We start from the raw sequence: 72,089 nt of genomic DNA, 5'->3' as shown, positions 1-72,089 counted from the left end.
AAATCTGTCTTTACATGGGCACTATGATGAGATCCACTGTCAACTGCATCTTCGGGTATGGGTGCATCCTCCTCCGTGGCCTTAGGGAGAAGAGGGCTCATCACAGGGGCAAGTCTGAATCTAGGTCTCCAAGAATCGGAAGATCAAGAGTTGTCATGGTAGGCTTGGGGGTGGGGACCCCCTCTGAAGGTAAGGTCTCATTGAAGACTACATCATGGCTGAGAACAATCTCCTTCTTTTTTGGATTAAAGTCTATATCCCATTGAAAGAGAGTTGTAGCCGACAAAGATCATGTTGTTGGACTTGGGGTCAAACTTCACCCTTTGCTCCTTTGGTGCATTGTCATAGGCATCGCTCCCAAAAATTTTGAAATGGGAGACGTCGGGCTTCTTACCAAAATAGGCTTCAAATGGTGTCATCTTTGAAATTGAAGAGGTTGGAGATCTGTTGAGGGTGTGGACAGTCATAACAACTGCCTCAGCCCACAAGGACTTGCAAATCTCGATGCTCAAGCATGGTCCTAGCCATCTCTACTATTGTCTTGTTCTTCCGTTCCACAACTCCATTCTCTGAAGGTGCATTGGTATTCTCAAGCTCTCGCTTGATACCATGGTCCGTAAAAAATTGAATGAAAGCATTGGAGGTAAACTCCCCACCTTTACCGATCTAATGGTCTTCAATACATGATTGCTTTCCTTCTCCACTAGTGTATGCCAATTCTTGAAGAGGCCAAAAGCCTCGTGCTTGTGTTGTAGAAAATATGCCCAAGTAAAGCGGCTAAAGTCATCCACTAGTAACATAAAGTAAAGAGCCTTGCCGAGGGAAGGGGTCTGCATAGGTCCACATAGGTCGGCGGTGTGAACCAATTCCAACACAGCAGTGGCTCGGCGTGTAGAAAGCCTCGAGATGGATTCTCGATGTTGTTTCCCACGATTGCAAGAAATCCATTTCCCATGCTTACTCCCAACATCTGGTAAGCCTTGAAGCAACTGCTCTCAAAAAGCAAGTCGAAAGGGCATCATTGTTCAAATGGCCAAACCTATAATGCCATAAATGATAAATCGCCTGTGGGTATCTGAATCGAGGAAGGGAGAGCGTGGAGTCGATAAAGGCCGTTCTCTAAAGAACCCCTTCTGACTTCTATACTAATCTGTCGATCTCGTATAGATGCTGAGTCCTCCGTGAAGATCACCTCCATGCCAAGCTTACACACCTCGTGTACTGACATAAGATGAAAACATAGTTTTGGAGCATAAAGTACCTTGGAGATATACATACCTCCTCTATCGTCGGGAATGAGCTCCATGGAACCCTTGCTGTGAATAGGAATTTCAGATTTGTTGTCGATGAAGATAGTACCACAGTGTCTCCACATGTTGGACAATAGATCCTACGTAGGTGTCATGTGCCGTGAGGCACCACTGTCAAGAATCCAATCACGACTATCTTGAGGAGAATGGGTCACCAATTCCTCCGATGTCCTCGGAGAGTCCATCGAAGGGAGAATCTCCAAATTAACAAAGGCCGATGACTTTACTACTACCTCTGAGGAGGTTGAAGCTTCTCCAACTCGCTTTGGACACTTCCTCCAATAATGTCCTTTCTCACCACAATTATTGCAATGCCGCTCCGCATTCAAGGCGTCACGTTCAACGTCACTCTTCTTGTCTTTGGTGTTGGTGCTTTTCTTCTTACCCTTCTTCTTATTGTTGTTGTTGTTGTTGGAAGAACCGGTCAAGGCTTCGGAGCCTGACTTCTTCCCCTTTTGAAACCACTCCTCTTGGTCTAAAACCATTGGAACTAGCTCCTCCCATGTGATAGTATTCAGTCGTCCACTGGTAATCAAGGAAGGGTAGAAGTTGGTGTACCGGGGAGGCAATTGAGACAAAAGTTGAATGGCCATGTCCTCCGAACTTATAAGATTTCCCATTTGAAGTATCTTCTCCTGAAGCTCTTGCATCCTGTTGACATGATCCTGCATGGAAGTGTTCTTCACATCCAAGGTTCTCAACTGCACCTCTAGGGCTATCCGCTTCATTGGAGAGAGACTATCATATAGAGAAGAAAGCCGATCCCACATCAACTTTGCATCTTGCATTAGCCAAATGTGGCCAATCACTGTGGGTGAACTGTTGAGGATATGAAAGACAGGATTCGGGCATTTACTCGTTCCCATAACTTCGCTCCCTTAGAGTCCTTTGGCTTTTGAAAGTTGCTTAAGACAAATCCTCCAAGCTCGTAGGAGTCAAAGACCGCCATCATAGTTGATTTCCAAATGGCATAATTGTCTCGACTCAATTGCCGATATGAGGGAAAGGTAGGAAGTGTAGGTATCTTGATTGGTTGATCACCTACTCCGGAATAGAACTGGGACCAATCTCCCCATTCATCATTGACGGTGTGGTCACCGCCGCCGATCCCATCCTCTTGGTGTCCGTCATCACCATGGGCTGAAAATGTGTCAGAGTCATCACTCTTCTCCATGGTGTTGGAGAATTTGGGCATGTGAACCGGCTAGGATCAAGTGGAAGATAAGAAATCTTCAAACCTGTCCACTACAGCCGAAATCAGCCCCAAAGAGTGAAAAACGCAAAAAAAAAACAGCAACCAATCGCGCACAAATCATTGATCCGATTCAAGAGCACGCCCTGGCTCTGATACCATGTCAAAGGTGTAGCAAAAAGAAGGTGACTTGGATGAGGAACTGGTCTGCAACAACTGGGATCAAGACACCTCTGCGTGAGACAGGCAGCCAATAGATCTCGAATCTATCACGATGAATCTCCTCGCCGTGTAGGCACAAGCACATACCACCCACCGAACAGGCACTGGATCTTGCCGGGGATGCACAACCTCTACGAAGCGGTGGTAACAGTCCAGAAAGGGAAGTGCTAGGGCTAGAGAGAGAAAACGCTAGCTAATGTCGCCTCCTACAGATTACGCTAGAGAGAGAGTGCTCGGCACAAAGTGAAAACGCTAGAGAGAGAGAAAATGCTAACAGAGAGAGAGGTAATTTGCATCCAACAACTTGCCAAAAGTACAAGGGGGAAGGGGAGGGGGGGGGGGGGGGGGGGGGGGGGGCTGCTTATATAGGACAAACTCCAGTTTGCCCTACTCAGCTAGAAAACCCTACGATTGTGGAAATTGGCTAGAATGGCTAATAAATATGTAAACTCGCTAAAAGTGACCTGGAACACATATTTAGTGGCCTAAGTGCAGATGACTCGAGACTCTGACCGCGGGAAAACCCAAGAACAGGGGTCCTGCCTCATGCCAGCCTATCAGGTGAGCAATACCATGATGTGCACCGTTGAGAATAGGTACGTCTATCTCAAGTACAGTCGGGCACGGCCACAAAACAACCCTCACTCTCTAATCTGCTCCTGGGAGGTACCGGAGCTATCACCGGACAGGAAGATGAACTCTAACACCACTGATGTCCCCTTTGGGTTTCAGGGATACTGCTGGGTTGACACTATTCTGTTGTATGACTTTATGGAACGGAACTCCTGAAATTGAAAATGATTGATTTGTACTCTCTCATTTAAATTGGTTGAGTGCAGGAACTGAAAGATGAAATGACTGAAGCATTTCAGTCTCATAAATATCTATAGACATGATCGCAATAAGGATTAGTTAATCCGACATCAGTGAGGTGCGGAATGGCTCTAAATGCGGTTACTAAATACGTTGCTAGCAGTCATGGTCTGAGATTTGGAATGAATTTTTTTGTGATTGAATTTTCATGTGGTGTCCTGTGATGGCATGTGGAGTGATGTGACTCTCATCTTTGTACAAGTGCTAGATGTGTCGTGTCTAGTGCGTAGGTACTTAAGAGTCAGTGTCTACTGAAACGTGTGGTGTCTAGTGCGTAGGTACTTAAGAGTCAATGTCTACTGAAATGGTTTATGGCCTTTGTTTGTTTTGTAGGCATAATCGACGGCAATTACAATTCTTTCAAGAGGGAGGTATGTCACAAACTGCTACGACATGACCTACCTAATAAAGTTGTCCCAACTTATGGCCAAGGGACGAGGGGCCCTAGGGACGCAAAGAGATAAAAACGTGCGTAGAAGCCTGCTGACGTGGTAGCTGTACGGACGTCACAAATCGCACTAACTGTTGACGTGGCAAGCGTACAAATTTCCAGAGACCGCGCTGATATTGCTAATGTGTATGTACGAATTTTTTCAGACTGCGCTGTCTGCTTTTGGTTGCCAGCTTTTGGGATTACTTGCTTTTGGGGCTCTGCTTTTAGCACCCCTTGTAATGTTTATAAGTGACCTAAGGGGCCTCACTTATTAGAGCATCTGGACGCAGAGTCTGAGAGCGAGCACCCGCGGGAGTTGTACTTTGCTCAAAGATTAATATAAAAGAAATACTGAAAGGGGCGCTAGTCTTTGGGACCAATCTCTCTTGGCATCGAACTACGCCAGGCCATGTCGACTCTTGAATTGTGAATTATTTTGAAGTGAACCTCTATTGTGTCGCGACAGAATCTAGTCTTGGGGTGTCCAAGTTTGTTACATACTCCCCCTGCAAATAACCACAAGGTTCCAGGCCATGAGTATGAACAAGCATTCTCAAACATCATTTCTCAGTACGCCATTGTTGTTTCAGGGAGGTTCCTACTACTCTTAGGGCTTGGCTTGGAATGTTGGTGCTATGGACGCTGCCCTTGGTAGTTGCATGGGGAATTGCATTGGCGAGTAGGCCGGTGGCTAGAATGATGGCTGGTACTGCATTGATATTGGCAATGGGTAGCCTGGTGGGCCTTGTGATGGTGGGTATATCGAGGGTGCGGGTTGGCATAGGTGGCACTTGTCTGGGGAATTGGGGGCATCTCTGAGTAGGTTGGAGTAGACACTGGGATCGATTAGTGTACTCTATTGTTGTACAAACAAGCTCGAATTGCATGTGTGTTAGTGCCGCTTTGTGTGTGTGTGTGTGAGAGAGAGAGAGACTTCTCTGTGTGTGTGTGTGTGTGTGTGTGTGTGTGTGTGTGTGTGTGTGTGTGTGTGTGTGTGTGTGTGTGTGCCACGTGTGTGAGTAGTTGTGTGGTGAGAGCACAAACCCTAATCAGTTGTTTTCCAGCCAGCGCGAACCCTAATCATCACAAACCCTTATCAGCTAAGTGACAGTTGGGCAGCGTGCAGACTCTGGAGGTGGTGTGCTCACAGTGGAGTGACCTGCCTGCAGTCTGTGGCTGTCTTGCACACGTGCCTGTTGGTGCAGTAAGTGTGTCCGCAACCAGCCCTCACTGGCTGTTGTACTGTTTTCACCCCGTCACTGTGGGTGTATTAGGGTGTGAGTACAATTTCCATCCATTGCTGATACTCTATTTCAGAGTGTGCATGCACGGGTATGTGTGTGTGTGTGTGTGTGTGTGTGTGTGTGTGCGCGCGTGTGTGTGTCCCCTCTTGCTGTTGAAGCCTGTTGGGTAGCCCTACATGTATGCGGACCTGAAGATGTTCAAAGTATAGAGTATCGTTGCAGGGATTTTGTACAGAGTAGTGCAAGGTGCGTTTGGATTTTGCCTTGTTCCTCTGTGTGTGTGCGTGTGAGTGGGGTGTAAAGCTGTGACGGTTGGTTTTGGGTGTAGTGAATCCTTCTGCCATTCATTTGTCGCGCGACCCTAACCTACACAACTCCTACACTGTGCAGGCCCTTTTCAACGAGCCAATGGTCGAAGATGATTTTCACTTGCACGCGGCCCTTCTGTCAGATTCTCGTGTGAGTGACAATGGATGTGTCTGTGTATTTACTTTAGCGGTCTTTTTGTCGGTGTGTTCAGCAGAGTCCTTGCTAAGAAATCTTTTTTTTATAAAAAGTATATAAATATATCGAGTGGGTGTTAGTCCATAGTGTGCTCTAGAAAGTGAAGTGTTGATTAGATGTGGCAGAAGAAGCTATATATAAGCGTAGGAAACAGGTGGATCTTTCCACGGTGGATGCTGCAAATATCATCAAAGAGTGTTTGTCAGAGGATTTTGTTGATGCTCGGAATGCTTGGGAAGGTCGGCAGCCAGCTACCGAAGTGGTTATTCCGGTTCAGTAGCTTATGGATCCAGTAGCACAGTATGCGTTGAATGCGGTCATTTTGTTCTTCCGTGGCAAGATGCCCTGGGCATAGGATGTAGGTTAATGGGTTGATTTCTTGTTGAAAAGACAGGCTGTCCGAGGAGTGTATTTTGGTGCCCGTGGCTTTTATGAGGTGTTACTGGCAGACATGGACGCTCACTCGCAATCATTGGAAATGTCATCCTTGTTTTTTTCAATATGCAAATGACACATGTATTGCGTTGGGCACTTACTAAAGACTATCAGAGTTTGATACGACATAGGTGCCCAGTTTGGGTAGAAATAGTTGGATTTCCACTAACTTGGAAGCATTATTTGCCTCTCCTAGTTGCTCGGTTGGGCAAAGTGATATGCCCCCCAAATTTGGATACAAATTCCAATAGATTTTGTGTGTTGTGGGATATGGACACGCCGATGCCGTCAAGAATAAGGGTCGACTCTGGTGATGCGATGGTAGGCAAAAGGCCGTTTAAACTCAAATGGGAAAAATTTGCAGGTGCATGTTTCAATTGTTGAAATTTTGGCCATATGCAGTCTGAATGCCAGGAATCTTTGTTGAAACTACCACCTTCCGCTGTTCCGGCATCTGGAACCCATGTTGCCTCCTCCTCCTCTTCATTTGTGAGTCCAAAGATGGGGATTGCTAATGGAAGCATGCAAGCCAAACAAGGGAAAGATCAAAATAAAAGCATGCCTAATGTTCATCCTACTGCAAAGACAGATACCAAGGGTACAGCTAAAATGACAGAATCTACTGATGGTTGGCAAACTCCAAAGAAGCCAGTTAAGCACCGTGTTTTGCCTGTTTCAAGAAATTATGTGTCTGCTTTGGATGCGAGAAGTGTCTGCTTTGGATGCGAGAAGTAGTGGATCTTCCACATCTACATCACATGAGCATAAGTCACTCATTGAAGCGTGGGACAAAGTGGTACACTCATATATAAAGATGCTCTCCTTGGACCGACATTTGGGTCATTGCCTCTGCATCGGAATCCTTGCCAAGGAACGCATATGGAGTCCGCTTCATTGACTATTAGTATGGCGACGGATGTGTCCATGGGCAATACCACTTGATGAAAGCGCCTCATGCTTCTCTTGTAAATACTGTACAGATGCATTCTCCTCTTAGATGCTTTATGTATAATGTGTGCGGTTTGTGCAACCACGACAAGTGGAAGTTAATTTGGCATTATGTACATACAAATAAAGCAGATATAGTGGTGTTACAGGAGCATAATCAACATGATTTTGTAGGTCAATCTTCGTATTATGCGGGATTTTGGATTGCTTATGCTGGTACTGGTTCTTTCTCGGGTGTTTTGATGATGGTGCGTCATGAACTGCAGCCGGTTTTTGCCCATAATGATTCGGCAGGGCATTGGATGGTAGTTCAATGTCTTGTCCAAGGAAATAGTCTGGAATTTGCTCAGCACAACGAAGTCGTCTTTGGCAAGAGTTAGTCAAATACCCCTGGTGTTCCCATGCTTTTTGGGGAGGAGATTTTCATAATGGACCCGCAAACACGAACAACACAACAGGTCATTCGCATATGTTGAATTCTTCTCTTCTTGGGATGTCATGGTCAGTAATACGGGTGTCCTGGATCTATGGGCCAACATGCACTCTTTAGAGCGGGGTTATACATTTACTCATAATGCTCACTCTGATATAGAGCACGTTTGGATCGTTGGTATGTACTGTGCACTCTGCAATATGATATGTTTGCTTGTGATATGAGGATTGATCGTTCTTTTACCTTATCTGATCATTTTCCTCTTTGGCTCTGGGTCTATTTTGAGGCAGTTGATATAGACTCCTCGCTCCTTCGTAAGTGGTTGTTGCATATTAATAATGCGTATCTTTCACATACAACATTTCAAACTTTGATTGAAGTAGTAATTCCTTCAATTGTCTCTCAAATGTTTATTGATGTGGATGTGGCGTGGTATCGCTTTGTCATGCTTATCCAGGCAGTCATAAAGGATTATGGTTCGTGGTACATGTACCAGTTGAGAAATAAAGTGCAAGAAGATAAGGCGATATGTCACGCCTTGGGAAGTCTTGCAGATACTAGAAGGCTTACTGGCTCAAAACAAGAGGAATTATGCATAGCTAAAACCTCGTTGATGCGTAATGATAAGAGAAAACTTGAAAAATGGAAAATTAGATCTAAGCAATACGCTTTTATGGATAAAGGTTGTTCATCGAAACAATTCTTTAAGCATTTGCATCATTCGAGAAAGGATTAAAGATGAAATTGGACAATGGATGACCAAGAAAGGTCAATCTGCGGACTCAATGGTGGATCATTTTCAACGTGTTTTTGCCAAGCTTGAAGCCTCCTCGACTGAGGTTTTGCAAGCCAGACAATTACTGTTGTCGTATGTACATCTTATATTGACAATGAATGATGGAGATACCCTTGAGGCGAGTTTTACTGAGGATGAATTGCACAACAGTTTGTTGCATCTTGGTCACTAGAAATTGCCTAGATGGGACGGGCTTATGGTGGAATTTTTCCTTCGGTTGTGGGAATCCCGTAAGCGGCCTCTCCTTTTCATGATAAACCATGCATGGACCACACAATCTTTGCCCCGCAATCGTGGAAAGGACTGGTGAAATTATTGCCTAAGCAAGCATTATGTGAATACTTTTCACATTGGCGACCAATAACGCTTATGCTGGTCGTTTACAGATTGTTGTCGAAAATAATAGCTACTCATGTTGCTGACCATTTGTTTTCCGGAATATTGAGTATGCAAAATATACTAGACAAGATGTGCTTATCATGCGGATTGATACGGAGAAAGCATTTGACATTGTTCACAGGGAGTTCGTTGCTCAGATCATGACGGCTTTGGGCTTTGGGCATAGGATGCGCCAGGTAGTCTATTTTCTTTACAAAAACAGTCAATCTGCCGGAATTCTTGATGGTGAGTTGACTGGTTATGGGATCTTGGTCGATCGGTCAGGCAAGCATTCCCTTTGAGTGCTATGTTGTATGCTATTGCTACACATCCTCTGTTGTTGTATCTGGACTCCTTAACAGCATCTGGTCGGCTACATGGACTACGACTGCCAGCTCATAATCATTTTGTGGCACAAGCGTATGCAAATGACTCCATGTTCTGACCTAGAAATCATCTTGAGGATGTTCATTGTATAATGGAAGCACTACATATTTATGGGTTGGCTGCAGGTCAGCAAGTGAATTTCCAAAAATCTAAATTGTTGTCGTTGCATCAATTTTAAGGTACATTGACCTTTTTGGATTAAAAAGTGTATTCTTAGGATTTTGATCCCATGATGTAAAGTGTTCCTTTGATTTCATAAAGATTTATTTGTTTTAATATTTTTTATGTTTATTAAAATTATATTTTTTATTAAACAATTAATGAAATCTTTTTAATTTTATTGTTTTTATTCTACTTCCTTGTTGTGCAATGTGCACCTTTCACATTATTTAAGTGGGACTCTTTGTAATATATAAACCATTTGTGATTATCCGACCAAAAGACCCGAACGGTTGACAAGGGAGCCACCCTAACACAAGAGGATCGGCTTAGGGAGCCACCTGAGGAGAGAAACAAGACCAACTGGGGATGCCACCAAGTTCGAATGTCACCCGATTTGGTCAGAGCCACCAATACCGCCACATAATCACTATCAAGTCCAACCATAAGAAGACCACTACTCCACTAAGACCAAAACGCAAGCAACCACCAAAACAATTAGCAAGAACACATTACGACCAACAGAAACCATAGACCCCAGCACCAGGCAAGTGAAGAGGATGTAACCTAAGGTAGAAGAAGCCAGACACTAACCCATGCAACCGCAAGCATGCAAAGGCACACCCACAACCGAGACAACAACATCCCGGATCAATCGATGTATCGTGTCGTTGTATATGGTTGTCTGATGGTACCCTGGCTTGGTCTGTGACTAGGGTCAAGTGACTAGGGTCAAGCTGTATTCTTTTTGGTTTTCTAATTATACTACCACTTACTATTGTGAGTTCTGGAAAAAAATCCATTTATAATTCTATATGTATAGTAGATAATATAATTTTATGTTAAAACACAGAGAAAATATTACATGTGATTGTAGGCACATATTTATACTTTGTTTTCTTTGCCATACTCACAATTGTGAGTTAGAGAGAATTTATATTAACCTGAAAAGAATGCAATTGCCAAGCACTACATGTGCCTTGAGGGGGCTCGAGTTCCAACAGAGGCTTGCACACAAACACAGAGGACACAAAACCAACAATGAAAAATCTACCCTCTTGCGAGTTCTAAATAGCTCAATGCCTGAATCCATTCTTCATCCTTGTCAGTTGACCCTATTCTTGTTCCAACACCATGGATGAGCTCAGTGCTCATATGCACAATATCCTCATAATGAGCTATCGTCGGTTTGGCCTCAAATATTTGAAGGTCCTAGACTTCCTGACGTGGTTCATGTAGCAAAATCTATTAATTTGGGTACACACTAAAATGGCCTGGCTTTGGAATCCACGCCCTCCCAAGATCAGAACATCAATAAAGAAGATGATTTTCCAAGTCCTCCATACCCATTTGGAAACCTTAGCGGCCAGTCCCCATGAAGTGGGACACTTGGTGAATAGATGAAGTGGGTCTTCAGAGGCTGCCCTACAACCAGAGCAAGTGTCGAAGTCAAGCCGTCTAGCATGCACCTTAATCCCTATAGGTAAGGCTCCCCAAAGTACCTTCTAGAGGAATACCCAAATGGTCTTAACACTCTTTTGCCAGTGCTCTTCTAACCAAATTTTCTTCAGATTAAGAGAATTTTTGAAGAGATAGGGATAATCAAAAGCTAGAAATAGGAAAAAATTAGTAAGATCCAAAAGAGGAGTTGGTAAGTATTCCATCTTAACGACAACCAAGACAGAAGGTCATAACGGTTGTGTGGGATACTCCCTATCCCAGAAAATATGGTTGCAAGCCATATCTTCCGAGGATAAACATCCTGTAGAATAGGTCTTGGTGCTTTAGGGCAACCCGAGGGCTGAAAAGCACCCATGTGCTTAAGGAGAGAGAGTTTTAACTATTAACAGTATAAATAACACATGAGATATTCTACAAAGACCTTGGCCTACAGATACAGTATAAAGTCATGTATTTCTTTTGACAGTTTATCCAAAGCAAATACATCATAGTAACAGGCCATTAAAGGGTAGGATGGTCCTGTTATAGTCCAATAGTTACAAGTATAGCACTTCATCTTCTTAATCAATTGCCAAGGAGAGGACACCCTTACCTACATCCACAGTAAGAAAACAAACCATTCGTTAGCTTCCAAACAGCATTGCAGGTAACTGGGGTGACCTAGTTGTCATCCATGTCACCAAGGTACCAAAAAAGAAAAAATCATGCTGCTAAGGTTTAGTAAAATTTTATAAATTTTTGAAAAAACTTTTCAGTTTTAGTTCAAGTTGGATTCTTTCCTTCCGTACTTTTAAGTGGAGTTTTTATAGCCCAGAACAGTGTTCATGCTATTCCAATTGTTTCTTATGTTAGTGTGAAGTCAGATTTTAGTGTTATCAATCAGATTAAACAATCATTGGCATGGCTGTCTTTTTCTTCCAGTACTTCCACCATCAAAAAGATTTCAGAAAACCTATTTTAATAAGTTATAGCAATCTTTGAGCTACAACTTCTTTTCAAAAAAACCCACAGTAATGATCCTAGACCATAATCAGCAGAAATAAGAACATTTTACCACCAGCCATTCAGTCTAGGCAGCATTTCAATTCACCAGCAATCCAGTTGAAAATTCCAGTCATCCTATCCAATATACCACTACCAGATAGTTCCAAGAGTCGGCAAAAACCAGTCAGCAAAAAACCAATCAAGACCAGCAAGGAGTATCTCACCTTTACATACCTCAATCCATGGCAAGGATCCTCACAAAGTCGGATCTAATCAGATACACTAGACTAGCATAGGATAGCTTACCCTTCAATGGCAAGGAATCTCATACAGTCGTACATGATCCGAGACCCATATAGTGCCAAGAGTTGGCATAAACCAATCGGCAAAAAAAGACCAGTCAAGACCAGCAAAAGATAGCTTACCTTTATATATATCTATCATGGGCAAGGAACTTCACGAAGTCAAACAATCAATCACAGTCCAACCACTGATCCAACACAGTATTACCAGATATTGCTAAGATTTAGGGTATATCAAACCCCTCACACTAAGAGAGAAGAGCAGTCTAACAGCCCGAAACTAAACTTTGTATCACACCTTACTCCTTGATGGATACAGTGAGCTATGCAACAGTCCGCAACCGAAGCCAAAGAGTCTGCAAAATATCCATAGAAAGAAAGGCAACTCAATCTGCAAATTAGCTAGGACAACATAAGATAGCATAAGCTACCTTATATCAAACCGTGGCCAGGATCCGATGCTTCCTTTAATTCAACATACCCAATAAAACATCCGAACTATACCCACCACTCCTCGGATACATGGCTAGTACAACCTTTAAAACATATTGGATTGCTAGCAGGATCCATTATGCTATTGTGAGTAACCCAAATTCAAATTACCATAAGTGTAAGCATCTCAATTGTCTCATGCTAGGCAGTAATTAAATAAACCAGTAATCCAGTCGGAAAAAAACCCGTCACCCTATCCAATATACCACTATTATATAGTGCCAAGAGTCAAAGTATACCAATCCCAAACAGTTGGTCAGCAGTTACTGTACAGCAAACCAGTTGATCTAAAAAATACAGTCAAAAAGTAGTGCAAAAAAGTCAAGTAACACGATAAAAGCACAGAGATATGTCCATTCCTAGATAAGCCAAGGGTTAGGGTAAATCAATCTGACCCCTCAAACAGAGAGAAGACCGGATCCATAGCCCAAGACTCTACCCTTTCCAAATCCAAACATCCAATTGGATACATTGAGGCATGCTACAACCCTAAACAATAACCTTATAGATTATGTAATAAAGCCTTATACAGAAAGACTAACCAGTCGGCTTTAAGTTAGTACTTTAGAAAGCATGCATTACCTCATAACTACCATTCAAAAGAGCAACAGAATCCTATTCATCATGTAGTTAGACATATGGTCTAAGGCCAGCAGAGAGTAGCTCCTAATATCCCATACAAAGGATCGACAAGAAGCCAGTCGATCATTTCAAAGTCAAACCATATTAGAACCACTAAATTTTATCAGCCGAGTTTAGTATACCTAGTTCTCTATCAATATTTAGACATGCATTCAGCCATTTGTATGTTCAGGCATCATACACCCTTACAGCCAGTTCACCAAGCCAATCATAGGCAAATACTTCCACACAATCATTGAGTACATACAGCATGCCACCAACGTATAGTACAATCGGCAGCAATGGAGTCGACAATACATCATAATCAACAAATACCCATATGCCATATCCTTCCTATCCTAGAGGTTATTCACCAATGCCAAAAAATACCGCATAAGTACCTATGTAGTGTCGACAGGTTCTTTCTTGCTAGGAGCCATCGCTTGCAGAGTTTGAAGCACACACCCGATTGAATGCACACAACAAAATAAAAATAGAAAAGAACCCTTAACCGAATGGAAGCTGAGTGAGACTCAACTCACCTTATAAGGTTACTGGCTGTGGAGCCCGATCCGTAGTAGATAGATCTGCATCCCTTGAGTATCCACCCACCAAAGCAGAGGATGTGCGGCGGTGCTAATTGCAAAAGCCCCAAAATAGAGCGAGCGGCGATCATTTCCTGCATCGGCTCGTGTAACGCTGTCACGCAGCATGATGGCCCCTAAAAAAAGTAATACAGTTAAAGCACTAGATATATATATATCTATATAAATAAATAAATAAATAAATATATATATATATATATATATATATATATATATATATATATATATATATAGAGAGAGAGAGAGAGAGAGAGAGAGAGAGATGGGGAGAGATAGATAAATATTCGATTGAGAGAGAAGAAGAGAATTTTAACATTGTAGGAAACTATCCCAAGAGATCTTTAGAAGTGGGGAGAGACAAACAAATATCTCGGCTGAAAGAGAAGAAGAGAATTTTAACGTCGTAGGAAACTATCCCAAGAGACCTTAAAGATCTATCCGACGAGGAGAGTTGAACTCAAGACCTATTATTTAAGAGGAAAATGGCATAACCAATCTACCACACTTGAGTGACACCTGAGAGGGAGTGAGAAAGAGAGTGAGAGAGACAAGTGGGAGGAAGGCTTTTTTGTAATCGAAGAAAATAAGTGTAAACTTGAAATTCTCTTGGTTTCATGTGGAAATTTGAAGCTTTTCTTGTCTTTCACACTAAAACTTCAATAGCTGATTAGCAACCAGTTGTACAAACTTTGCAAAGATAATCAACTCAAACTTTGTGCATCAAAAAATGAGTACATATCGATCTTGCAGGAAGCACATTCAAGACAAGCGAGAGGTAATTTTCCAGCTGAAAAAATGGTTATGGCTATAATGTTTGCCAAAATTTGGTGGCCTACACTCGTTATGGATGATGAAGCATTTGTAAAGCAGTGTGATGAATGCCAAAGAACAAAAATTCCAATAAAAAAGGATGAAATGTCAAGTGGGGTATAGATTTCGTGGGCACCATAGCAGTGTCAGTTTACAAAACTTATGCATAGTATATTATAGTAGCTAGAGACTATTTAACTAAGTGGATTGAAACTAACTTCCACAAAAAAAAAATGTTGCACGTACCACGACACAATTCTTGTATGAAAATGTTTTCACACGGTATGGTTTATCTATCAAAATTGTTAGTGATCTAGGGACACATTTTATTAACGAAGTAATTGAGTACTTGCTTGATGAATTCATGGCTATACACAAAAAATCAGCCCCGTATCACCCACAAGCTAATGGTCAAGCTGAGAACACCAACAAAGTCTTGTGCAAAGTTCTCACTAAAATTGGGAACAACAGATGGACTACGATCAAAAGTTGCACTCTATTTTTTGGGTTGATAAAGTTGCATACAAAATTGTTCTAGGGACTACACCTTATAACATGGTGTTAGACTTAATGCAATATTACCCATAGAGATTTTGATTCCAACCTTGCCAATAGCCAATAAACTCAAATGGACTAGACATGAATGGTCTGACTATTTGGATGAGCTAGAAAAGCTGAATGAAATTAGATCAAAGGTAGTGGTTGCAATCTACACCCAAATGCGACACATGAAAGAGTTTCATGGCAAGCATGTAAAGTACAAAGACTTTACACCAGGGGATTATGTTCTTGTTGACACTCTTAAGCAAAAAAAAAAAAAAGCAAGGAATGGGAACATTTGTAACTCATTACATATCACCGAGTAGGTCCATTAAGCTTGCTACATTGGACGGATAGGAAACGCCAAATTGGATAAGTAGACTTTTGAAAGGGCACATGAAGCTAGAAACACGAAAGAGAAGTAAGATCTTGAGCTTCAACAAGCACAACAAGAAGCCAGAGAGCACTTAGCAAAAAGGAAGCAAGAAAAAGGATACCTCGAGAATCATAAAACCGTGCAGATGCATCATATTACAAGCATTGGGGATGATGAAGCAAATGTGGACGCGTAAATTTTTGTAAAAACAGGATCAAAAGTGGTGCCTCTTCATGCATTGATCAACTTTGGTACTCATTTGAATACAAATAGTTGGAATCTGTACCACCAAATTCCAAAATTGCTCCTACAACCTTTGGAATGAACATTTATAGGAATTAATGGGATTGTTAGTATTGCTACAGGTTTTGTGGAGCTCACAATAGACATCAATGGATATGTATGTCCCCCATAACTTTTTTGTACTACCACCAGATGCCTCAAATAATTAGCTAATATTGGCCACACCATGGCAATGCAAATACAACACGAATATTCAATGGTTTTACAACTAGGTACATTTTACAACAGAAAATCAATGAATGTATGTCAATTTTGCTTCAATGAAAGATACCAAGTATCTTTTTGAGAAGGTCTACAACAAAAATAAGAATGAATCCAACAGTGTGACTGCAATAGAGACACAACATCCAATACAAGCCACTACAACTATGGAGTCTATTGATAGCCTTGGAATTGTAGCTGCCAATCATCCACTCTTTTTAGTATAAATCATGAATTCACAACCACCTATCACCAAGTGCACCTCAAAAAAAATTTGACACATTACAAAACAAAAAAATGAAGCAAATGTGGATACCTAAATGGCTAGGTGCTCAAGTAAAGTTGAAGCCAACCAAAGCATAGACTACTCAACAGATTTGAATACCTAAAGGAACCCCACATGTTCAAGAAAACTTTTTTTTGGATCCCCAAAGCTCAACTACAACTTCCAAAACACCAAAAACAATCTACTTTTGTAAATACGATAAATGGTGGACTACTTCAATTCAAAAGCCACAAATATTCAAGAGCTCATTGTTCACATACATGCTTGATAGGGCTTAAGGGGTGGTAATGAAGAAGCTATTTCTAATTTCTGCAAACATTGTAGACTAGAGCAGAATCGAGATGCCTAAAACGTGAATGACAAAGTTTTGTATTTGAAATAGCCTGCTCATCCATGGATGCACTTGCTATATCTTTCACACTTTTGACATAGTGATCAAGCTTATATAATCCATGAGATAACAAGTTAAATGCAATAATTATATAAACAGTACACTAAGGTCATGATTAGTGTATGTGTCATCCACAAACTTAACTACTAAACCAATTTTGGCAAGTGCAAAAACTAACAACAAGCTCTATTTAATCCAAAAGTATGAATGTGCTGCCGTTCATATAGCAACGATCACAATTGTACCTACTCTCTTTACAGGATACAAGGAGTTACTAGCACAACTAAGTGTTACCCATAGGGACAAAACTTAAGGTTGGTGAATAGAGTATGCTACAAAGGGATGTGCTTTGTAACACCATTGTCTAAGTCCTAAACATGTGAATTTGAAGCAGCCATACATGTATCATGCAACAATAATCATAAAAGAATTATGCAATAAATGCCCATTTTGCATCCAGTGCAGACTCGACATTGGAGATATAAGCATCTATAGACAAATTTCCTCTTTCTTCTTGGCCGCCTTGTTGGCAGTCCTTTACACCATGACCACATTACCTATAATAATTGCAAAATACTTTTTTGCATCGTCTTCATTTCATCTTTCTCACGCTTATTTGCACTGATATGTTGCACAGGTTCTGGATTCCCATATGAAGGTGGCTTTACCTTTGCCTCTTTGGCTAGCAGCAAAAACTTGGCCTGCAATATGCATAATAGACATGCTTTGCCTAGATTGCTTCTCTTGTAGAAGAACAGAGGCCAACTCATAAAGCTTAAGAGCATTGGGATCTCCCTTCATTATTAGTCTAAGAGTAGATGCAAAGCCCTAGTAAGAATATGGAAGACTAATCAAAACAACTTGCCCAAGTGAACTACCAGGCATTATGTCATAGCTACCAACTGCTCTTTGAGATCCTTGATCTTAGTAAGGAATGCATCCATGAAGTCACCTTCAACCATGTGTTTCACTTTCTAATCGCTTGCATAGATAAGCAACACGAGCCTTATTTTTGATGATACAAAGTTGCCAATCCCACACGTATTTTGCAGTCTTGCATGAGTGAATGTGTGGTATAATGGAACGTATAATAGAAAACACTATGAATGCATGTGCGTGCGTATCATGTCCATCCCATTTAGATTTCTCAAGAGTGGATACAACATCTACACAAGAAGTAGGACTAGTTCTTGCAGATGCAACAATACAACCAATATTACAATACAATTATGTGTTTCACTTTCTAATCGCTTGCATAGATAAGCAACACGAGCCTTATTTCTGACGATACAAAGTTGCCAATTCCACACATATTTTGCAGTCTTGCATGAGTGAATGTGTGGTATAATGGAACGTATAACAGAAAGCACTACTAATGCATGTGCGTGCGCATCATGTCCATCCCACTTTAATTGCTCAACAGTGGATACAACATCTACACAAGAAGCAAAAATAGTTCTTGTAGATGAAACAATACAACCAATATTACTACGATTCATAGCATCTTCAACAATACCTATTGATGTAGCAGGATAGTCCACTTGTCAATATGACTAGTGGAACACTACACAACCTGCAAAGCTTGAAAAATATAGTGGTTTTTGTGCACGTTGAGCCAAACGAACATCACCACAATGAGCCCCTTAAACATGCCTGGAATGCAAAATGGATTGCAAATTTGTAGTCTACATAGTATGTCAAGACCTATTTCCTCCCATGAGGGACACCTCTAGATGATGAAGATGAAGCTTGTTGTTTCCAAGGGAAAGAAGATGTTGTTTGAGATTCTCAAGCCTGTTGTGATACCAATTGTTGGAATAGGGTTGTGAGAAGGAATGTATGACACAAGGAGAGAAGAATCTCAAAAGCACACAACAAAGAAGATGATGTTACTAAGTGTCAATGTGCAATGATAAGAAGCCCTCGAGTAAATTGAGTGTAATGAGGGAAAATTGTGCCATGGTAGGTTTGAGTGTGTTCACACACATCACCACCATAATATGCCAACATGTCAGAGCAAAATATTAAAATCATAATTGAACAGAGATGAGGGCATGCTAGAACAAGCATATAAGATGAAGATAGGATCCTTATACCATAAAATCTTAGAAATAGAGAATGCTTAAGGACATTTAAGACATTGAATATGTTCCAAAATGTCTAGAATAAAAAAATAAGATTGTGTAAAAAGTTTTCAGTTTTTGATTTCAACTTGTGATTCTCTAACTCAAGTCTAGAGGAGGGATTCAATTTATTTTAAGGTCTTCCAGAGCAAATCAATGATTTTTTTTAAATCTATCCAAAAAGGATGGTAGGAGGTTAACAAAAGAAGCCAAAAGCTTCAAAGGTAGAGAAAGTACTCTAGAAATAGAGCTAGTGGTAGTTTTTTGATCATTTCTTGCAAAGTAGTTTGATCAAGAGAAAGTGGCTTACATAGCCTCATTAGTATGCATAAAATTTCAACAACGGATTGGTTCTACCATTTTTTTTCATGGCATGTTTTTCCCTAGATACAAATTGGTTTAGTAAGGGGATTAGATTTTACTGGATCCTCTTAGAATAAAGATTAGACTAAGGATGGGAGGTTAGATTAATCTTCCCAATCTTTGTGCTTGTAAACTTTCTCTCCTTGATGAAAGATTATTTTTAGGGGGGGACCATCCCATCTTCTTGTCACCAACATTGTGTCAATTGAATTTTTTTCTCTTATTTGAATATTCCTTTGCATGTACTTTGGAACTAAAAGGAATTATGCTTTCTATGACATTATGACAAATACAAATATTGGAAGCATGGTTTTGTTGGAATTAGGGTTGCAGAGAAACACACACAGCTTGGAGAAGACGAAGGAAGCTCAAGGCCCACAATAGAGAGTGTGTTACTTAGTGTGCTATAGAAAGATAGATAGCCCTAGAGTGATGGGCATATATACAATGCACGGGGGAAAAAACCTCCTAAAGAGGGAAAAAATGCCCCGGTGGTCCTAGTGTGTTCACACACATCACTACCACACGTATATGGTAACAAATCCCCCTGGAGTGATGCGGTGAACGAGAGCTGGCACATGAGTAAAGGGAAGTGCCATGCCCTGAGGACAGGATCAGTCCACAAAGGGGAGTAAGCCCAAAGCTTTGCGGAAAGCTTCAAGCTTCTCACGAGACAATGCCTTTGTGAAAAGATCTGCAAGGTTGTCCTATGTTGGCACATAAGCCAAGCTGATCTCTCCTGCTGAGAGCCTCTCCCTGACATAGTGGTAATGTATCTCAATGTGCTTTGTGCGAGCATGAAAAACTGGGTTCCTCGCAACTGCCAATGCGCTCTGACTATCAGTGTAGATAGTGTTGGCAGTGTCCTGTCCAACACCCAAATCAGCCATAAGGCATCTGAGCCATACACACTCAACCGTAGCTGTGAAGACTGCCCTGTACTCAGCCTCACAACTCGAAGTGGCCACAGTAGGTTGCTTCTTGCTCAACCATGATATACATGAACTGCCAAGCATGAAACAAAAACCACTTGTGGACACTCGCGTGTCAAAACAACCAGCCCAATCTGAGTCCGAAAAAGCATGTAAGTCTGGCGGCAATGATCCCCCCTTGGGATAAAACAAGCCAAGATGTAAAGTGCTACTAAGGTAGCGGAAAATCCTCTTGACAGCCTGCCAATGCTTAGACCCTGGGCTATGCATAAATCTGTTGACCTATGAGACTGCAAACTGAATATCTGGCCTCGTGTTGCATACATAAATGAGGCAGCCAACAACAGTTTGGTAAAGAGTGACATCAGCAGGATCGCCAGCATCATGTAGACTTAATTTCAAACCTGTTTCCGTGGGAGTGGCAATACGTTTGCAATCCTCAAGTCCAAACATACATAGCAATGTCTCTATGTAACTTTTCTGACACAAGGAAATACCACCATCACACTGCTTAAACTGTATACCCAAGTAATGATGCAACAGCCCCAAATCTTTCATCTTGAAAGTAGCATTCAAATCATCCTTAAATTCAGCAATATGTCTCTCATTTGGTCCAGTGATCAGCAAATCATTAACATAAAGGACCACAATGAGAAGTATATCACCCTCACGCTTTACATACAATGTGCTTTCTGTTGGACTGTTACGAAAGCCTTGTTTGACCAAATGAGTGTCAGCTTTCTCATACCAAGCACAAGGAGATTGCTTCAACCCATACAAAGCCTTCTTACATCTGCACACTTTGTCCTCTTGTCCTTTTATGACAAAACCGCGAGGCTGCGTTACATAAACTTCCTCAAATATGTCACCATTCAAGAAAGTTGTAACAATGTCTGATTGATGTACATCCCAACCAAAATGAGCTGCCAATGCACATAGAAAACGCACAGTAGTCATACGACAAGTGGGAGCAAAAGTCTCTTCATAATCTATGCCTTTTTGCTGTGCATAACCCTTTGCAACAAGTCGAGCCTTATGGCGATCGATCTCACCATCTGGCTTGCGTTTCAACTTGTAAACCCACTTCGTACCAATGGCCTTTTTGCCAGGAGGCAAATCACATAAAGTCCATGTGTCATTTTCTATAAGTGCATCATATTCTGATTGCATGGCAGCCATCCAATTTTTTGAATTCTGTGCTTCATGAAAAGATAGAGGCTCCTCAACATCATGTAAACTAGACACAGCCAGCATAACAATCTGATGCATAAGATGCATGGCGAGAGCCTGAACGAGTACGACTAGACAAAGGTGCATCCAATTTACTGTCACGAAAAGTGTGCACCAGTCATTTTGGCATACCTCTAGCCTGCTCATTTTCAGCCCTTTCCTCATCAAGTACATCATGTACATCTACATCAATAATAGGCTGATCTAAAACATTTTCAGAAACCCCCATAGACTGTACATTTGCCTCATTGGAACTTACATTCGTATTTCCACCACTGAAAAGAGGCAACAAAGTGTCATAAATGTCCTGTGAGCTTACATTACTGTCTCTAGGTATGACAGCAAGGGCTGAACAGAATCTTCCACAAAAACTACATCCCGAGAAACTAGAATACGTTTTTTTTGTGGATGATACAACCTGTAACCTTTGCTTTCAGCACTATAACCAACAAAAATACATTTGACAGCCTTATCATCCAATTTTCTGTGTGGCACTTGTGGCACCAAAGGATATGCCAAACAGCCAAAAACACGCATGTGCTCAATAGAAGGCTTTCTATCATGCCATGCTTCATATGGAGTAATAGACTGCAAAGCTTTCGTAGGATACCTGTTAAGTACATAAGTGGCACACATAATTGCTGAGGTGTATAAGGCACTATACATTGGTGTTTTATCCCACAACTAGCCAGAAATGCATTAAATTCATGAGACATATACTCCCCCCCTCGATCGGAACGGAGGGTGCCCATAGTACATTTCGAGACATTTTCAGCCATAGCCAGAAATTGTTTGAAGCACATAAAAACTTCGGACTTCGCTTTAAGCGGAAATACCCATGCATGCCTGGAGTAATCATCAATGAAAGTCACGAAGTACAGGTAATTGCCCAAGGACGGAGTTTGCATGGGCCCACAAACATCACTATGGACAAGCTGCAACCTGCATGTGGCCCGAACTGAACCATCCTTTGGAAATTTAGAACGCTACATCTTACCCAAAATACAGCCTTCACAAACATGTTTGACAGGTGCTTCAAGAGGCGGCAAAGAAGCAACCATATGAGATTTTTGCAAACGCAGCAAACTGGCAAAATTCACATGACCAAAACGTGCATGCCAAAGTTTTGCATCTGAAATAGCCCTTGAATCTGCAACAGCATTTGCAAAATTTTGTCCACACTTGTCATACAAAGTGAGCTTATACAACCCACAACACAAAAGGCCAGATGCAACAATTTCATCACCAAAACTGAGATCATGAATGGTACATCTGTCATCCACAAATTTGACTACAAGTCCAAGTCTAGCAAGTGCGGATATAAACAAGAGATTCTTCTTGATCCCAGGTACATAAAGTGCATCAACAAGTGTGAAGGAACTTCCATTAGCAGCAGTGAGCACAATCTTTCCAACTCCTTGAACTGGATAAGAGGCGTTGTTGGCACAAGTGACTGAATTCCCATGAGGGACAGACTCAAGAGAGGTAAACAATTCACGATGTGAGGTAATGTGCTTTGTAGCACCACTGTCGAAATACCACACATGTGAATCTGCAACAACTGACAAGCATGCATCATGGACAGCAGGATTGTAAGTGCACTCTGCGCTAAAAGCCCATTCTACATCAACATCAGCATTACAGTCTCCTTTCACAAAAGACTCAACAATGGCTGCATTTGTAGTGGAACCAGCATTTGTAGTGGAACCACCCTCTTTCTTCTTAGCCTCTTTGGCCTTCAACTTAGGACACGACTTGATCAAGTGATCATTGGCTTTACAATAATGGAAATGCATCTTCTTTTTGCCCTTATCACCAGAATTTCTAGACAAAGTGCTGCCAGCAGAAGCATTATGAACAGAATTTTTTTCTCTCGCAGCAGAACCATAAGAAGTGGCTGCATTACTATTACCACCCTTTCTTTGAGAAGCAATAAAAGCCTGTTCAACTGCACGCTGCCTAGTCCTGTTTTTTCTGGAAAGTGACTCTTCCAACAGCAATGTGCATAATGCATCAAACTTGACAACTTCAGGATTTCCTTGGGTCATAAGTCACCAAGTACTAGCAAAAGTCTAGTAGGAATCTGGTAAGGCATCAAGAACAGTCTGCACAAGGGAACTGTCTAAAATGACTTCACCTACAGAAATAAGCTGCTCATTGATATCCTTGACACTAGCAAGGAAAGTGTCCATATCATCTTCCTCATGCATAATCTTCGACTCCAGCTCTTTATGCAACAAAGCAATTTTAGCCTCATTGCGGCTTGCATAAAGACCTGCTAAAATATCCCAAGCCTGTTTTGCAGATTTTGCTGAACGGATGTGAGGAACAATGGTGCGCTTCATAGACAACGCAATCAATGCATGAGCCTGCGCATCCTTAACATCCCAACGAGCTTGTTTTGCCGTAGGCAAAATAACTCTAACAACTGCAATCCTTGCAGCAAGACCTGCAACATCCTCAACATCGCCTACATCCTCAGAACCAGGACGTACATCAATGCCCTGCACAATGTTCCAGACACCCTTTGACACAATAACATGTTGCATCATATAAGCCCACATAGGGTAGTTGTCCCCATCCAACTTGTCCTCAGCAGCAAACATCTTGAACACATCTGTGTTGTTGTTGTCAGCCATGGTAAATGTTGCACCTGATGTGAAAACTGCCCGAGAATAGGAGAAACAGAGCGGGAACAACCTGTGCTATATAGCACAAACCGTAGAAGACTATAAGGCACCTGTTATGCAGAAAATGGCATTGACAAAAATTCTGCACAAAATGACGAAATAGCGTGTGCAGTACTGCCTGTAGTGGAAACGGAGGCCGAAATGAGCCCAAATCAAAATTCTGAGTAGACCAAGCTCTTTGAGCTATCCCAAAATTTTTGTCGACCTTTGAACGCTCGCCAAAGCTCACTGAAATCGGAGAAAGTGAGCAGGCGTGTGCTGGAGCAGTGGCGGCTAAGGCCGGGAGGACGTGACCTGCTCTGATACCAATTGTTGGAATTAGGGTTGCAGAGAAACACACACAGCTTGGAGAAGACGAAGGAAGCTCAAGGCCCACAATAGAGAGTGTGTTACTTAGTGTGCTATAGAAAGATAGATAGCCCTAGAGTGATGGGCATATGTACAATGCACGGGGGGAAAAAACCTCCTAAAGAGGGAAAAAATGCCCCGGCGGTCCTAGTGTGTTCACACACATCACTACCACACGTATATGGTAACAGGTTTTCATTCGTAGGTGAACAATATGCCAACTATATTTTAGTGTCCATTTAACATGAGAAGGCAACAATTTCTTGTGAGGATTGCTTTTGGCATGATACTTATTAAGTCTCCAACTCAAAAGGGTGGGTTATCATGATTATAATTGTCTACACTTGTATTTAAATAAGGGAAGTTTTGTGTAGCAATTGACCTATGGATACAATCAATGTGTGTATCAAGACCATAGAGATTTAAAAGAAACTAAAAGTCCTGTGCACAAAGAGGTTTAAAGATGGCTTCTGGGAGATTGTAACAAAAATATTCCTAGCTCAACTTGCATATAAAGTCTCTGAGGATCATCCTGAATGAGTTTAGATCCTCCAATGTGGCAAGGTGTCATTTGAACCCATTTTTTAAACAATCTTATTGATTCATAATAGAAGCAATAAGAGAAGTTTTTCTTACATGTATCCACAAACATTGAGAATTTTCATTTAAGAGCTATGTAAATTCTCTCTCTCTCTCTCTCTCTCTCTCTCTCTCTCTCTCTCTCTCTCTCTCTCTCTCTCTCTCTCTCTCTCTCTCTCTCTCTCTCTCTCTCTCTCTCACTCACACAGCCCTAACAGTCGACCTTCCTCCTCTGCTCCCCTTGGCCTCCCCCTGGGCGAGGGGCTGCCCTGTGGGGAGGTACCAAGCCACAGCCCCGCCCCCCCACCAACGCGAACTCCTGGCTATCACCGTGCACAGTTGCCGAACTGCAGACCTTGCACAGTTGCCGACCTGTAAACAGTCCTCAGCCAGTGCGCGACAACTCACACAGCTCGCCATTGAAAGCCTTTGATCTTACTAACTTCGGATCCCCTTTCGAACCCGAATGTGTCAAACTCATTTCTGTCGAGCCCAAAGTTCTGAGTAAACCCATCTTTGGCCAACTTACTTATTGAGTAAATCCTGTGAAATCTGTCGATCCCATCCTCTTTCGAACCCAAATCTTGCAACCCACCTCCTCTGTCAAACCCAATCTCTGCATTCTCTGTTGAACCCACTTTGGCCGACTTATTGAGTAAATCCATTTTCCACAGTAAAATCTCTTCTTGAGGAAAACCATGGCCACACGAGCTTCATCCCGAAACAAGCTTACCTTTGCCGGGGTTGTGGCAACACCCCCAAAAATGGACAGCATCAGTCGCCTTCAAGGTGAAGTTGAAAGACTCCGCAAGGAGAATGACGAGCTGAAACAAAAGCTCATCGCCATCGAAACTCGGCTAGTTCCAGTGGAGAACTACCAGATGGAGGAGATGGAACAGATACAAACCAAGCTCGCCAAAACAAAGGAAGAAGTGGAGACTACCCTTACAAAGACGGTCAAAAATCAAGTGCAAGAAGCTATCATCTACAAAGTTGACGACCGTGTGGCGTCAACGCTACGCAAGCAACAACGGCAAAAAGAGATCGCCCTCAATGTTCGCATTGGTGGGCTGCCAAGTGACAGGCATGGGGAGGGAGACCTCAAGTTCCAGGAAGCCATTGCCCGCATCCAGACAACAACTCACATGATCGAGTGGGATCCAACAACAATCGACTCCATCACACACGAGCATCGCACCAATCATGCGATCCTCACTTTCAAAACAAAAGTGGACCGAATTAAACTCCTTGAACAATCAAGGCTTCTCAAAGGCACTAAAGTCTGGTTCGCAGACGATCTTACCCCCGGCCAACTCAAGCAGAAGAAGGCAGAACTACAAAAGGTACGAGCAGCACGCATGGCAGGAAAATGGGCACTCTATCGAGGAGGAAAAGCCATCATTCAAGAGTTTCGAACTCCTAAAATGGTTCCCCTCTCCCCTACCACCCCTTAGGTTTTAAGTTTTGTTCATCCCATTTTATCTTTTGTTTACCCCTCACTGGACCCTCAGTCCTTAACTGAGATGTATCTGCCCTTCACTTAGAAGGAATCTTTGTAATGCGTTGTTTTTCGGTCCCATAGGTCATATCTGACCTCCGTGGACGATAATTCAATCTATCTCTATCTCTCTCTCTCTCTCTCTCTCTCTCTCTCTCTCTCTCTCTCTCAATCTCAATCTCAATTACACACCATATTTAATATAAGTGGTACATTACAAGGGTTTTTCAATATGTGGGATAGGTTGCTTGCATCCAGGAACGCATGGGGAGTGCTATTAAACTTTTAATAGGATAGCCAAGAACAAGAGTGTGGTATTCTACACATTCTTTATCAACATTCAATATGGCAACATACGAATAGTCAAGCCTATTTAAAATTTCATTTTGTTTTCTTGACAGTCTTTCATTCTTAGGATTTCTTTGTTAATAGCATTTGTGTCCGTTTCTTGCTTTTTTTCTTTGTATTTATCACGTCAAGATCATCCCAATTGACAATTTGAGCAAAACTCGAAAGGTGATGAAAAAGAAACTTTTCTGTTAGCGTTCTACTGGGCAATATGGACCTCACATTGTTTGATCCATCAAGATCATCCCATTTGAGCAAAACACGAAAGGAGATGAAAAAGAACCTTTTTGTTGAGCATTCTACTCGGCAATATGGACCTTGAGAAATGACAATATCATATATAGGCATGGAATACCCTATAGATTTAATTTGGGCAAGTGGATTTTTTATAAATAAGTTTTTGTGCTAGCTTTATCCATGGATGTTATCGCCTCTTTCCATGGGTTATGTATTTGAAGAGGCTCAGCATACAGTAGGGAGCTACACCTTTGTTGTATCAGGAGCGGCACACAGAGCAAGAAAACTGGGTTTGGTTGTTAGAAAATAACTCTCACTCAGGATGAGTACAACGCTGCCATGGAGACACTCCAATCGGTATACCCCTTGCCCTTTTAACGTGTCTATTTTGCATTATGTTTACTTTTATTTATTAACTCTTTTTTGTATTTATATTAACAAAGCTAGGGTGATGCCGGTGTGGGGGATGAGCGTCAAGAGGAGTACATCATGCCATTGAGTTGGTGGCTGAAAGTGAGCTCATCATGCCATTGAGTTGGTGGCTGAAAGTGAGCTCTTCTCAAAGCAACCCTATCGGTTTAGTAAAACTGAGGAGGATGAGATTCAACAGCAGCAGCAGCAGAGCAGAGCTGAAAGATTATCTCGATAGGGGTTTCATTTGGCCAAGTAAATCCCCGTGGGGAGCACTTGTGTTACTTTGTCGAAAGAAGGATAACATTATGCGCTTTTTGTTGATTACAAGGGCTTGAATAAGCTCACTGTCAACAATAAGTACCCTCTCTCTTGTATGGATAATATGATAGATCGGCTCCATGGGGCATATTTTGCAAAGATAGACCTGCGAGGATCATGCTATCATCAGTTCCCACTTATAGGAGAAGGGATCTAGCCTAGACGCCATCGAGATGGGCGTCCAATGTCTAGGCAGACGTAGTGTGAAACCAAGGAGGATGAGATTCAACGATGGTTGAAAGATTAACTCAATAGGGGTTTTATTCGGCCAAGTAAATCCCCATGGGGAGCGCCTGTGTTACTTTCTTGAAAGAAGGACAACATTATGCGTTTTATGTGGATTGCAAGGGATTGAATAAGCTCGTTGTCAAGAATAAATACCCGCTCCCGTGTATGGATGATCTGATAGATCGGCTCCATGGGGTGTATTTTACGAAGATAGACCTACCATCACGCTATTATCAGATACTGGAAGATGTTCCCAAGACGGGTTTCCATACACGTTATGGTCATTATGACATTTTGGTCTTATCTTATGGTTGGATCAATGCTCCCGCTACATTTCAACAGATGAATGATCTCTTGAGGCCATTTCTAGGCAACTTCCTTGTTGTATTTCTGATGATATCTTGATTTACAACCGAAGTTTGTATGAGCATTTGACGCATATATGCGTTGTTCTTGAGGTATTGAGAGTTGAGAAGCTTTATGCTAAGGCTTCTAAGTGTGAATTCTTCAAGAAAGAGCTTTTGTATTTGGGTCATATCGTTACTCGCGATGGAATTTGTGTCAATGAAGACTCTATCTTTTGATAAGTACACAACAGCTTTCAAGGAAGCGCTCACATTTTGTACGGTGGATTCCACGCACAGTGTGCAAATGTTTACTGGGACTATATGAGAATTATCGTTGGGCCTTAATCAAAGACAACGCCCCGACTGATGTCGAGGATGCAGTGGCAAAGGCCATGACGTTTCATTTAATAAATGGAGCGAACTATGTAATGGAAACGGCCTATGAAGTTTGAGAGTAGCGGAATTAGGAGATTCGACGAAGCACTTTTGTGAGATTACTTTGTGAGCATAGCGGGTGAACTTAATTGATGGTAGCAACATAAACATGGTATTTAGTTAACTTGACATGAACAATACTTTTGCAAGAGAGAGAGAGAGTTTAGAGAACATGACAGCAATTGAGGACCGGATTCATACGGAGCCGGTCCCCCCTCCAATAGGCATTTTTATTATAGTTTCTCCCATCAAGAGAGACTTGGTACAATACAATCTTTGTGTTCCTTGTGACCTTGGTGATGCAATGAAGATGGAAAGCTTCATGCATCACAAACATAACATAAACTTTGTAGAAAGCATTAACTATCCCAAGCCTCAGTCACAAGGCCTCAAACACCTTCGAAGGTGGAGAGAGTTAGCGGGGAATGAGGGTAGGGAAGAGGAAGAAGAAACATTCCATATGAGAAAGAAATAGTTCCTCACTTATCATCACTCTTCTTGCTAGCATACATGATAGCATAGTAATGAAGATGGAGAAGATGGTAAGCTTAAGCATTGAAGCATGGCTCTTGGTTGGATTTGCATTCCATAGCCAAAAGTGTCGGTGTAGGCTCTCACTTCTCACAAGCTTGGAGAAGGAGGTGGAGTTCCTCAACTTTCACCAAGTGAGAATGGATCCTCAAAATGAGTGTGTGTGTGGTGTATATCCCCCTAGCACCCCCCTTGCTTGTTTGGGGCGAGTTGTAACTTTTCCACATGTTGCAAGCTCATTGGACCCTCTCCCTCTAGCCAATCACATGCAGCATGCATTCAAGTACATGGGTAGTCTTTTGACAAGTGTCCTCCGTACCCCTTAGAGAGAGAGAGAGCTTGAAAATATCTAGATATTTTTTGGATGGAACTAGAAGCTCATTGGACCCCTCTTTAGCCCAACCAATAGCATTCAAGCACACCATGTGGCTAAGCATAGGGAGAGTCTGACATGTGTCCCATGTGCCCCTTGAGAAAAGGGTGCCCTTTGGGTGAGTGGGAGGTTAAGTCAAAGATTTCCCTAACTTTGGGACTTTCCCCCTCCTTTGTAGGGTCTCTTTTTTACTCAAGCACCTTACCCCCATGCATGGGAAGCTTCTCAAGCATCTTCCTCATTAAGTTTGTAGGGTCTCTTTTTGACTCAAGCACCTTGCCCCCCATGTATGGGAAGCTTCTCAAGCACCTTCCTCATTAAGTTTGTAGGGTCTCTTTTTGACTCAAGCACCTTACCCCCCATTAAGTATGACAAGCACCGCAAGTACCTTAGTCATCAAGCATGACAAGCACCTCAAGCACCTTAGTCATCAAGCACGACAAGCACCTCAAGCTTAGGTCGGGTTCCCACCTCAAGCTCAGGCCTAGCTTGCCTAAGGTCAAAGGACTTTTAACACTAACCATTGGAGGTCTTTAATGAAGCTAACCCTAAGGTCTTTTAAGCTCCATTAGATACACATTTCTCTTTGATAGACCATCTCCTTTTGGACCCCTATTGAGATGCAACCATCTCTCCTTTTGGTCGCGTGTTGAGATAGGTCTAGAAGTACATGTCTTTATTCTAACTCTTATTCTCCCACATTAAATTATCAGTTTAATATGAGAAAATCATTTGATAAAGTTAGATATTATATTTTATGACATTACCTCTCTCTTGAAATCATAGTCGTCCTCGACTATGAGGTAGAGAAGATAAAGCCTAGTCATTAGTCCATGTTACTTAGCGGGTAGATGATCCCTTTTTACCCTTTGATATCATTCCAAGATGGATGACTAATCCATTTGGTGCTTGGGAGACGTAGCTGCCACAAGCATGTCTGCTCTTTAGTCCATATCATACTTCCAAAGTAGAGTGACAAGTTCTACTTGGTGTTTTAGAGGCGTCTTCACCACAAACATGATTTTAAGCATGCATACTTTTTAAATTTGTGCACAATAAAAAGAGAACTAGTCTTATAAGACAAAAACATTTTTCATTTAAAATGCATTTTCATATGCTTACTCTAGTGCAACATTGTAAGCATTGACAAGGTTCATATTATCCTTAAGCTAGGTTCCTTGCATCCATTTAGCATCTTTAAAAGGATAATTCTTTAACTGAATAAGATATCGTTAGATAATCTTATCGTTTCTTAATACCTTGTCTTCACGTCATAGGATGGACTTAGATTGAAGTACTTCTTCTTGATCTTCGATTTTTGGCAACTATTGCTTCTTTTGATGGCGCTCCTTTGTAAGGCTTATGTAGGCTCTCATGGAAAACATTGTGCATGAGCCAATGGTTGGGCAATTTCAATTGATAAGCCATCTCATTGACTGGCTTAAGAATTTTAAGGACCATAGTATCTTTTTGCTAGTATAGCATCATACTCTTGGTAGTCCGTAGGACTCTTGCCCGTAGTATGCCTCATATGAGCCTTGAGAAACTTTAGCAAGACCCAATCATTTTCCTTAAAGGCTAAGGCTCTTCTGTGCTTATTAGCAGTAGCCCTTTTTTCCTTTCCTGTGGGGTGGATATAACCCCTTTAATCTTTGGAAAATATCCTTGTAGATCTCGGCTATATTCGTCATCAGCGAAGATCTTCCCATGTACTTTAAGTAGTAAGGGACTTTTGGATCTTCCTTATTTAACCTCAAAATGTATTTTCCCCATAGAAGTATGTACAATATCATTGTACGCATACTCTATAAGAGGTAGATACTTCTATCATTGAGAACATTGATTTACTTCCATGACATACGCTTTTAGTACATCAAGAATCACTAGATTAGTTATTTCACTTTGGTCATCCGTTTGTGGATGATAGGCCGAAAGAGAAATCTAATCTACTTTCTAGATTCTCAAAGAGACCCTTCTAGAACTTACTGGTCATTCTAAGATCTTTGTCCGACACTATGGATGTTGGAAAGCCATGATGCTTGAAAATTTGAGATCTGAAGAGGGTTGCCATTTGATGTGCCTTAATAGTCTTTTTGATAGGTATAGAGTGTGTTTTCTTGTTAAGCCTGTCGACTGAAACCATCCAAGTTGCTTCCCTCGATCAAATTTCAACTTTTGGTATACCACGCAATTTGAAACATACTCTTGTATGTTTACTTTTCATAGTAGACCAACAAAAATACATTTCTACTCCTCGAAGAGTAGAGTATGGAATCCCTCTTTGCCCCACATAAGAAGAAGTATGGGATTCATACATGACTTTCTTATTGTATGGGTGATTAACACATAGCCTATTGCCCTTTGGAAGATAACCATCCTTCAAGATAAATGGTTCTTTTTTCTTCCCTATTGTAAAGGCTGTAATTATGTACTTAAAGTCTCGGTCAGTAGCATACTCATCTATCATAAAAGATAGATCATTGTGAGTTGCTATAGACACCACATTTACCCTTGGTCGTTGTGAAATTGCATCGACCACTTGATTGTGCTTGTTAGCAATGTGAGCAATATGAAATTTAAATTGAAAAAGAAAATTTGTCCACCTCATTTGTTTGTTGGAGAGCTTGGTTTGCGTTATGAAGTTCTTGAGGCTTTGTGATCCATTCGTAGGATGAATGGAGTCCCCAATAGATAGTGTTTCCACGTGTTTAGAGCATATAGAATAGCTAGTAGCTCTTTTTCGTATTTGCCCAATACTCACTTATCGAAGTTGAGTCTTTGACTCTCATATGCTATGGCACGCCATTCTTGAAGCAAAATAGCTCCAAGGCAATTCGCACAAGCATCACATTGGATCTCAAATGGCTTTAAGAGATCTAGTAGTGTGAGCACACATTGAGAGATAAGATTCTCCTTAAGCTTCTTCAAAAGCTTCTTGCACTTTTGCATTCCATGAATACTTAATGTTCTTTTTTTTGTTAAGTCATGTAATGGACTTGCTATTAGCGAGAATTTTTTCTATGAAGCATCTATAGTATACACACATACCTATGAAGCTTCGTACCTCCTATAAATTCCTTGGATTAGGCCATCCTTTTATTATCTCTAACTTTGTTGGATCCATATGGGTGCCATCTTTAGAGATAATTTGACCTAAATATTGAATCTCTTGTAGAAAAAAATCACTTTTTCTTTTAATTAATGAAAAGCTTATTCTCTCTCACAACTTGAAAGATTACCTGGAGGTGTCCCTTGTACTCCTCAAGAGAATTTGAATGGCCTAAAGATTTTTGTCCATCATGAGTTTGAATGCGTCAAGAGAATTTGTCAGACCAAAACTTGTAAATTATCAAATAGATCTTCTTCCCGCGGCACGAGAAATCTATTTTTGATAGTGATCTTATTTAGTGCTCTATAGTTGACACACATGTGATATGTGTCATCTTTCTTTTGCACTAAAATCAATGGTGAACAAAATTGAGAGGAGCTAGATCTCACCATCCCTTTTTCCACCAATTTATGCACTTGCCTCATGATCTCCTCTTGTTGAGCTTGTGAAACTTGATAAGGAGGCTTGTTAGGCGGTGAGCTTCTTGGTAGGAGCTCCGTTGCATGGCCATCATTCCTCATTTTAGAGGTAGCTCACTAGGGATGTCATCAATGAAAACATCTTGGAATCCATTTAGAAAATTAGACAACTGTAATTCATCTCGATTCCCTTGATTGCAGGATATGGTGTTCCCCAACTCATTAGCATCTATGTACATGCTCTCTTCCCTGTAGGTGAAGTAGATTCTCCTTTTAGGGAGCATCATGTTGGAAGCCATGCGGTTAAACCATGGTGCCCCAACGATAACATTCTCATGTTTGAGAGGGGAGATGAATAAATCCTTTTTGTCCACATAGATTTCGACATGAAACCTTAAATTTCCAATTAAGAAAGAGATGTCTTGTCCCTTGATAGCTCCATTGGCTTTCAATGCATCTCCCATCTCATGGGTTTGTATGCTTAGCTTAGTGGTCAACTCCGTGGATATGAAGTTGTGAGCTGAACCGGGAACCGGGGTCAAACAAAATAAAGGCATCATGCTCTTCCATCTTTCCCCAAGTATAGGAAAGGAGAAATCTTTGGCAATGAGCATCCTCTTTTGGAGCTTCAAACATAGAGGCTCTAGGAGAGGAAAGGAAATCCCATAAGCACAAAGTTATTGAGTAACTTCGGCTTGCAAAGCAGGGTTGCCCATAGCTTGTTGCAACCTAGTGACAAGATAATTAACAAACATGGGGGCATCATCATTAGCATCTTCATGTGCAAAATCAAAGTTATCAATGCTCACTCTACTCTCTTGGTTATTGTCAGCCATGTTGATTAAACTTATGTGTTTAATTTAGTGTATGCTTTGGCAATTCAAAACCTTAGTTGCTACTCCTCTTAGCCTTTGAAATAGGCACTTAAGTATCTACACCCACGACTCGAATTGGTTAATTATAGAGAGTAGTGGAGTGAGTCTAACATAGCGAATTTGCCAAGGGATAGCTCCTTTTGGACTTCTTAGGGCTCAATAATGGTAAAGCCGTAGCCGTAGGCAAGTCTAAAAAGACTCCATTATTAAGACCAAAGATCCCGAGGTGTGCACCATATTCCACATAGTGGGCTCAACAAAACCGATAATAAATCCCGATCCCACTTACCCTAATATAATTAACAAAATCAACCATTAATAGGCTACTTAAGGACTTCTCTTCTTAAGCAAGAAAAGAGAAACCAAATGCTCTGATACCAATGTAATGGAAATGGCCTATGAACTTTAAGAGTAGCCGAATTAGGAGATTAGATGAAGTATTTTTGTGAGATTACTTTGTGAGCATAGCGGGTGAACTTAATTGATGGTAGCAGCATAAACATGGTACTTAGTTAACTTGGCATGAACAATATTTTTGCAAGAGAGAGAGAGTTTAGAGAACATGACAACAATTGAGGACCGGATCATACGGAGCTGGTCCCCCCTCCAATAGGCAATTGTATTATAGTTTCTCCCATCAAGAGAGACTTGGTATGATACAATCTTTGTGTTCCTTGTGACCTTGGTGATGCAATGAAGATGGAAAGCTTCATGCATCACAAGCATAACAAAACTTTGTAGAAAGCATTAACTATCCCAAGCCTCAGTCCCAAGGCCTCAAACACCTTCGAAGTTGGAGAGAGCTAGCGGGGAATGAGGATAGGGAAGAGGAAGAAGAAACATTCCATATGAGAAATAATAGTTCCTCACTTATCATCACTCTTCTTGCTAGCATACATGATAGCATAGTAATGAAGATGGAGAAGATGGTAAGCTTAAGCATTGAAGCATGGCTCTTGGTTGGATTTGCATTCCATAGCCAAAAGTGTTGGTGTAGGCTCTCACTTCTCACAAGCTTGGAGAAGGAGGTGGAGTTCCTCAACTTTCACCAAGTGAGAATGAATCCCCAAAATGAGTGTGTGTATAGTGTATATCCCCCTAGCACCCCCTTGCTTGCTTGGGGCGAGTTGTAGCTTTTCCACATGCTGCAAGCTCATTGGACCCCTCTCCCTGTAGCTAATCACATGCATCATGCATTCAAGTACATGGGTGGTCTTTTGACAAGTGTCCTCCTTACCCCTTAGAGAGAGAGAAAGAGCTTGAAAATATCTAGATATTTGTTGGATGGAACTAGAAGTTCATTGGACCCCTCTTTAGCCCAACCAATAGCATTCAAGCACACCATGTGGCTAAGCATAGGGAGAGTCTGACATGTGTCCCATGTGCCCCTTGAGAAAAGGGTGCCCTTTGGGTGAGTGGGAGGTTAAGTCAAAGATTCCCCTAACTTTGGGACTTTCCCCCTCCTTTGTAGGGTCTCTTTTTGACTCAAGCACCTTATCCCCCATGCATGGAAAGCTTCTCAAGCACCCTCCTCATTAAGTTTGTAGGGTCTCTTTTTGACTCAAGCACCTTACTCCCCATGCATGGTAAGCTTCTCAAGCACCTTCCTCATTAAGTTTGTAGGGTCTCTTTTTGACTCAAGAACCTTACCCCCCATGTATGGGAAGCTTCTTAAGCACCTTCCTCATTAAGTTTGTAGGGTCTCTTTTTGACTCAAGCACCTTACCCCCCATTAAGTGTGACAAGCACCTCAAGTACCTTAGTCATCAAGCATGAAAATCACCTCAAGCACCTTAGTCATCAAGCACGACAAGCACCTCAAGCTTAGGTCGGGTTCCCACCTCAAGCTCAGCCCTAGCTTGCCTAAGGTCAAAGGACTTTTAACACTAACCATTGGAGGTCTTTAATGAAGCTAACCCTAAGGTCTTTTAAGCTCCATTAGATGCACATTGCTCTTTGACAGACCATCTCCTTTTGGACCCCTATTGAGATGCAATCAACTCTCCTTTTGGTCCCGTGTTGAGATAGGTCTAGAAGCACATGTGTAACATTTAATGGCCTAAAAACTTGTGTGTAGCGGAAATTAGCATGAACATAGTGGGCATTTCATTAGAATAGATTCCTAATGAGAATTACAAGAGTGCTTGGGTGGAGAGAGCAAAAAAAAGCATAACACCTAGTTAGATAGCATCAACAATACTTTCAAAAGAGAGATAAATTAAGCTATTGACAACAGTTGAGGACCGGATTTGCATGGAGCCGGTCCCCCCTCCAAAAGGCTTTGTATTATGGTTTCTCCCATCAAGAGAGACATTGTACAATACAATTCTTTGTGTTCCTTCAAGACTAGCTAGTGCAATGAAGATGAAAGCTTCATGCACTAAGCAAAACACTTAGCAAACACAACATTAATTATCCCCGGTCTCAACCCCAAGACCTCACACACCTTCAAAGATGGTGAGAGCTAGCAGGGTATGAAAGTAGATTGAGAGGAAGAAGGAGTATCTTACGAGAAAGATGTACATCTCCTCACATAATCACTCATATTAGCATAGCTTAGCTTAGTGATTAGCATGGTAGAGGAGATGAGCATGCATTGAAGCTTGGCTCTTGGTTGGATTTGCATCCACATGCCAAGAGTATGTCGATGTAGGCTTCTATCTCATAAGCTTGGAATAGGTGATAAGCTCTCCATTAAAGCTTGGGAAGAGATAGTCTTCTCTTTCTTCACACATGAGATTGTGTGAGTGTGTGTGTGATAATGCCTTGCAAAAATCAGCCCCCCTCTCTCTCTCTTGGGCGAGCCCTCTTGCTATTTGCTCTTGCAGGCTCCCCATTGGACCTCCCCAGGGCTAGCCTATCACAATTAAGCAGCATAAGTGATAGCCTTCTGACATGTGTCCCCCTTTCCCCTTTTGTGAGAGCTTAATCAATTAAACTTAATTGATTTAAATGAATTAAATCCCCATTGGACCTTTCCCCATTCTGACCAATAGGAATTAAGTAGCCCATTAGGCTGCTCAATTCCTATTGGACCCCTTCATGGGCTGTCCAATAATAATCCTCCGACTTCGGATTGTCGATATCCAAGGAATTGCTATGGGAGAAGGCCCTTAGGGTGACCTTAGGGCACCCTTAGGGCGCCCACAATGTGTAAACTGCCGTAAAAACATGCATGGCGATGGCGGAGCTGCAGCGCAAAGGAAGAGAAGGTGTCTTGTCACAGTTCCACTTCGAGATTGTCCATGTGCAGGGACAGAAGAATGTGGTGGCAGATGCTTTGTCTCGGAAACCGTTGGTTCTGGCTATTTCCGCGATACATCATAGGAGCTTCGAGCCTAATTCTCATTGGTCCACTTCAAGAGTCATCCAATAGGAATTGAGCACACTTTGGGAGCAACTAGCTTAGGCATCTGACATGTGTCCTTCATTCCCTTTGTGTAAAGGGGGCTTATGTGTGTGTGTGTGTGTGTGGCTTTCTCTCTCATCCCCTACTTGCTAGGCTCGCCCCCTCCTATGTAGGGATATGCAAGACTTTTTTGGTCACACACAAAGCATCCAATTCCTTAAGGTTGACCTTTGGACATAACCTTTGAATTTTGGAACCTTAGCATTTTGGAAGTCTTAATGGGCTGAACCTTAGGGTCTTTTTAGCCCATTGCTTCACATGGTTCTTTTGCAGATGGCCCCCCCTTTGGATCCCTATTTTCCCTCCTTTGGATCCCTACTGTGGCCGGTCTGCTAGCTTAACCAATATTCTAGCTTTTTCTCCCCTGGCACTTCCCCGTATTAAATGATCAGTTTAACATGAGAAAATCATTTAGGAGAATTAGATATTGATTATTATGACAACATGTCTCTATTCTAACCTTGTTTCCGTTTATTCTCCCACATTAAATGATCAGTTTAATATGAAAAAATCATTTGGTAAAGTAAGATAATATATTTTATGACAAACTATGAGAAAAAAAGAAATTCATACCACCAATCTGGTGAGGGCACTTCGAGGAAGCGACCTTGATTCCAATAAAGGTCCAAATCCCCGTCGAGACCTTCTCAAAAGAAGAAGAAAGCTAAAAATGCTTCAGTTGTTGATACAGTGAAGAAGGGGCCTTGCTTTGGATGTGGCCAGACAGGTAACCAAATCAAGGATTGCCCCAAGAAGAAGACAAAGAAAATGTAGGGTCGTCCTTCAGTTTAGATTCAGGAGATCTCAGGTAACTATGATGTTGTCAAGTTGAAATCCTTCACTTAGCGCATAGTTCATGCACTAATACTTTCAGAACCATAGTGTTTGATAAGCACGATCTTCTCCATCTCTGTAGGAAGATCAATGGTCACGACGTGACCGTACTCCTTGATCATGGAAGCTCACACAACTTTGTGGATGAAAAATTGGTGCAGAAACTACGCATGTAGATGCGGGACAGTGATCATGAGTATCGTGTGAAGATGGCTCATGGCGAGGATATGGATGTACGGAATCAGATGGTTCCAGATTTGTCGCTCGAGCTAGCTGATTACAAAGAGAACCTGGATTTCCACATCAAGCGCCCGGACAGAGCTTATGTTATTTTAAAAATTCCATGGTTTTATGATAGACAAAAAATGTTGTATACAGACTATGTACATCACTCTCTTGTTTTTGTTAAACATGACATGCCTCATGTATCTGTGTCGCTTTGTAATCATATTTTTGTAAATAATGGTTTTGCAATACCAATTGTTATCGCTTTGGAAATGTATAAGGATACAAAGTCTTTTGATGTTGACTTTGATCAATGTGTACCATCTGCTTGGTTGGGATCATTAGTGCTTGGTACTTCTGTCATTGAATTTGTAAAAATGTTTCATGTTCTTTTATTGAACTTCGGGATTCCGATGAATCCAATCGTATCCGAGAAATCATGACTGATTTCAAAGATGTTTTTCCTGATTATCTACCTCCTGGCCTACCTCCTTCGAGAGAAGTAGATCATGCCATTGAGTTGGTGGTTGAAAGTCAGCCCTTTTCAAAACAACCTTATTGGTCTAGTAAAATCGAGGAGGATGAGATTTAACAACAGTTGAAAGATTATCTCAATAGGGGTTTTATTCGACGAAGTAAATTCCCATGGGGAGCGCTTGTGTTACTTTCTCGAAAGAAAGATAACACTGTGCGCTTTTGCGTGGATTACAAGGGCTTGACTAAGCTCATTGTTAATAATAAGTATCTGCTCTTGTGTATGGATGATATGATAGATCGGCTCCATGGGGCGTATTTTGCGAAGATAGACCTGCGATCAGGCTATCATCAGTTCTTGCTTATAGGAGAAGGGATCTAGCCTAGCCGTCGTCGGGATGGGCGTCTAGTGTTTGGGCAGACGTAGTGTGAACCCAGTTAGTGTAGCATGCCATTATTATAAAAGGGAGGCCAGGGCCTCATTTGTAGTTATCGATCCCATTGGCAAAGTGCCAGTGGTTAGCCTATGAGGCTAAGAGTGCACAAGGTCACTTCGAGGAGGTGAGGCCGGGTGGTATGGGACGCTCGATCTTACAGGTGCATGCCTACGTCTTTGGACGTTGGCCCCACTACGAGGAGCTACCGCGGATGCTGGATATGGTCAGGTGGTTAGTCCACAGTAGAGCATCCGTGTAACCAGGAGATCAACTCTGCGTGTTCATTTCAGGGCGCTTGTCTTTGGGACCTACAGGGTGTCGATGTTTGCTTGGGAGCACTCTAGCTGCCAAGTCGTGCTTTGTTTGAAGTGTTAATTCCAATCACACGTTTATTAATAAAGTTTCTCTATGTCATAAAGTTCAAGTAAAGTTTATTAAGTAAAGATTTGGGTGAAAGCTAAAGTCTACCGCCCTATGGGCCGGTTTCAAATCGCGACCCCAAAGGGCAATTGTGAGGTGTGTCTGCTCCACTTTCATTATCATTATGCCTATAAAGGCGTCAAAAATGCAAAAAAGAGAGGTGTGAGAGCAAAAGACGGAGCAAAACGTATCCCCTCGCCCCCCACAACATACGTGGCGATTCAAGGCGACATTCTCAATCGGACGACAGTTGTCTGTTTTCTAGGTTTTCTCTATTGACCAGAGCTGAGAGCTCCACATGGCCAAAAAAAAGCTAAGAGGAAAAAGAAGCGACAAGAGGAGCTCGCTGACAGAAAGAGAGACCTCTCTTCTCCTGAATCCTTGCAGATATGTTACCAGGATCTTAGAAGGGGAGCAGATGTGGAAAGCAAGAGCTTAAGCGAATTTCTGGTATGGACAAGACAGCAGAAGGTAGCCGTTTTTACTAGGCCTTACTACGAGTATATATTCTTCAACAAAACCCCAGCACTGGAGGAGAAGGCCAAGTTCTGGTGCCCTGCCATCAAAACCGCATGTATGCTTCCACAGAACACGGATGAGGAGTTCTATGAGTTCAGAAAGAATGATCTTTTTGTAGATGACTCTGCCAAAGCTGTCTATTCAGATGCCGTTATGCAGGTATTTGCTAGGCAGAAAGCCTTCAGGATGCATCCAGATCTCATGTGGCAGGATGCTGTAAAAGAGGAGGACGTTCAAGATACTTCTCCAAAGGAGAATGTTAAAGAGGAGGATGCTCAGGATGCTGTAAAGGAGAAGGATAATCAGCATGCTCTTCCATTGGAGGATGTTGAGGAGGATCCTTCTCCAAAGGATGATGTTAAGGATGATCCTTTAAAGGTTGTAGATTCTGATGTTCAGAATACGCTTCTGAAGGAGAATGTCGAGCAGGATGATGTAGAAGGATGGAGGTTGGTGGTGAACAAAAAAAAAAAGCCAATTCCCTTTAATGATCTAGTCATGCAGGTTCTAAATGCGGTGAATGGGCTAACAGTAACGGTGGGTGGGCTAACAATAAAGGTAGATGAAGTGACAACTGATGTAGATGAAGTGAGAACTAAGGTAGATGAAGTGAAGACAGAAGTGAAAGCTCTCAAGGACGACATTAAAGAGACCCACAAGGCCATTTTAAACAACGGCGAGTCTATTGTGATGCTCACCCTAGGCGCCTATTTAAGCAAGCTTGGGAAACAAAAGAACCAGGAGGTTTGCATTCCTATCTATGGAAAAGTACTTCCATACGCTCCCTTTGCTCCATTGGAACAAATGACCTCCTTTTGCCTCAAATCAGGGAACAAAGTAAGGAGCACACCCTCTAATGCAAAAATTGATTTTTTAGTCAAAATGGTTGACAAGAGTACAACTGATCAGTGTTTCAGTCCTCGAAGCTCAGTGCAACAGGTGCTTTGTACATTCTCGGTTTCACGAGTCTCATCATAGGGGAGAACACAAGAATTTCGAGTCTTTGCAATGATGTATATGTGCACCCTATCGCAATAGAACGCTCCGTATCCTCGAAATTATTGTTCAAATTTGTGCAGCTAGAGAGAGGTATAAGAGCATGCATGAAATACTATAAGGTAGGGCTGGAAGTCTTCGAGGGGGCCTACATTATTTCACCATACTTTAAAAGCATTGACGACTTTGACAAGCTTATTACTGCGGTTTTGGCGAATCGCTCTGTCGCCTTCTCCAACATTCAGTACCTCCATGCCAACCACAAGATGTGGTTGGTCTCTATGTAGCTGGAGAGGTTTGTCCATTAATTTACTGTCTGTTTTCTAGTTTTTTCGTCTTTCCAAGAAGTTTGGTACGTTTTCCCATGCAGGAAAAAGACCCACTTTCCCTTATGTGTCCCTATAGTGGTCAATCAACATTATGAACTTTTGTAAAAAAGGCTTTGTATACCCAGTGAGGTTTTTGGACAAACAGCAAAGTTGAGATCACACATTGTCAAGTTTGGACCTTTGTTTTTCTTTGGTTATTTTCAACGTAGGTTTGTTTTTCTTTGGTTATTTTCAACGTAGCTTACATTAGGTGTCACGAGTCTGTGTAGCTTTATTTGTTGATTTTCTTTCGGGGGAAACTTTATTTGACTTGTTTTTAGAAGCATCCCTCTGGAAATCTAAAGGCTCGAGAGTTGCATAGTGTGAAACGGACGGACAGAATTGCCAGAATTGCTAAGGCTAGCTAAGGTGGGGTTGCAGGTAGAAAATCACCCGATAACTGGGCTACATTGCATTTTTGGATGTGGTCCCAATGGTGAAAGATGGTAAGATGACCAATGGGAGTCTAATGGCAGCATCTCCTAAAATTTAGGGAATTGCTATTTTTGGACCATGAAAGGTCTTCGCGTCATTAGCTCCGGAATGTCGAGGGGAACATTTCATTGCTCTGCCGCTAGGTCAACTGACACGCCGTTTAAGATCTTTTTAGACTTGAAGGCTGGAACGGGAAATTGCACACATGAGTGCCAAGTGGCACATTTTGGCACACTTTCCAAGAGAGAGAACTAGCGTTCGTTTTTACAAAAGGGCTGATTTTTGCAAACTTTTTTTAAAGCGGCTTGCAACAGGTGAAGAGCTATTGAATGCCTGCTTTCCCTCTCATGTACAGTGAAGTGCAAGAGTGATGCCTTGCGCACATTTCACTGCTCTCTCTCCCCCCTACGCACACTAATGTGATGCCCCACAAGAGGGCTCTTCAATTGACCTCATGTACAGTTGTGTGGCATTATGCTTTTATGCTGAGGCAAGAGCCTCTTTGAACAGGAACGGGAGTAGCTAACTGCCACTCCAAAGCATGCACAGGTGAGGGTGATAACCTCACCGTACAAGTGCAAATTCAGCCCCAAATTAGGTGCTGTTTTGGACTGTTTACGGGCTGTTTTTCAGCCATTGCAGTGCCAAAAGCATTGGGAACAATGCCTAACTGTCAGAGGACAGTAATGGGAGTGATAAGGGCTGAAAACAGGTAAAAAACAGTAAATTACAGCGAGCAGGAATTTACTGGTTTGGGCTGAAAACAGAGGGTTTAGCTCATTGGAAGTGAGTCCAAGCATGGGGGTTTATTCTGAGCAAGTTCTGGGGCCGTTGTGTTGCCGAAATTTTACTGGAACAGTAGCCACCTAGCGGGATACAGGTGAAAACCTTCAGGACTCTTTTTTGTAACTTTTCCTTCTTAAAGAATAAAGAAATACCGAAAGGGGCACCTGTTTTAGGGGCCTATTTGGTGTCGGTCTTGGATATAGGTGCATTCTAGCAGCATGTACCTCTCTTTTCTACTGTGTCTTTAAGTACAGGTTAAGTGGGCGACAATAAATTGGGTGAAAGCTAGATAAGGTTTACGGACTACGGCTCAGTTAAGTGAACAGGCCGTTTACATGGTTCCTATTGACGGGATTTAAATCACTTTTTCCCTAAGGAGTGAGCCAGGGTCTGTTTGAGGGAAGACACATAGAGTTTGAGTCAAGAGTTAGGGACTTGCACGCTATGGTTAATAGGAGGATGGACGACAATAGGGAAGAGGGTTCCTCTTCACATGGCAAACAACCGATTCCTATGGTTCATGAGGTTGGCGAGAGTTCACGACTGCCACTCTCTGTCCCTCCTGTTGATGTGAATGTTTCTCGGCAACAGGTTCCAGGGTATATTACTGGGCAGCTTGATGAGGATGCGTTTAGGACACAGTTGGTGCAGAACCCAAGGTTTATGGATTTTCTGCAAGCTCCATCAGGGTCACAGCAGGCAAGGCAATCAACTCAGCCAGTAGAGCCTATTGAGATTCAAGCCCAGGTACCCTATGTGTCCCAGCAGGGCAGGGAGCACTCGCACGTTGCAGAGTCAGTTGGGGTTCCAAGACAAATCCTTTCTGTCCATGAACAAGTGGTTAGGACGCCGGTTCCACAGGTTTTTTTGGTTCAGCCCGCCACTTTTCAGAGTCCACATGCTGTGTTGAATGGACAGGGAACAGGACTCCAAGCTATGCAACAGGTTTTACCACCACCCACGATACATCCTGGGTATTTTGGGGGTGGATCAGTGTTCCAGAGCATGGCGGGTTATGCGCCTGGAAACCAGCAGTACATGCCAGGAACAGTTTTTGGGGGTATGCAAGGCATGATGCCAAACCCCATGTATGGTAGTATTGGCATGCAGTAAGGGTTTCAGTGCAATCAGGGCCAGTTTGGGGTGCCGCAAGGTAATTTTGGCATGGCTAGTTTTCCCGACCAGCAGCCATATATGGCCCTTGTGACGCAGAATGTCGATGGCCAAGGAGCACCGATGATCCCTATGACAGTGTCCGTGTTGCAGACACTTCCCTACGACAATTTGGGGGCACTGGAGAAGCCCAAGCCGTACAAAGAAGGTGGTGCAGCAGTCAAGTTTGAAACCTTTAGTGGCTTCGAGGATAAGACGAAGGCTCTTACCTTCCTCCAGCAGTTTGACAGTGCATATGCAGGGGGCAATTTTACCGAAGCATCCAAGGTCAGGAAAGCTACCACTTTCTTGAAATCAAATGCGCGTACATGGTGGACGACATTGTTGATGCAAGGACAGGCACCCGCCACTTGGGTTTACTTCAAGCAAATGTTTGCATCTCCGTGGCTATCAAATGAATTCGAAGCCGATGTCATGACAGATTGTCACCAACTCACTGCGGCTACTTGCAGGAGTTTAGAGGAATACAATCGGAAGTTCTGTAAAGCTTTGCTCTCAGTAACTTCCTACAGGTTTGTGCCACTGATAGAGCAGATTGAGAAGTATTACTGCGGGTTGCCAAAAGGGCTTAGGGATTACTGTACAAAGAACAGAGTGGCCACCCTAACTCAGCTTATGGAAGTTGCCAACACTGGTCTTGCCTTGCTGAAGGGAGAGGACAGTGGGTTCCAGGGCAACGTTAAAGGGGGCCAGCCTAAGAAAAATTCAGCAAAGAAGCCCTTTTTGAAAGCGGCTCCTGATGCATCACAGGGGTCAGAAAAGGCAAGGACTTAGCTGATGCGTCTGAAGCACAGGGCAAGAAAAAGAAAAGAAAGCCTTTCGCGTGCAAATCGCTCGAGGAAAAGAAGGCTTTAATGGCTGAGAACAAGTGCTTTATTCGCGAGCAGCTTGGCCATTTTGTTGCAGATTGTCCCAAGAGGAAGAGGCCAGCTGATTCCGAGGACAAAGAGGATAGAAAAGGCAAGAAGCCCAAGCCCACAGCAGGTTTAGTGCCAGACATGGTGGGTGATAAGCCCAGCTCTGATGCTAGCGAGTTATGCAGAACATGGGGAAAGATCAGGGATCACACAGCTCTCATTTTCTTCGATCGTGGTGCAAAGGCAAATTTCATTTCCCCAAGAGTTGGCTAGCAAATTGGGCATTAAAGTTGAAAAGATGGGGTACACAGCAGAGGTAGGGTTGGCATTCCCTGGCCACTCAGAGTGTGTTACTTCAATCATTGGAAAACTGCGTCTGCATATCCAGTCGTATGTGGACATAGAGGAATTTTACATAATGCCACTGGAAGGGTGTGATGCCTTGTTGGGGATCCCGTGGATGTTCCGAGTACATGGAGTCTTGGATGCCTTCAACAAAAAGATCACTGTACAGCATAGGGACAAAACTCACATTTTGGATGTAAAGCTCAAAGGAGCCAGTCCCTATTGTATCTACTTCTCTATCACTTCTGTAATAAAGAATCATCTTTCCGCGTACTTGGTTTTTGCACGTGATGTTTCAGATAGTTGTCAGTCAAATTTATCTGTGTTAGATAAAGACAGGTTAGCATTTTTGCAAAAGTTTAATGGCTGTTTTTCTGATTCATTACCGTCTCAGCTACCGCCGGAGAGGCCCGAGGATCATGCGATTGATTTGGTGCCAGGTTGTAGCCCACCAAATAGGTCACCGTATAGGGTTAGTGAGGCGTAGCGAAAAGAGATTATGAGCCAAGTGGATGAGCTCTTAGAGAAAGGACTGATTCAGCCTAGCTCGTCACCCTATTGCTCTCCAGTGCTCTTAGTGCAGAAAAAGGATGGCTCGTGGTGCATGTGTATTGATTACCGTGCGTTGAATAAGAATACCATCAAGAATAGGTTTCCTATTCCAAGGATTGATGATATTCTTGACCGCCTAGAGGGTGTGGCGATTTTCAGCAGGATCGACCTTAAAAGTGGGTACCATCAGATTCGAATTAGGCCAGAAGATGTGCATAAGACTGCGTTTAGAATGACATTTGGTCTTTATGAGTTTTTAGTGATGCCGTTTGGTCTTATGAATGTTCTTGCTACGTTCAATAGGACGATGGATCGGATTTTCCTCCCACATCAAAAGTTTGTTGGCACATTCTTCGATGACATGATAGTGTATTCGAAGAATGAAGAGGAGCATAGGAGTCACTTGACCATTGTGTTTGAAGAATTACGCTGGCACATGCTGCTCATCAATGACAAGAAGAGCGAGTTCTTCTTGGAAGAGATCCACTTTCTCTGGCACATTGTGTCAAAAGATGGTGTCCGAATGGATCCTGCGAAGGTAGAAGCAATCAAGACATGGCTAGCTTTAAGGACTCTGCACGATGTCTGTAGCTTCCTGGGACTATGTTCTTACTACAGAAGATTCATTCGCAACTTTGCAGAGATTGCTTCACCTTTACATGCTTTGCAAAAGAAAGAGGTCACTTTTAGATGGACCCAAAAAGAGATTTCAGCTTTTAATCTCTTAAAGGAAAAGATGACTTCGGATCCAGTCATTGTGCTGCCAGATCTCAGGAAGTCATTTGTGGTCCAGTGTGACGCTTGTGGCAGTAGCATTGGTGCAGTGCTAATGCAAGACGGCAGGGTAGTAGCCTATGAGAGTAGAATTTTGCAAGGGCAAGAGATGACCATGCAGTTCTATGAGAAAGAGTTACTGGCTGTGATTCATGCGCTCTTAAGTTGGAAACACTACCTGCTAGGTGCTGATTTCGTTGTCCAAACGGATCATCAAACCTTGCGATACTTCTTGACACAGTCAAAGCTATTGGAAAAGCATATGCGATGGGCAAACATTCTCTCTATGTTTCACTTCCAGATTGTACATGTGGAAGGCAAGAAGAATGTTGTGGCTGATGCTGTCACGATTGTGACTATGTTAACAGAAATACATCTACTCCTAGCTGCAGATACGCGAAGTGCCATGCCAAGGAGGACCCGTGCGCTTGGATGGTCACACCCCTTCACCCAAAGGACGTGTCTCTTCGCCAAAAGCCACACTCCTTCGAAGACTGGTCACACCCCTTCGCTCTACGGGTGCGACTCTTCGCCCAATGGTTGCAGCTCTTCGCCGAAAGGATGTGTCTTTACGTGTAAAGTCATGTCTCTTCACCAAGAGACGTGTCTTTTTATTTATGTCTCTTTGTCTCCTATATAAGGAGCCCTTGTATCACACTTTCGATCAATCAATCAAACACAGAGTCTTCTAAGTCTTGTCTCGAGTACAGTTGAAGTTTCTTAAGTCTTAATCATGAGTTTAAGTACTTAATTAAGGATTAGCACCTAGAATCCTTACAGTGGTATCAGAGCAAAATTTTTCCGGGGACCCTACGGTTGTGAGCCTCTCACCCTTGATGCTACACTCTACCCCTTTCCCGGAGTTGTATGGAAGCAGCAGAAAGATGGACTACCTACCAACATGTATGAGGTAACCCGAACCCTTCTCTTATTAAGTACATAACCAAAGAGACAAAGATGGGTGTGTATGGCATACCTGCTGAAAATATTGCCGGATGCCTCTTCGTCGAAAGGTGTCCCTTCGTGCCAAAAGGTAGCAACCCTTCGTTGGCAGGCACCCTTCCACAGCACTGCTGAAATTCGGCAGCCTTGCCCCTCTTGGATGAGAAGAGTTGCACCACTTGGCGTATGCACCTCTTGGTGCTACCTCATCATTAGTGAACCCTTTGGCGATGCCCCTTCACTAGCGCACCCTTTTGCATGAAAGATAATCGCCCTTGATTGCATCCTTTGGGTAGTACCTCTTCTGGCTCACACCCTTTCGTGCACCATCGCATCTCTTCCCAAGCGGCAGCTCCTTGCAGCATGTCGGATTTATTTTTTTTCGTTGGCTGTGTTGATATGCTGCTGCTGAAACAATATTGCGCTGGCTTATTTTTACGCTGGGTATCTTTAAAGTTTATACACTATTACTTTATTAAGTGCCCGCCCGCCCAACTTGAGTGGTCAGCCCACAAGGGGGTGACTTGGATTCATTAACCAAAAGACCCATTAAAATAAAGCAACCAGCGTATTCCTTTTCCGTACGTTTCTGGCTTCCCGCATCTCCAGCGCTGGCCTTCCTCACAGTGATTATAATAATCTTCCAATGCTGGCAATGCTGCACACATTTCCTCGCGGTGATTCTCGCGTGCCAGCCTCGCACTCCTCATGGAGGATGACGCCAATGATGATTCCGTTCCGTACTTGTCGTATGTAGACGAACTGCCAGCAGAAATTATCCTTGAAATTCCGCACCTGGCACACCAGAACCTGTTCCGGAACCAGAACCTGCATTTGTTTGTTATTCCTTTTGAGACGTAATCATGCCAAATTCTCAGGATGGAGGTGGTCAATCTGACGAAGCCCTTAGGAGCAGATAGCCACACTTTCCATAAGCCTTGTATCACTTCACACTCGCTTGGATGAGATCACACGAAAAACACTTCTCGAAGTCGACCTGCTGTTACTCGAACTACATATGCAGCATCTTCAAGACCTTCTTCCGAAGCTTCAGTGGACGAACCAAACGAACCAAATCCAACTGAAGAGGTAGACAATCGCGAACTTCAATTACTTTATAAAATTTCTAATGCTGAACAGAAGAAGAAGCTTTATGTTAAACTGCTGGAACCATACATTGGTCGTCGCGACAAGCGCGTGCTGGACCAATGGCTATTCAAAATGGAGATTTACTTATCGAACACAGACTTGGTTGAGAGTAAAAAAGTTGCATTTGCTAGTTCTCTTCTCAAGGACACAGCATTTCTTTGGTGGCAACGACGGGTTGCTGATGGTAAACACATACCTTCTTGGGATAAATTCCGGCGTGCTATTCGCAAGGCGTTCGAACATGCCCGGTCCTCTCTTCTCCGCCTGAGCCAGACAGGTTCCTTGGCCGCGTACATCACAGAGTTCCAAAGGCTAACTCTGGAGATAGAGACCCTTAGTCCCTCTGATAAACTTCACAGCTTTGTCGACGGACTCAAACCCAACTTGAAGGACGACTCAATGCCACTGTCCACAGTTTACGGGTCATCGCGGCATTGCTACCACCTTGAAAGGGGTAGAGAGATACTTCTTTTGGCCGAGACTCAAGAAGGATGTGGACGAGTTTGTGCGCAGTTGCTTGGTATGCTAGAAGGTCAAGTTTGACAAGCATAAAGCACAGGGATTGTTACAGCCTTTGCCCATACCGACCCGCCCTTGGGAAAGTATTGCGATGAATTTCATTTTTGATCTCCCGAGAACACAGAGTGGTCACGATGGTATCTGGACTGTTATTGACAGATTTAGCAAGCAGGCTCATTTCATTCCAGTGAAGAAAACAGTCAAGCCGGATCACTTAGAGAGATTGTTTGTGGCCCAAATTTTTAGATCACATGGCATGCCCGAGACGATTGTCTCCGACAGGGACCCCAGATTTACGATTTTGTTTTGGAAGGCAATTTGGGAGAACATTGGCACGCGGTTGCAGTTCTCGTCATCGTTCCATCCGCAAACTGATGGGCAATCAGAGATAGCTAATTCAGTGGTACTGGATTTATTCAAGTCTTACATTTCGGATCAGAAGACTCAATGGGAAAAGTATTTACCTTATGGTGGAATTTGCCTACAATAACACGATACACTCTTCGACGGGGAAGGCGCGATTTGAGATTATTGAAGGTGCTGTGAAGGTTCCACCCTTCCTAAGCACGAAAGATAAGATTTTTGAAGCTGATGAGTACACGCGTGACTTAGACACTGCTTTTGTCAAGGTCCCCGAGGCTTTGCAGAAATCTCAAGTACAATAGAAAAAGGTAGCGGATCGCCATTGTCGCGATTTGAAATTGGAGGAGGATGATTGGGTGCTCTTACGTTTTGCGAAGGCACGCTTGAGAAAGAAAAAGGGAAAGGAGAGGCTTTTTCCAAAGCTTAGTATGAGATACTACGGACCTTTCCAGATCTCTGAAAAGATCAATGATGTCTCCTTCCGACTGAAACTGCATGACACTTGGAGGATTCACAATGCATTTCATGTGAGTCTCTTGAAACCTTTTAAAGGTGATGTGCCCGAAGATGGGGACCCTGATGAGCAACCCGAAGTGGAAGAAAACGAGAAGATCCTTGTTCCTGAACAGATATTGGCACATAAGGACACAAAGAATAAGGGTAAAGTCAGAAGGAAGTTCTTGGTTAAATTCAAGAACTATCTTGCATTGGATGCGAAGTGGATGGAGGAGGAGGACCTAGCAGATACTCCTCAGATTTTGAACCTTTACCTTGAAGCTTTTGGTTTAGCATATTCTACTCCAAATGGAACCCAGAATTCAGCTTGGCCGGAGATCTGGTGCAATGGGTTTGCACAAGAGGGGGGTTACTCCGCTCCTTTGTCAACAAATGCCTTGATTTTTAAAATAATAGAGTCACTGATGTCTCTTTGAGCTTTAGGGATATTGAGAGCTGACAATATTCTGTTGTATGACTTTATGAAGTGGAATTCCTAAATATGAAACTGATTTGTTCTTGACTTGTTTTTAAGTGCAGGAACTGATAGACAAAATGACTGCAGCATTTTGGTCTAAATGATCTCGAATAGACATGGTTGCAATAGGTGTTAGTCAATCGGGTATCTATGAGGTTCCTGAGTGGATCTAGATGCGATTGCTAACTACATTGCCGACAAATCATGGTCTAAGATTTGAATGAATGTTGAATGTCATGTGATGTCTTGTGATGTCGTGTGATGTGACTGTCGATTGGTACATGTGCTAGATGTTTGTTTCTAGTACGTATGTACTAATAGTCAGTGTCTGCTAAGGCAGTTTATGGCTTCTGTCTGTTTTGCAGGCGTAATCGAGGGCGATTACAATGCTTTCAAGAGGGGGGTATGTCACAAATGTGATGACGTGGCTGCCCAGTGCACACACACACACACACCCCTGTGGCGTGCTGCTAGCTGACGTGGCACTGCAGACCCGTGACACGTGGCAGGCCGTACAGAGTCCCGCGTTTTGCGGCGCCATTTGCGGCGGAATATACGGCAGGCTGCACCAGCTTTTGGGCGATGCTTTTTGGCTATGCAAGAGAAAGAGAGAGAGCTCTTTGCTTTATTCTACGTAAGCTGAAGAGAGAGGAAGAGCTTAAAATTTTAAAGATGTTTTTAAAATTGTAAGCCTATTCTTTTGGGGCAGCTTTTTATGGAAGCTTTTGGGGCTCTGCTTTTGGCATCCCTTGTACTCTTTAAATAAGTGGGTAGGCCACTCACAATTTAGAGCATCTGGACGCAGAGTCCGAGTTTGAGCGCTTGCCCGCACTCTTGTACTTTGAACTCAGATTAATACAAAAAGAAATACCGAAAGGGGCACTAGTCTCTGGGGCCAATACCTCTAGGCACGGAAGTCCGCTGGGCTAGTGTCGAATCAATTGTGAACTGTGAACTATTTTGAAGTTGTTATTTGTGCTGTCGTGGTAGATTCTCGACTTGGAGTGTCCAAGTCTGTTACACGGACTCCGACGATAGCAGATTTTATACAAGGAAGAAGAATTTTTATAAAGCCAACCAGTATGACTTTTTGGAAGATATAAGCAAGAAAGTCCGAGAATTTAAAGAAGGTGGGGAGTCAATTAAATTTGACACGTTTTCTGGATTTCGAGATGCTTCGAAGGCTTTGGCCTTCATACAACTATTTGACATAGCTTTCTCTGGAGGACATTACTCAGAGCACTCCAAGATTCGGAGGGCTACCTCTTACTTCAAGGGAAATGCTCAAACTTGGTGGTCCACTCTTCTATTGAACAAGAAAGCGCCACCTAAATGGCTGAAATTTAAAATCTTGCGGACTTCCTACAGAGATCCAAGATCACTGCTTAGAACAAAAGTCAGATTCCATTCAAGAATGAGTCATGCGAAATGGGGTTTTGCCATTCATTCATGCAATTTGACCTACCCCACAAATGAGATCATGACGCAAAGGACCGAACAGACTTCAAACAATGAAAGTAGAAAGAAGAAGAGCACCCCAGAAAAGAAAGAAAAGGATGCACGACCCAAGCTCACTCTTCGAGAGAGGGCCAACTACATCAGAGAGGGGAAGTGCTTTGGATGCGGGGAAATTGGGCACATCTCCGCGAAGTGCCCTAAAAAGGCATCGAAAGAACAGAAAGACAAGGATGAAGAAAGGCCAGAGAGTTCGAAAGCAACCGAGGAACGTGGACGAAAAGACAAGATGAAAGCAGGACTGGTTCCGGATTGCATGGGTAGTGACCCAAGCACGATTGATGAGAGTACAGAACTTTGCCGAGCTTGGGGCAAAGTGAAAGATCAAGAACCCTGATTTTCTTTGACGGAGGAGCCAAGGCCAACTTCATTTCATCTGAATTGGCGGCACGGCTCGAGATTACACCCGATCGAATAGGACCACTAGCAGAGGCAGTTGTAGCGGCACCCGGCAGGGACGTAGCTATTACACCTGTCATTGGCAAACTTCGGTTGCATTGTCAGGAATTTTTGGGACACGAGGACTTCTACATAATGCCCTTGGAAGGTTGTGATGTCCTCGTGGGAATTCCCTAGTACCATAAGAACAACGCCACGGGCGACTATCGGGCGAGAAAAGCGACTTTGGCTACAGAAAAGGGCAGAACCATTGTACTTGATATGAAAGTAAAGGGCGAGTCTGTCCCTATTGTATTGGCTTCGGCCGTTTCAAAATTAATGAAATCTAGTATGTCTGTTTACTATCTTTTTGAAAGAGTTGAATGATGAATATAGGACAAATATGTCGGAACTTGATAAAGAACGCCAAGATTTTCTCCACACTCATGCCAATTGCTTTTCAGAGGGCTTGCCAGGCAAGTTGCCACCAGCTTGTCCTGAGGATCATACCATTGATCTGATACCTGGAAGCACACCACCGAACCGGCCACCTTACTGTGTGAGCCGAGCCCAAAATGAAGAAATTATGAACCAAGTGAAAGATCTCTTGGGGGTCTTGTCCAGCCGAGTACTTCACCTTACTGCTCTCCAGTGTTGTTGGTTTTGAAGAAAGACGGATCTTGGAGAATGTGCATCGATTATAGAGCTCTCAACAAAATCACCATCAAGAACAGATTTCCGATTTCTAGGATTAATGATATCCTTGATCGACTAGAGGGATCCTCGTGTTTCAACAGGATTGATTTGAAGAGCGGATATCATCAGATCCGAATCGCACCGGGAGATGTCTACAAGACAGCTTTTTGGATGACTTTTGGTTTATTTGAGTTTTTGGTGATGCCTTTTGGCCTAACCAATGCTCAAGCGATATTTAACCGAATGATGGACATGATTTTTCGAGAGTACAGACTATTTGTTGGCACTTTCTTTGATGACATCATTGTTTTCTCCAAGGATGAGACAGAACATAGAGAATATCTGCTACAGGTCTTTCAGGCATTACGAGATCACAAGTTGGTGATCAATGCAAAGAAAAGTGAATTTTTCCTACCAGAGATACACTTTTTGGGACACATTGTCTCAGCAACAGGAGTGCAGACGGTCCTGGCCAAGGTAGAGACTATCTGTGATTGGCCCGATTTGAAGAATGTCCATGAAGTTAGAAGCTTCTTGGTCTTATGTTCTTACTACAAGCGGTTCATTCAAAAGTTTGCAGAGGTTGCTTCCTCTTTGCATATGTTGACGCAGAAAGGAGTCCCTTTCTCGTGGGGATCCAGAGAGGTGACTGCCTTTCAGACATTGAAAGAGAAATTGACTACAGGCCCAGTTTTGACTTTGCCGGACTTGCAGAATTCATTTGAAGTATATTGTGATGCTTGTGGTCGTAGTCTGCTGTCTTAATGCAAGAAGGCCATGTCATTGCCTATGAGAGCCGTTTGTTTTCAAGGCCGGAATTGATAGCACATAGTTATGAGAAAGAGCTTTTGGCGGTTATCCATGCTCTTACTCAATGGCGACATTACCTACTCGGAGCGGATTTTACGGTCTTCATAGATCATCAGAGTTTACGCTACTACTTGTCACAGAAGCAGCCATCGGAAAAGTAGGTGCGGTGGGCGAACATCTTGTCACAATGTCACTTCCAGATTGTCCATATGCAGGGACAAAAGAATTTGGTGGCAGATGCTTTGCCCCGGAAGCCGTTGGTTCTGGCTATTTCCGTGATACATCATAGGAGCTTCGATGATATGGTCGATCAATATGCCACAGATACAGATTTTGCAGATATTTTCACTCGGATACGGAATGGGAGGTAGTAGCGGGATATTCCATTCGGGATGGCTACTTGATGAAGAAAACCATGTTGTGCGTTACACAGGCGTTGAGGGAAAAGGTTCTTAGCGAATGCCACTGTCCACCTTTTACGGGTCACTGCAGCATAGCTACCACCTTGAAAGGTGTGGAGAGATACTTCTTTTGGCCGAGACTCAAGAAGGACGTGGACGATTTTGTACGCAGTTGCTTGGTATGCCAGAAGGTCAAGTTTGACAAGCATAAAGCACAAGGATTGTTACAGCCTTTACCCACACCCACCCGCCCCTGGGAAAGTATTGCAATGGATTTCATTTTTGATCTCTCGAGAACACAGAGTTGGCACGATGGTAGCTGGACTGCTATTCACAGATTTAGCAAGCAAGCTCATTCCATTTCAGTAAAGAAAACAGTCAAGCCGGATCACTTAGCGAGACTAATTGTGGCCCAGATCTTCAGATTACATGACATGCCTGAGACGATTGTCTCTGACAGAGACCCCAGATTCACAAGTTTGTTTTGGAAGGCTATTTGGGATAACATTGGTACGCGGTTGCAATTCTCATTATCGTTCCACCCGTAGACTGACGGGCAATCAGAGATAGCTAATTCAGTGGTACTGGATTTATTGAAGTCTTACATTTCGGATCAGAAGACTCAATGGGAAAAGTATTTACCTTTGGTGGAATTTGCCTACAATAACACGATACACTCTTCGACGGGGAAGGCGCCATTTGAGATTATTGAAGGTGCTACGAAGGTTCCACCCTTCCTAAGCACGAAAGATAAGATTTTTGAAGCTGACGAGTACACGCGGGACTTGGACACGGCTTTTGCCAAGGTTCGGAGGCTTTGCAAAAATCTCAAGAAAGACGCAAACAGGTAGCAGATCGACATCGTCGCGATTTGAAATTAAAGGAGAACGATTGGGTGCTCTTTACGATTTGGGAAGGCACGCCTAAGAAAGAAAAAGGGAAAGGAGTGGCTTTTTCCAAAGCTTAGCATGAGATACTATGGACCTTTCGAGATTTTCGAAAAGATAAATGATGTCTCCTTTAGATTGAAGCTGCCCGATACTTGGAGAATTCACAATGCTTTTCATGTGAGTCTCTTGAAGCCTTTTAAAAGCGATGTGCCCAACGATGGGGAGCCTGATGACCAACCGAAGTGGAGGAAAACGAGGAGATCCTCGTTCCAGAACAGATATTGGCACATAAAGATAGAAAGATAAAAGGTAAAGCGATAAGAAGGTTCTTGGTTAAATTCAAGAACTATCCAACATTGGATGCGAAGTGGATGGAGGAGGAGGACCTAGCAGATACTTCTCAGATTGTGAATCTTTACCTTGAAGCATTTGGTTTAGCATAGTCTACTTTGAATCGAACCCCGAACTCAACTTGTGCGGAATTTGGTGCAGTGGGTATGCACAAGAGGGGAGTTGCTCCACTCCTTTATCAACAGATTGCCCCTATTTTTGATACTGAAGTCCTTGATGTCTCTTTTGCGTTTCAGGGATACTGTGGGCTGACAGTATTCTACTGTAACGACTTTATAAACTGGAATTCCGGATAATATGATATTGATTTGTTCATGACTTGTCTAAGTGCCTGAACTAATAGACGAAATGTTGCAGTCATTTCGGTCTGAAAGATCTCGATAGATGTGATTGCAATAAGGATTAGTTAATCGGGCATCTATGAGGTCGCGAGTGGATCTAGATGCGATTGCTAAATACATTGCCGATTAATCATGGTCTGAGATCCGAATGAATTTTGAATGTGATTTGTCATGTGATGTCCTGTGATGTCAAGTGATGTCCTGTGATGTGATTGTCGATTGGTACATGTGCTAGATGTGTTTTCCTAGTGCGTCGGTACTAATAGTCAGTGTCTACTAAGACAGTTTATGGCCTCTATCTGTTTTGCAGGCGTAATCGAGGGTGATTACAATGCTTTCAAGAGGGGGGTATGTCACAAACCAGTGACGTGGCATAACCCGACATACCCCTAGAATGGACAGTAGAACCGGTGCAGCAAGACAGCCCCGTGAAACACGAAAAATTTGTTGACGTGGCACTGTCGTACGGACCTCCGCAATTTGCGGCGCAAAAAACGGAAACTTACTGACGTGGCAAAGCTGTACGGAAGCTGCTTTTCTACGCTGCTGAATGCTACGCAAGGCATTTTGAGAAGCTTTTGGACTCAATTGCTTTAAAAAGCTTAAGAGCTTTTGGATTATAGCTTTTGGGGCTCTGCTTTTAGCATCCCTTGTAAACCTTTATATACGTGGACAGGGCTCCCACTCTGCAAAGCATCTGGACACAGAGTCTGAGAGTGAGAACCCTCCCACTCCCTTGTACTTTTGAGTAGAGATTTAATACAAAAAGAAATACCGAAAGGGACGCCAGTCTCTGGGGTCAATACCTCTTGGCACGGAACTCCACCGGGCCGGTGTTGAATCTAATTGTGAATTATTTTGAAGTGAATTCCTGTCGTGTCGCGGTAGATTCTTGACTTGGAGTGTCCAAGTTTGTTACAAAAGTAAATAGCAACCCTGTGCAAGACCATAAGTTTATTAGATTAATTACATTTTTCTATGTATTCAGAGATCCCTTTTGTATCACCTTTCTTGTTATAAAGACCCCTTATGTACCACCTTTCTTGATAAAAAGACCCCTTTTGTACCAAAAATGTTCACTTTTCTAATTTAAAATACCCGTTTACAGATGCAGACCATTGAGTTTTCTCATCACTTGGGAGGCCTGCAAGTAGCCGATGTACTGCAATTAGTGCGTTTTAGAGTCCCAGCAGTTGATCAATCTGGTTGCCGACTTATTTCTATTTGGCTAGTCTCGGATATTCGCCACCCTTCGGTATGTTTGTGTATGTGAGGATGCATGGCCCTGGTCACAGGCTTTGAGCACAGCACAAGGAGCTTGAGTAGATTGTTGTTTTTTCCAGTTGCACCACAGACTTGTAGTCATGCGGACGAATCATCCAAACCGATTGCAAAGGTAGCATGTTTTGTTTTTGCTACAGCCTCTGCTCTCTCTGGTCTTCCATGAATATTGTCTCATGGAATGTGTAGGGTATGAGCCGGACCTCAGTTTATGAGGTATCGCAGTCAATTGAGACAGGAGTTGGAGAGATGCTTGGTCGGTGGAACCATTGACTTACTCATGGTTCAGGAGCAACATTTAAGCGAGAGCATGATTCGATGGTGTGAACAGTTGCTGGGTAGCCGGCATGAGACTTTTTGACCAGCAGCTTTTGGTACTGCAGGAGCACAGGGTTGGTGTATGTATATCTATTGCGGACTCGTGACGGCATGGCGTTGTGTGTACAGGCATCATTGTGCCAGGGAGAGCGCAGTGGTTGACACTTAAGATTCAAGGTGATATTGTGATGTTCTTAAATGTATATGCACCCAATCTTGCTAGTGCGAGAGTAGATTTTTGGTCATTGATTGCTGATTGTTGCCAGATGTTGTACATTGGTGTGTTGGGGGAGACTTCAACATACTTGAGGAGCCTAGTGACTGAGTGGGTGGTAGCCACATGACTGTGCATGGCAGATAGCTAGCAGCTTGGGAGAGATTATGCATGCCTTGCGGCTTGAGGATGATGCCATCATGAGGCTTTATGAGGCAGCTTGAGTTTTTCCAGATCGGATCGTTGCTCGGGAGGTACCAACCTCTCACTTATTGTTCAATTTTATGTTGGAGACTTCTTGGGGGGCAGAGGAGGCTCTACTTCAATTGTGGCAGGCTTCTCCTCCTCAGATTATGTGCCCATTATGCTGGTCCTTGATGAGAGGGCTCAAGGAAGGGGGGGGGGGGGGGGTTGTCAAAACTGCGAACCAATTTACTGCAGAGTCAGCAGGCTTTGGGAGTGTTTTGTGAGCCTTGGGTGCATTGATCAAGTGGCACAAGACAGTTGATTTTTGGATTGGTCGTGCACCTATTGGTCCCTTGGAGAGGGCTTTTGGTAGATCCCTCCTGGGACACCTGTGCGGTATCTTGGTTGGCAGATAGGTTTGGATTTGACGCCTAAGCAGCAGATTGCGCCTCTCCTCCAGAGTATGCGGAGGAAGCTGCTACATTCGAGCTCGGCTAGAGTAACTCTTGCGGGGAGGGTGGTTGTGGCCAACCAGGTGCTCTTGTTGGATATTCTCTAGTTCTTGTATTAGCCGGGTTCAGTGGCTCATCAAGAACTTTCTATTGTCTGGACGAGACTGTGAGCCTACTTGCACCAAGGTCACCTGGGAGGCCATTACACTACCGATTTTGTGTGGAGGCTTCGGGATCATTGACCCAGCCCAACAGAGTAGGGCATTGCTGGGGAATCTTGTGCTTCGCAGCTTCTTGCCTGGTGCTGAGCCATGGCAGGAGTTATTGTTAGCCCGACTTCACTTGCGACTTCCCCAGACAAGGGGTTCAATAGCCTGAGGTACAGTGGATTTTCACCGAGATGTATGGAGTTGGGATGAGTAGAGGATGGGAGGACAGATTTGCATTGAGCATCCTGCGGGCTTTGGCAGTGGCTTCGACCTTCTCTCATACAGGACCAGCAAACATGTACGGAGGAGCGACTTTGTGAGCCTTTGCTTTGGAACCCTACGTTACAGATGGAGCATGGTCACATGAATTGGCACACGGCCACATGTATCATGGGGTTAGATGGCAATAGGCCCAGCTAGGAGCTATGGTGGGAGGCTTGGTTTTTGCGACTTGCCTGAGGATGTTCAGCAGGACAGATTAGGCCTTATGCATAGAATTGAGAGTATGAGATGAGATTCAGGCAGTGATCCTGGGAGATTGGCACATCCCCTTTGAGCTACAGGCACCAAAGTGGATGGGGGCTTTCATTCACTTGAGGTTCTCACTGTGGTTAGAGCATGTTCAACAGAGGAGGGACCTGTCGTCACCTCATCATATTCCCCATTTGTCTTACTTACATTTTGCATGCACTGACAAGGAGTCCATGAAATCTTCCCATCCTTTTTATAGACAAGTCAAATCTCCATCTTGATGTAGTACTTCCGTCGTAACCTTATCCTTCGCTTGCCAACACCATTGCATATGGCCACAACTCACCAACCTCATCATCACCATCTTCAACAAAGTTTGATCCTTTGCTTGGCTCAATCTTCATCCCGTGAGTAGACGCTTCAACTATAGAGATGGCATGGTTGGTAGCCATGCCCTCTACTAACTTCCTCATTCCTCCCTTTTCAAAGTTTGTTCCAAGAGCTTGTCTCCCTAAAATGGATCTTTCCATCCTTCAAGAAAACAAGATCCCTCTTCAAAGCTTCTTGAAAACTCTTTGTGTATGATCCCTGCGATCACATCAAATATACTATGTACAAACCCTTCTCTACTTTTAGGTCTTTGCCTTGATGGTTGCCCTTCCGTTCTAGCCTAGCTAGCTTCAACTTCAGTTCATGCATCCCCTTCACAAGTTAATCCAACATGAACTCATCACTCTTTGGAGTCACATTAGATGGCTTTACCAAATTTGTAGGAGTGGTAAGAGGTTGGAGAAGCACTATTCACTACCATCTTATCTCTTCATCATTGTCGCTTGGCTAGCAAAGAGATTGCATCCTCAACTTCTCTCCACCCAATCTTTGGACCCTGTTCCACATTCTTGTCTTCTGAGAGAAGTTCCAATTTCTCTTAGTGTTCTGTACCTGCTACTTTGTAAGAATAATTATGTCTTCTCCGTCCCCAAAGTAACTCTCTTAGTCCCTAACAGTTGAGTATGTCGCCTCTCAAATTTCTCGAGTAACTATGTGGTAGATAATACCTCCTTTGGCTTTGCTACCCACTCCAAAAATGTCCTCTTCGTCACCCTTTCATAATCCTCCATGAAGTACATCCTCTTTCAATGCCACCTTGAATGCTTTCCAACTTTCACCATGCTTATTTTTTATTGGATTGCAATAAGCTCAAAGCTTGCAATTATCTCTACCTCAAGCACTCAATTCAACGCTAGTTTGGTAACATGACACTTTTATGTTCTCAGACACTTTTATGTCGTGTTAACTCGACAAGTTGTATGAATTATTTTTTCCAATCTAAAATTGAATTTTGATATTGGCCACTCAAGAGAGTCTTCTCATGACTTTTAAAAAAACTTGGGAGTTTTTTTGCAATGTGTGCATGCGCTAAAGTGGGTGGTAACTACATAATATTGATCAGAAGTTTTACCAACCTCCTGAAATAGGCATGCAATTGCAAGCTCAGCTTGCTTGAGAGGAGGATTGGGGAGAATTAGCACTCTTGGATCAAAGTAGGATCCAAGGGCTACTAGGTGAGCCCCAATTTTATGCGCAACCCTAATCGGTAGTTTGTACGAAGCCTACAAGAGGCTTTTTCAAGTGCTATGTACTTTCTAGAGAACGATTTTTTGCAACCATATGGCGCCCGAAATCACAGCGCTATCCATCACGCGATGGTAGAGGGGATCCAAGAGGACTTGATGATTTGTTTCTGGCGACCCAAGAGGGTGCAACATTACGGCCTTGGGTGCAAGGTTACAGGAACCTACTACGTGGTTTGGGGATGCATGGGCAACCCAAAACTACGGCGAGTTGCATGAAGAGGTCTTCTTCTCTGGCTCTCTTGAGAACTTCAATGCTCGAACAATGAAGTTCACTTGCCGCTTCGAAGGGGATCCAAAGCAATATTATGCAACCTGGGAATTAGTGACCGATTTTGTTGTTCGAAGCTCCATGCGCCTTACATCGCCTCGAAAATCTCATCAAGTAAGATCCGGTTCAATTCTTGCTCATTGTACTCCTACTAATAGTGAATCTAGTCATGCTTCGATATGTGAAATTTTTAATTTGAATGCATGATGCTTATGATGCATTAGTCTTGGGTGGGAACGACATAAATTTGGATGTTTACAATGGGGTTCACCAATTCTTGATGATGAAACACCATTAGTTAGAGGGCAAGGAAGGCCACCTAAATCTAAAAAATGGGGTAGACCTAAGGGTTCCACCATGAATGCGAAAGAGACAAGAACAAATCCATCTCCTGATATCATAGAAAAACAGGACGCCTACGCAACCATAGACCTATTGTGCATGCAGGCAGTAGACCTAGCACCTCAGCAAGCCCATATGAAGGGGCAAGTGATGAGGAAGATATTGATGAGCATGCATCTGAAGGTGAAGGCATAGAATGTGGTGATGATGAGGCTTTAGAGTCAGAAGATCCATTTTTGGATGAATTTCCGAGGCCGATTCAAAGTTCATCGATGTTATTCCTCCGCAATGGAGGAGTGGTGATAAGCTAGAGCAAGAGCCCACTGGGACGCTTTGGTCTCTCCTTGCTTTCAATGGTTTGGTTGGACTAGATTTGGGACATGTGCCTCATCAGTCTTGTGAGTTTCATTTGTTTCTTAGGTTATTTCCATTTGACCTTATTGATCATATAATTAGTGAAACAAACATGTATGCTAGCCAACAAAGAGATCAATGTCAAGGTTTACATGAATCTATGCGACGATGGGTGCTTTTGGATCGCCATTCCTTCTTGCGATTCATGGGAATGGCTTTAGGCATGGCACTACACCACATGCCTATTAAATCACATTATTGGAAGGATGACATGAGGGGGTCTTTGCACTTTTCAAACGTTGGTGAGAAGATGAGCCATACCTCTTTCCAACAAATAAAGAGGTTTGTTCACCTTAGAGACAATGCAAAAAGGCCACCTAAGGGATGTAGAGAACAAATTATGGCAAGTGCTTGAGTTGGAAGAGGGGTTGAATTTTATGTTCCAAAAATACTATAATCTTGGTTAATGTGTGACTGTTGATGAGCGTAGAATTCCATCAAGATGCAAGCTAAATCAATGTAGGGTCTACAAACCAAAAAAGCCTCATAAATTTGGCATAGAAGTGTGGAATCTATGTGACTCCTCTACATGATATAACCGATAAGATGTCATGCAAGGAGTTGTCGTTTCATGTGGTTGCAAATCTTGTGAAAACTTTGCATAAGCAAGGACACCATCTGTTTTTTGATAGGTATTTCACCTTGGTGAAATTGCTAAGCATTTGCACAATCAAGGTCAAGGTGGTACAAGGATATATGTATGTAACAGGTTTTCCATGTAAGGAGATGTTGCATTTGGGTAAGCAAGACTGTGGTGCCTCTCGCTTTGCGTTTTGTCAAAAGGAAGGTCTTCTTGCTTGCTCATGGATGGACAATTTTCTTTGCTTCTAATTGTTTTTCATACAAAAATGTGAGGTTAAAAACGCATGGTTGGGGATGGTAAGATGATGATTGTGCCGTGCCCCGATGTGGCTATCATATATAATGCATGTAAAGCAAGATGTGATGTATTTGATAGTATGGTCCTTGGACATGGCTATAGCTTACAAACCACGATGCATGGGTGGAAATGGTGGCATGCATGCTTTTGGAGTCTCATGGACTCTGTTTACCAATTGTTGGATAATTTGGAAAGATTTGTATGGCGAACTAGATACGTCGAGGTTTGATTTTATGCTACGCTTACATATTGGTCAATAATACATTTCGGTTGTATGTTTGTAAGAGGCCTATGGTTGAGGATGTATACAATGGACACTTTCCAATGTGGTTGCATCAGGAATTAATAAAGTATTGTATTGTGTGTGTTGTAGATAGAGAGAAGCTCATGTTAGAGCATAAGCAGGTGGAGGGATGTAAGCCTTCCCACACTAAATGAGGTTGTGGGAAATGCAAAAAAACCATGTGTGCTGATCCTTGCTTCAAGGAGTACCATGCAAAGGTTGTAGTTGATTTCTTGTATAATGGAAAGGCACGAATGACAAGAAAACGAGAACCTGCACTTCTTTGTAAGTGGTTCATACTTGTGCTATACAAATAATGGTTTTCCTTTTGTCTTTCATTTTCTTATTTTATTTTATGTTCTTGGACATGTAGAATCCTATGGCGGCTTGTTGATGGTGGGTTTTGTGGCTACGTGTCTTGAGGTATGTGCTGAAGTATGGCATGTTTATGGTTTCTTCACAAGTTTATGCATTCGTTGGGTGCAAGTTCATTTTTTGTTTTATGGCAGTTGTTATTAATGGTTGTTGGTGTTTTATGGTATCTGTTGGTTTGTGCCATTTGCTTTATGGAAGCTAGATTGGTGGATATGAGTATTTTTGTGAGAAAGGCTTATGATACGCCTTGTCATATTATGGCAGGTGTTGGTTTTCTTGTGGTGGGTGTGAAGAAGAGCCAATTTATGGCAAGCTCATTTTTTGTTTTATGGCAGGTTTTATTTTACGACCGTTGTTATTTATGGATGTTGGTGTTTTATGACATTTGTTGGTTTGTGCCATTTTCTTTATGAAAGCTAGATTGGTGTGGATATGAGTAGGTTTGTGAGTTTATGGCACTCTTTGTACGGCTTGTGACATGCATTGTCATATTATGGCAAGCACTGGTTGGCTTGTGGTAGGTCTGAAGATGAGCCAATTTATGGCGAGTTCATTTTTTGTTTTATTGTAGGTTTTATTTTATGGTAGTTGGTGTTTTATGACATCTATTGGTTTGTGACATTTGATTTATGGAGGCTATATTGGTGTGGCTATGAGTATGTTTGTGACTTTATGGCAACCTTTGTTTGGCTTATGCTATACGTTGTCATATTATGGCAGGTGTGTCGGTTGGCTTGTGATAGGTGTAAAGACGATTATTAGTGTTTGGCGTTGTTGGTGTATTATGGCGTCTGTTTATTGAGCCATTTGGATTCCTTTATTTCTTAGCAAGTGTTTTATGGTATTGAATAGGGGTAGGGGCAAGTTTGCATGTCATGTTTGCTTTATGGGAGTGTTGTCAAATTTTGGTTTTTGTGATTGCTTTGCTGCTATACGATAGGTTTATATGATGCTACTAGATTATGGTCATGTTGTCTTCCTCTATCTAATTAAGGGTTTGGATCTATGATCGATGTAGTGTTATTTTTGTGCGGTTGGTGAGCCGGATTAGCATGGTTCTGGGGAAGTGTTAGGGAAAGACGCATAACACAAAACAATGGGCTTATCATACACTTTGAAATCTTACAAATAAAACTTGGAGGATTTAAACTTGATAATACGTAACCAAGATGGACTTTAATTACAAAACTGGGTTGTCAGTGGCACTGGTAGCTTCTTTAGCTTCTTGATAATGAAGAAAGAGAGTCTCCTTTCTTTGCGGCTTTGTACCGCCCCTTATCGGTTGCCCTGCTTCCCTCCAATTCCTCTTGCTCAAACGAGAAGAAATCCCTTCAGTGCTAGTACTAACGTGCATAAATATCTTCTTGATGCTATTCTCTCAACGGCCAGCCCTTCCTTGTCCTCAACTCTTTTGCACTTGCTTCCCGCAAAGAATTGGCGCGGTAACCACCCCTTCAATTGCTTAAAATAATTTTTGAGTTTGCCTGCTCGTCGCTATTTGCCAATGTAGACCTTGATTCTCTATGCGATGTTTCCTATTTTGCAAACTCGGTTGCACGCAGTCTTTCCTCCCGTTTGCTTGTAGACGTTGGCCCTTGTCTGCAGCTACACCTCCCCTCCCAATTTTGATAATCGACGATGTTCTCTTTGCTACAGCTTATGCAAATTGGCTTGCTGGCCTTGCTCTCTTGCAAACTGGTGCCCTTCACCATTTGTAGAGCCATCGTCCTCTTCCAAGCAACTCGCCTGCAACTTCTTCTCACTTTATGCTCCAGCGCTGACTTATTTGCTTACGACAATCTCTTCGAAGCACCAGTCCCGTGGCCTCTCTAGCGAGCGCCACCACCCTCCTTTATCGATCCTCGCAGTGGCCCTTGCTCGAATCTGCATTGCAGACCCGTTCTCTGCTCACTCGACAGCCTGCTTTATCCTGCTGGACGTGTTTCTTTTAAAAATAGCTTTATTTTTAGCTCACAACTCAAGCAATGATTCACATGCCGATCCCGGAGGCCACTTAATTTGGCATACTGTCTAGCATATTCATATCGACCAAAGCATTTTCCAACACATGTTTTTCGAAAAAAAATTAAAACCCATCAAGAACCTTTTGTGCTTTCATGAGAGCACCACCTTTGGCTTGTATATCGATCAAACATCACTAAGCACAATACATAATACATTTCTTGCCTTATTGGTCATGATTGCAATAGAGTCCTCAAAACCACTATTTGTTGGCATACTTATTTGCCATCCAATGGTACTCTTGAACACCACATTAAAAAATCCAACATGCTTTTGCAAAAAAAAACCTAAAAGAAAATCTATGAATCATGTGCTAATGGCTTGTAGACACAATTATCAAGGAATCATATTACTTTTTAACCCTTCAGTGCTACAAATTGTCCTCATTTAGACGTTTGAAACCCCACATGCGCCTACACCTTGAATTGCCAAAAAACGTGCTAATTTTAAAAGAAATGTAGACCTTGTGAGTGAATTTTTGAGGCTACAACTACTAATGTATTTGATAATGATAGTTGTCTGCAAAAATGCTAAATTGTATTATATTGATTTTTTTTATGGAAGCTTCTAGTTGCACACAAGACAATTCGCTTATTTTTAGCACTGTGTAGATATGCACCTACACTTTAAAAATAGTATAAGTTTTAATGAAGATTTTGCCCTTTACAATTTTGCCTAAATCATATGAATCTAATAACTTGCTCAATGATCCTATTTTAGAAGTTGTGAATTTTTTCTTAGACTGTGAAAAGGACACGTGTGGTTAGGTTACCAAACTAGCGAATTCCATATCTCTTACATATTCATGAAGTTACTTTGTTACATTTCTTCCATAAAATTGGTCCATTTCTGCATCATTGAACAAAGAGTCTTTGTGGTAGATACCTCCCTCCTCTCAGCAACCTGTTGTTGCATAGAGAGAGCAAAAGCTTGAAACATTTGTATTGTAGATCCATCAAAGTGTACTTACTCTTATTTAAGTGTAGAGATGCTGTGGACTACACTAGACCTAACTTCATTCATTCATCAAATGCACGATATTCATCATGTGCAAGCACACCCTTGCTTATTCATAAGCGCACATAGTTTTGAGTGAACGGATTGTTAGCGTGAAAAAATACATCGCATCCACATACTTGCCATAATTCCATGTGCAAATGACTATGCCTCCACCCACTTTCCATAGTTGTTGGAAACGCACAGTTTTGCATGCATGTTTCTATATATATATATAAGTTGTATGGACACATGCCATACTTAGTCAGCGTGGGTCCTTTTGCCACGTTGCACTCGATGTGTGTGCGTTTAGAAAAATACAAGGCATGTATTAAAACCTTCATAGCCACATCTAATGCTCAAAATCTTCGACATAATATATACACAACCACCACCACTAGGAACATATTCACAATATGCACATCGTGGCATTGAAACTCGAATCGATAAAAGACAATCTTAAGTGAAATCGAGAACTTTTTTCACATGTTATATGCGTCATGGCATCCAGCATGTGTGTTGCATTGACTATTTTAAAGTGTGTGCATAGTTAGCAATGGAGGTTCACAATCTTTGATGACATGAGTACTATTAGGGTGTAGGCAAGAGCCTTACAGGAGTGAGAGCCATTTTTTGACCGAAGGGACAAAGATGTGTCTCTTGTAAATTGATGGGCCTAGGAATGAGTTCAAAACCTCTTACCTTTTACTATGCTTCTTGAAATCTATTATGAACTCTTACCATCTCTCTCTCTCTCTCTCTCTCTCTCTCTCTCTCTCTCTCTCTCTCTCTCTCTCTCTCACACACACACACAATCCCACATCCTCTTTACACATCCTTTAGAGCAAACCAAAAAAATAGCTTTTTCTAACTGCCAGATCCCTTTAATTGCTTTACTTTTTTTTAGGTAGGCTAATATATAAAGGTGCTCTCACCAATTTGATCCAAAGAATTTTGAGCCCAATATCTTGTGTCCATGAGAGAGTAATGTGGACCAATTCGAACAAGATGTTATTCCTAGATACACAAGATATGAAACCGATGAACTGTGGAACTCTAATAATATATAATTATACTAATTATTGGAAAATAGCCATAATATGTAAATTTTGATGGAATACTCCGCAAACTAGGATGATGTGCTAATTAAACCAAACTAGAAATGAAAGTATGTAGGTGGAAAATTTTAAAATAAACCACATCCAACACTTTGCACACACAAGGACTGTTCATTCACACAAGTTGAAGCGCATGTTGTAAGCACAGATCTAACCTACCGGATTCTTAGCAAGTCTTCCCACTTCATGCTCATCTAACTAAATCGGAAAAGTGAATAAGCATAGTAGAGAGTAAAGTGAAGACAAAGGGGGTGAAGTTGTGTGGAGTATGGCTTGGGTTTGTAATTCTTTGTACATGATCAACCATGAGTGAAGTTGAGGTGTTTTTCCTTGTGTCTTGATCATCATTTTGTTGGCTAATGTTGTGGTTTCCTACAAACTCATATCCAGTAGAGGCCCGACGCATTCCCAATAGCACTGCAATTATTTTAACCATGAGGCACAATCTAGCGGATTTTATCAACCGAAGACATTTTGGCTAGAAGAAAAATTTGAATGCTAGTTTGCAAGCATGGGGGACACTTGGTTGGAGCTTTGTTTAACCCATTAGCACATGGTTATGATAGAGCACCTCAAGAAATTTTCTAAGAGAATGATCTTGTACTAGCAAAATCTTGTCTTGAAGTCTTCTAATATGAAAAAATGCCTACATACTCCTTGCGCGAATAGTGAATAAGACAACATATTAGAGCAAATGCATTTAGGACTACATATCTATATGTATGCAACAATTCATTCCTTGTATTATGCACTTGCATATGTTGGGAGACATGGAAAGCACCAATTCTATTGTGTACCAAAGGCTATTGATAATGTGAAGCATGTTGGCTTTTACAAGCTCCACTATTCCAAGACATCTAAAAATCCTTTGCCCCACTAATCTACTATACTTTTTACTAGCCACTTCTCTAGATGGCCCCTAATTCCCATATATGTGTATGATCATGGGATGGGCCTCAATGAACAATCCTAGTGATTTCACCATTCCCCTTTGTTATTTTGGAAAGACTAGCAAGCATATGGATGTATAGACATTCCTTCATCCCCTTGTTTTATAAGCTTGGCTGCATAAACAATCTTAGGGAACTATTCATCTTTGAAATTAATTTTGACCATAGATGCAAAAACTCCTCCACCTTGAGACTCGAGTAGATCTGTGATTGTGGTGGTCTAGAATATGCACAATGTAGATGCACCATACCTTATAACCTTGGATTCAGATAAATCATGAGGGTGTTGCTCTTCCACTTTTACATGTCCACCTACATCTATTTTCATTCTCTCTTTTGAGACAGATGCCTCAAGGCCTTGCTCTTTTTGGACATTTGCAAAGATACTTTTGCTCATTATGTTTATCTAGCCAACAATTCTCGAGATTTCTTCTCTATTCTTGTCTTTGGTGAGCAAACTAGTATGAGTATGTACTGAATGTTGCAACTTCTTTTTGGTCACTTTTGTGAACTTAGAGAACAAGACCTTTATGTGCGAAAAGCAAGAACCACAGAGAAATTTGGATAAAAATCTTGCGAAAATTTTAGAGGTAATATAAGCTCATGGAGAGCCCAGGGAGCTAGAAAAAAATCCCATCTTTAGACGTAAAGAGGCTAAAGACCTTGTTGAGACCAAATAAAATATGCAACCAGTCTAAGAAGCAAGAGCGACACCCAACTACTGAAAGAGTATGGCAAAACATTAAGAAGTTCAGTTCTAGTGGATAAGATTTTTGAGCCTTAGAGTGCAATGTTAGAAACATGCAATACTATGCGAAACTTTGGATGAACAATGGAGAACTTGAGTATATCGTTTTTTTGAGACAAGTTCTACATAGAAGAGAGAGAGAGAGAGAGAGAGAGAGAGAGAGAGAGAGAGAGATGCCATGAGAGCAAGACGTTAAAGACAATTAGATGTTCAAGGAAATTAACTAAATTTTCCACACAAGAAACCATTGGACATAATTAAATCATTTGCACTCAATTTGCGACATTACCTATAGTTATGTATCAACTAATCTCTCAAAATATTGCCACTTTCGCATGCATAAATTAAGCACAATTTGCAATAAAAATTAGCACCGATCATGAGCAAGTCATCTTCACAAGCTTGAATGTCGTCTATGCCCAAATATGCTCCAAAAACTACTTCATCTACGAGCCATCAATGCAACATCACATGAATAGTATACTTTTCTTCAGCATTTAAGCATTGAATAATTAGGAAAATGTTCAATTTTAGCACAAAGAATTAGAAAGTAATTAGTGATGATTAGTGAGCAAAAGAAAAATTTATGAAAATCTAGACATAAATCAAGCATTTCTACTTCTAAATCATGATCTCCTAAATCTAATTAGCCACTCTAATATCAATAATCCACTAGCATAGATGCTCATTACCCAACAGCGATACCAAATGTTATAGGTTTGCCAATGAATCGTCTAATATAGCAAGCACTACGAGCTAACAAAATTGTCAACTCGAGAATATACTTGATCTTATGAGCTAGGGCATCAAGAATTTTTACATTTGTCAAATTTATAAGGAACCACCAAATCCCAAGCTATCTAAGATGCAGAAAGAGTAAATCTATGATTGGTTGCTCATCAACTTTATCCATAGTTAAAGATACTTGTGGATATCCAAACAAACACGAAACCAACTCAAATCATTAGAACATTGCATAGGTAGGCAGTGGAATATTTTGACACCCAAAATCACCTTAATTATCCCCTCAAATCTATAATTAATTATCAAGGTAATTAATTTACATGTTTTTAAGTTTGCAATTTTGGGGGATTTTGGGCCGCCTAGTACCGCATTACCTTCCTAAGCCTATCTTTATTATTAAAGAAATGTTTTGTGGACTAATGGCATAATTAAAAAACTAAATAGATGAGATTTGTTCACCAAGAAAGCTACACAAAATTGTGCATTGTTGGCATCTATGTGTGATCCTACCTTCTTTGCTCACAAAGCGGTTGAGTCTTGCATACATAGGAAGATCCAAAACAACCATTGCCACAAAGATACACTTCAAGGTAACCTTGCCAAATGCATATCACCAGGTGATGGTAGTACCCAAAACAACCATTACCACGAAGATACACTTCAAGGCAAGTGCAAGCTGCTCCTAGAGTTTTGAGAACACAATAGGTACTGGAAAAACAACCCCCACACCCACTATAGTTAGATATATCCGGGCTGATTAGGAGAATGCCATAGTGCCGACAACTCCTAATTTGAGGATAAAGTACTCTACTATAACAAGACACCTCACGAGTATTGGGTAGTACAATAAAAACCACCAAATCCTCCTACTATAACTCTCAGCTAGAATTATAAGTTCACTATGGGCCAAATAAATTTGATTTTTATCGCAAGAAGAATGGCAAGACCATATATATGAGCACTAGGAAAATGTGAAGATGACCTAGCTAGAATTATAAGTTCACTATGGGCCAAATAAATTTGATTTTTATCGCAAGAAGAATGGCATGACCATATATATGAGCACTAGGAAAATGTGAAGATGACCTATAATTCTGCGCTTAAGTGTCAGGGAGATCACTAGGCCTGGGATTACCCTCGCAAAAATACAACAACTCTAAGGTTATTTCTTGGAAAAATATACAAAAAGTCTAGTCATAGATTTAGATAATAAGGACAAGGCCATGCTAAGCGGTTTATACCATCTAATATGTTGCTTTTTTGTTATTCCATATAAAAAATTCTTCACAATAAATAAAGGTTATATTTTAAGATGAAGAGCTAAATATGACGGTATTGTTTGTGGATACTGTTAGGGACACCGCCCAATTCAGCATGGAAACCCAACTATAGCACAACAGCTCAGCCTCCTCGAGATACGGATCCCAACCATTACATCCCTCGGAGACACATGCACACTTGGTTCACACGAGTCGGATGGCATTGTTAGTTTAGCTGCTCTCATGAGAGCTTGTATCTGTTCTACAGGAAGTTTTCTGTTCAGTTATGATGGATCATTTTACTTCTGAGTCGGTCTTGTCTAGATGTGCCTGTTTGGAGTCATGCCTGTAGACGATAGCATCACAGACGACGATGCAGTCATGGGCGTGGAGGCAGGCACCCATATGTATTTGAACCAATAGGCCAACACTTTCGGCTATGGTGTCTCAAGGCCCTACCTACAACCTAGAAGCAGTATAAGTGTATTGAGGACACCGCCCAAATGGAAGACAAGGAGAAAGGCATCGCTACCAGTTCGTGGAGAAGCAGCCCTGGAGAGAAGCGCATACCACCTCACCAAAGCGATTAACAGCCCAAAGTTTCTCACCATTCATTATCTCCATACTGCGGGTGCAGCACACCTACGCCATCAACGTCCACCCACCACCCCACCCACCAACCACTTTCACTGCCGGTAATCATGCCGCCCACCTTCAGGTATCTAAAGCTCACAGCACATTATATCACCACCACTATGCCATGTTCAAGGAGACGCACTACCTTAATAACCCCCACATCAACTTGCAACAGGTCAAGCCCAAGGAAAGTCTCCAGATGAATCGCACTTGTAAACAACCATGACAGAGTCCATGCAATCGTGGATCACCCGGTTCAGCACCATTACCA

General features: G+C 42.3%; 1 protein-coding gene and 1 long non-coding RNA gene across 5 annotated transcripts; both read left to right on the top strand.

Annotated features, from left to right (window-relative positions):
* Positions 1-40,043: 40,043 nt before the first annotated feature.
* On the top strand, positions 40,044-41,886 carry LOC147425825 (uncharacterized). Of its 3 annotated transcripts, none has more exons than XM_086498357.1 (2): positions 40,044-41,238; positions 41,319-41,886. In XM_086498357.1, the coding sequence occupies exons 1-2, from the start codon at positions 40,459-40,461 to the stop codon at positions 41,682-41,684; spliced, it is 1,146 nt and encodes a 381-aa protein (XP_086354483.1). In that variant the 5' UTR covers positions 40,044-40,458; the 3' UTR covers positions 41,685-41,886. The 3 variants fall into 3 exon arrangements, with proteins under 3 accessions (XP_086354483.1, XP_086354485.1, XP_086354484.1); XM_086498359.1 differs by having other exon boundaries at positions 40,046-41,238; positions 41,311-41,516; XM_086498358.1 differs by having other exon boundaries at positions 40,046-41,516.
* Positions 41,887-57,127: 15,241 nt separating this feature from the next.
* On the top strand, positions 57,128-71,866 carry LOC147425824 (uncharacterized). Of its 2 annotated transcripts, XR_015186175.1 has the most exons (6): positions 57,128-57,270; positions 57,359-57,411; positions 57,486-57,791; positions 63,061-63,255; positions 63,344-63,393; positions 71,279-71,866. It is a non-coding gene; the product is annotated as an uncharacterized LOC147425824 (long non-coding RNA). The 2 variants fall into 2 exon arrangements; XR_015186176.1 differs by lacking the exons at positions 57,128-57,270; positions 57,359-57,411; positions 57,486-57,791; positions 71,279-71,866 and adding an exon at positions 57,799-58,082 and having other exon boundaries at positions 63,344-64,995.
* The last annotated feature ends 223 nt before the right edge of the window (positions 71,867-72,089 follow it).

This window comes from Adiantum capillus-veneris, chromosome 24 (assembly GCF_014529385.1).
Source record: "Adiantum capillus-veneris isolate H3 chromosome 24, ASM1452938v2, whole genome shotgun sequence".
Taxonomy (NCBI): domain Eukaryota; kingdom Viridiplantae; phylum Streptophyta; class Polypodiopsida; order Polypodiales; family Pteridaceae; genus Adiantum; species Adiantum capillus-veneris.
The sequence above is the reverse complement of the archived record's forward strand: the minus strand, read 5'-3'. Positions and strand labels throughout refer to the sequence as shown.

Coding starts and splice junctions, on each gene's coding strand:
- LOC147425825 (XM_086498357.1), top strand. CDS start 40,459: ATGCTTCCACAGAACACGGATGAGGAGTTCTATGAGTTCAGAAAGAAT. Junction 41,239..41,318: donor GCCTCAAATCAGGGAACAAA/GTAAGGAGCACA, acceptor TCAGTGTTTCAG/TCCTCGAAGCTCAGTGCAAC.